The sequence below is a fragment of the Eucalyptus grandis genome, chromosome 10, assembly GCF_016545825.1.
Source record: "Eucalyptus grandis isolate ANBG69807.140 chromosome 10, ASM1654582v1, whole genome shotgun sequence".
Classification (NCBI taxonomy): domain Eukaryota; kingdom Viridiplantae; phylum Streptophyta; class Magnoliopsida; order Myrtales; family Myrtaceae; genus Eucalyptus; species Eucalyptus grandis.
Window position 1 is genome coordinate 32,196,581 of NC_052621.1, and position 63,492 is coordinate 32,260,072.

The 63,492-nt window shown below is 41.0% G+C and overlaps 2 protein-coding genes and 4 pseudogenes across 2 annotated transcripts; 3 read left to right on the forward strand and 3 right to left on the reverse strand.

Annotated features, from left to right (window-relative positions):
- Nucleotides 1-9,145: 9,145 nt before the first annotated feature.
- On the forward strand, nucleotides 9,146-14,256 carry LOC120288830 (RNA polymerase I-specific transcription initiation factor rrn3-like). The gene is given in 19 exon segments (XM_039302997.1): nucleotides 9,146-9,211; nucleotides 9,319-9,390; nucleotides 9,469-9,481; nucleotides 9,751-9,765; nucleotides 9,768-9,871; nucleotides 10,396-10,506; nucleotides 10,587-10,700; nucleotides 11,301-11,426; nucleotides 11,540-11,608; nucleotides 11,696-11,802; nucleotides 12,101-12,184; nucleotides 12,311-12,324; nucleotides 12,327-12,373; nucleotides 12,375-12,398; nucleotides 12,815-12,832; nucleotides 12,834-12,921; nucleotides 12,924-12,934; nucleotides 13,149-13,333; nucleotides 13,887-14,256. Coding segments are annotated over 19 exon segments (1,569 nt in total). The 5' UTR covers nucleotides 9,146-9,163; the 3' UTR covers nucleotides 14,206-14,256.
- Nucleotides 14,257-14,635: 379 nt separating this feature from the next.
- LOC104422861 (RNA-binding protein 24-A) lies at nucleotides 14,636-19,420 on the reverse strand. The gene is made up of 8 exons (XM_018864078.2): nucleotides 18,523-19,420; nucleotides 18,216-18,339; nucleotides 17,396-17,525; nucleotides 16,884-16,920; nucleotides 16,522-16,759; nucleotides 15,657-15,774; nucleotides 15,473-15,572; nucleotides 14,636-14,957 (listed from the first exon to the last, which is right to left on the reverse strand). Exons 1-5 carry the CDS (start codon nucleotides 18,718-18,720, stop codon nucleotides 16,574-16,576), a joined length of 675 nt encoding a protein of 224 aa, XP_018719623.2. The 5' UTR covers nucleotides 18,721-19,420; the 3' UTR covers nucleotides 14,636-14,957; nucleotides 15,473-15,572; nucleotides 15,657-15,774; nucleotides 16,522-16,573.
- Nucleotides 19,421-26,162: 6,742 nt separating this feature from the next.
- Nucleotides 26,163-30,006, forward strand: LOC104424010 (annotated as a pseudogene).
- Nucleotides 30,007-33,998: 3,992 nt separating this feature from the next.
- On the forward strand, nucleotides 33,999-35,817 carry LOC120288831 (annotated as a pseudogene).
- Nucleotides 35,818-36,304: 487 nt separating this feature from the next.
- Nucleotides 36,305-41,014, reverse strand: LOC104422862 (annotated as a pseudogene).
- Nucleotides 41,015-46,650: 5,636 nt separating this feature from the next.
- Nucleotides 46,651-56,465, reverse strand: LOC104422863 (annotated as a pseudogene).
- Between the last annotated feature and the right edge of the window lie 7,027 nt (nucleotides 56,466-63,492).

A 63,492-nucleotide genomic window follows, 5' to 3' on the forward strand; every position in this document is an offset into this window, starting at 1 on the left:
AGAAGTATTTATCCACGTGTTGATAATTTTATTTTTATTTTTATTTTTATTTTTTGCGAATTAAAAAATTGAGGCACATCGTGGATGGCCTCGAGAAGGTCCCACCATATAGACTTATTTTTCCAAATTGCCACTTGCTTTCTTTTGATTTTCAAAACTTAACGAACAAGTCATCCGGTATTCCACAAATAACTTCATGGTCCGTTCGGGGCGACGAGAATGCACCGTTACCCTCTCGTAATTCTATAATTTACAGTTGATTTTAATTTTCTAGGTGTGGAACGGAGCATGGAGCTTATTTGAGCAAGCTGTATAGAAGGGAATATCAAATTAGTCATAAACCTATTGCATTGAAAACAAATTTGATCGTAAAACTTTAATTATACCAATTTAATTCTAAACCTCTTTTACACTTGTAGTAATTCAGTCCATTTGGTCAATTTGGGCCAAAAATGTTGATGTAGATGTTGATCATCCCATAGCACAACTGTCACTAATGTGGACACGTTATTTAATTTTAAATTTTTTTAATTTACTATTATTTTTAATTTCTTTCATTTTCTTTGCTTTCCTCTTTTTTTCTTTTCTTTTTCTTTTCTTTTATTCATATTATCCTTTGCCAGATGCAAAGTTGGCAAAGGTCAGCTAGGGCAAAGGCTAGCGACAGGCAGGCAAGGGCGCCCTCACTAGATCTTGATAGGGGACCCTTGCTTGAGGCCCATAATGGCAGCGTTGCCTTTCCTAGGGTCCCTCTTCAATCGTAATGGCTCGTGAGGGTATCTAGGCCCTTGCCCTCGTTACTAGCCGGTGACCTTCATGACAAGAAGCTAGTAGAGGGTAATAAGAAAAAGAAGAAAAGAAAGGCAAAATGGAAATAAAAAAAAATGAAAGATAATAAAAAAATAGGAAAAAAAAAATTTAACAAAAAATTGAAAAACTATTTAAAATAAAAAAATTGTCCATGTCACGTTGGTCATCATGTAAGATGTTCGGCATTCACGTTAGCGATTTCCAATCTAAATTGGTCAAATTACTGAATCGATACTAATATAGCAGTTTAAGACTAAATTGGTCCAATTCAATGGTTCGAGATTACATTGGTACGATACAATAAGTTTAGGATTTTATTAAATACTTTTATATAGAAAACAAATTCAATAAGTGTGACCAGGATTAATGATGCTTGATTTTGTCATTGGTATTGTGCTTTTAAGACTGGTTTGCCAAAATTATTTGGGTAATTTCTGTTGGTAATTTGTTTATAAAACAAATGAAGAGGTGCCTTGTTCCACGTCGAAAAGATGTGAGTGCACATGGACGGGATTTGGCATTAACGATCATTATTTTTATTTATTGAAAATGCTCGGATTATTTCTATAAAAATTAACTATAAAGTCTTGTTGAAATAGTGCAACATTCACGAAAAGTTACGGTTATTTATTATTTATTATTTATTTAATTTTAAATTTTTTAATTGTTTTCAACATAACCTTTGGCTTACTACTTTTTCATTATTTTCGAAAGGTTGTCTTTGTTCTTTTTGCAACCATTTGAAGAGTTACCTCTATTGAAAGAAAAGATAAGTAACGTTGTTTTGAGATCAAACAATCATCTTCTTCCATTTTCGTCTTCTTTTGAAAAACTACATATTGTTTTCAATTGTTTCCATGAAGATATGGAAAAATATTAAGAATTCTATCTAGTATTCTGTTTGATACATTGTATCTGAGGAAATTTGCGTGTGTTCAGCATTTGTGAGACAAATAAATCTTAAAGAAAGTGATATGCATCAAAGTAAGGCTGATCTTTAAAAGATCCGAACTATGGATTACCAATTTAAACCTTGCTTTCCAACAATTTTAAGGATTTATTTGTGCAACAATGGAGTCGAAGGGGAAGGAATTGATGGCAGAAAATGAGAGAGGCTGATCTGCGCCACTACCAACCAGGTTGCTATGAATCCCACCGACACCATCTTTGATGTGAAGCGATTGATTGGTGGAGAATCACCGACCCTTTGGTCTAGAGTAATAGGAGGCATTGGTTGTTCAAGGTCATTACTAGTCCCGACCACAAGCATGATTGTCATCAATTTCAAGGGCGAAGAGAAAGTTTGCTGAGTATGAAATATCATTCATGGTCCTCACGAAGACACCCAAGTCGAACACTTTGCTTTCCAAGTGCTCCACACACAGTTCTCCGTCGGATCACTTATCTGCACCTTCAGTCGACCTGCTCTCCCAAAGAATCAACAACAAATGCTAACAGACTCTCAGATACGTGACTACCTCCTTGGTATTCAAATGCCATAAAATTCTCTAACCCTACAAAGCAAATTCAAGGGATGAATTCGAATCCCCAAAACCAACAACTGTGCTTTTGTGTGTGCTCGGCCACTTGCCACCATGAGGAGGACACTTTTGTGGCTGCTAAAACTTGTCTGTTTGTGGACAAAGTCGTTGCAATTTTTTTTAATTTTCACTTTGGCAATTATTAAAAGTTAATACTATAAAAAAATTCAAATTATATTCACCATAAGACAGCTACCCAAACTTTCTTTTTTGTATCGTTAAAAACTCCAAATTGTAACACGAATCCCCTAAACATCTTTTATGATATAAAAAAACTACACCTCTACCGATAAGATAAATATACCTAGAATAGAGCTCTAATAGGAAATATATATGTTACATGTAAAAGTAAAAATAAAAATTGAGGGTATTTGTATTAAGGTATACAAAACGGACGATCCAAATGGGGAATCACTTGGAGCAAACCAGACCACCGGTGATCCAATTTCTAGAGTGTTGGTTTGTTCATCGACTAAATATACTTTTTATTTTATTATTTCTTTAAAAAAATAGTAAAATGCGAATTAAACATTAAATCAATGTGATTCCAAATAGTGGAAAAAAAAGTAATGGAAAAAAGTAGTAGAAAATAAGTGACCGATTCTATTGAACAAAACCTGACCGAGGTGTGGTCCGGTTCCCTTCCTAAGATGAATCGTCCGATCCCGGTTCGAAATTATTGGATTAGAAATCGATTATTCTTAATTTGTCTCGTAGTAAGTAAGTTTAGTGTTTTTAGCGATGTAAAAGGTGTGGGATATTTATATTATGATGGCCATAATTCAGGAGTTTCAATTATAATATTAAAAACAGAGGAAGTGACGCTCGCAAATTTACATTATTGATGGGGCCAACGTTCCTCACACCCTCGGACGTTAACCCGTGTTCCCGTCGTCGTGTCGACTTTCTCGCCGCTTTGACTTTGAGCCCCCACTTCTGGCCTTGCGCATCAAGTCACGTGAGCAACAAGCACGCAGACAAATCGGAAACCCCCACGTGTAACTTTTACATGTTAGAAGTTCAGGTCAATTTTCTCTCTCTCCTTGATTAGTCAAACAATTCCCGAGCTTTGGTTTTGGCAATTCATTGATTCATGCCTTCTTCTCTAATCACTGGTACTTGATGATTGGTGACTTCTTTTCCTTAATTGTCCTTGAATTGATGTTTTCCATGGAAGATAATGAAGGATGAAGGATAAGTTTTGGGTGATGGAGGATGTGCCCCGGCTTTCGATCCATCAAAATCTTGGATTTGCTTTATCTAGCCATTGGAGAGCAAGAATTGGTTTGGACCGTGCATAATTAGACAAAAGAATCGTTCATATATATTAAGCACTAGATCACTCCCAAATAAACCCATATCACAATCTTTTCAAAAGAATTTACTCAAAAGACTCGTAAAGAGAAAGTCTCAGTACTTTCATCATTTTCTTTAAAATCCACTTCTTATATACATAATGTCTGTATCTAAAATTTGGATAACCGACTCAAGTTAGTAATTCAACTTGAGTTAATAATCTAACTCCAATAAAGATTTGTTGCTGCTTCATATGTTTCAGTCGATCAAAAGTCCAATCAAGGGTGCTTGATTTAAATGGTCGGTTTCAGTTTATCTAATTCTTCAAATGCTCCACAAAAGGATAAAATAAAATAAATAATAGACCTTGCCAGCGATTACATGTAAATGACAGCATTGTTCCATTCAGACATGTTCTGTCTACCCTATCTCCAACCTTGGCAACTTTGATTGCAACATTAGAGGTGTTGCTACCTTGTGCACCTCGTATGCATAAAAAAAAAAAATCTCTTTTTTTCTTGATCCGATCCTATATCTAGGTATTGTGATCAGCTTGTGAAACCATGCTCCTTCGTTGACGCATCCTCACATTAGTTCCTGAGAAGGCAAGGAATGAACTCACCTATCCTCCAAGTGAGATTAGTGATCATTGAAGGCAACCTCCAATGATATAAAAAATATAAATATGAATTCACATGATTTTGCCTAGACAACATTCTTAGTATTCTCAAGTTACGGAAGAAGGATAAGAAGGCACCGAGAAGAAGGTATCAGCAATAGTGGGTTTCATTGCAAAATAGTTAGTGATGTTCACAGCCCAAACCATGGCGGTATTAATTCCTCTGATTTTTTTTTTTTGTCATCAGCATGTTTTGTGCAATTTCGACACGAATAAAAACTCTATCAGCATAGGATATATGAACGTTACGTTATATTGCAAATGAAATTAATTACATAGCCCCGTCCAAATACACCGAATTAGGATCGGAAGTTCGAATAGGTGCGAGTCCCGGGAGGTGAATTGGCGGGATCAAGCTCTCGAGCTTCTCCAGTGCACTAAGTTCATATGAGAAAAATTTCTGAACTCGCTTGGTCTTTCACTCCAGGATTTTGAACTTCGCACGTTACCGGGAGTTGAAAGCCTGTCGTGCGCTCTTCGCATCTCATCGAGCGTTCAACTACTAAGACATTTCTGTCGGAGTTACCGTTGTCATTTTAGTAGCCCCACCATAATGCTCCACCTTTGCTCTTTTATACGGAGAATGTGAACAGAATGTATCCTAAATCCGATTGCCGCTTGAGCTGAGCTAGAACCATCGGCTTTCTTATCCTAGGCTCGAAAAGATAAGTCCGCGACGGAATGACCGATGTGGTCCGAGTCCGAGTTCGATTCGATCGGGCTGGTTCCAGCCTCGAGTCCGATTCCAGCGGGGTCGGCGATTCCATGTAAGAAAGCCAAAACCACCGGATCTGATGCACCAAGTTCATCGCATTGAAAAAAAAATCGAACTTTGCATGGTAAGAAGTAGAAAAGAATCGATCACAGAATCAATGCAATAAAGCTCGAGAAGAAGAAGCAGAAGAAGGACGAGTTTGCAGTTGTTATTTAGATTGGCGAATCATCATCTACAGCTCTCCCGAATCTAGAAGCGAAGGACCGGCTACTGTAATACTCCTCTTCCTCCCAAGCCACTCCCCGTCGTCGAAGTTCTTGGCGTAGCTCGACATGTCGTACCTCACCCGCCCGTGATCGCCCACCTCCTGATAACCGCTCGCCGCCGAGACCCTGAAGACCCTCCTCCTCACCTGCAGTGATATCCACCTGATCCTCCTCGCGAGCCTCGCCAGCCAGCTTCCTCCTCCCCGGCCAGCCGCCTCCACGCCCTCTTCGCCGCCGACCTCCACGAGAATGCCGGGGCTGCCGCCCCTGCCCGGTGGGACATTACATAGTTTCTCGAGTACTTCAGGCGGTAAGCGATCTCCATTTGCTCTCCGCCCTCTCTTGCTCAATCGGGCATCAGTTCAGGCGATAATTATAAGGGAAGGGAGGAGAGAGAGAGCTTGGTTTGATCGCCATGCGTTGTATCAGAAGAAGTGAGCGTGAAGCAGCGAGAAAGCGGGGCAAGGTGGTGCGGCGATGGTGGCGGGTTTGGCTTTGTTTATGTATTATACGTTCATTAAATTAATGGGGCGGACTGCAGCGTGAGAGATGGCGTGCGACTCGTGAAAGCGAGATCGAAGACGACGATGCGGCGTCGTGCTCTGCTCTGCTCGTGAACTGGAGCTGTCCTTCATTTTTATAATGGCCTTTTCGTTTGACCTCGACTCACTCAATAAAACTTCCCACGAAGAATCCGATGATGCAAGGAAGAGGAAGAAGATAAGAACGTAAACAGAGCATGATGTGCACCGTCGACGCGCTAAGGAAAACAGCTAATGATGATCGTACGATGACTGTGTTTTGCGTCCCGTCCGATCCACGTGACGTTTCCTTTGCATCTTTTCTCTAGTCCATGACTCCATGATGGATTTAAACAGGTCCTTATAAAGACTTTATTCCGATTCCATCAAGACCTTGGGATTCCTAGGATGTAAGACTTCTAAAGGGTATTTCCTTCTCTTGGGAAGAGGAGATAATAGAGGAGAATTGGGAGAGCAAACGTGGGCACACGCAGCCTAGTAGCCCACCTCACTGGAGTATAGGCGCAAGCAGGCCCTCGTCGGCTGGAAACAATCCCAGGGTGACCAGCATCAATGATTCAAGGCAAGCCCTTTGTCTTGTTTGTGTCTCGCGCGATTCACGTCGAGGCCGTATTAGAGGTGGGGCGAGTCAAAATGTCGCGCGGATGAGCCTCGACCCTGATCGAGATTTAGTCAATCATTCTACGATTTAGCCAAGTTCGAGTAGGATCAAGTTTTATGTGCGGTGATGTGACACTGATAAGTAGGATCGATGCGAAAAGTACGTAATGCGCGGTACATCCACAGCAACACGTTCGTTCGTTCGTACCGATGCACCTAAGCTAAATGAATTTCAAGTTCATCGTCGACTTTGAACGTTCGGATCCTTCATGGGAAAAAAATTTGAAAAAAAAAAAAATCTCCATTCAGATTTTGTATGTGAACATTCCTTTTCCCCTCCCCACTTTTCAATAGCATAAGATAATAACTAAATGTCAAGAAAATCTAAATGAAAGGAAAAAACTAACAAGAGCACTTGATTATGTTTATTGTGACATGTTTATCTCGGATTTTCTTTGTGATATAAAAACTCCAAATTTATACATGTATGACATATCCACCTCAAATTTTTTGGTGACACAAAACAATTTTTTTTTTTTTATGATATCAAAAACCCCAAATTTGTACTCTTATAACATATTTGGCACAAATTTTGATGTAAATGTACTATATGGATACGAGTTTAAGGTTTTGGGTGTCATAAAAATTGGGGTAAATGCATCATACATGTATCATATCAATATGAATTTGAGATTTTTTTGTGTTAGAGAAAAGTTTGAATAAATGTGTCATGGTAAGCATAGTTTAGTATTTTTTTGTGACTTTTTCCCTAAAATCAATGGATGACGAAAAAGAAGAAGGAAAAGAATCATTATCATGGGCTTATCACCTTTGGGCACTTTTGGGCTTTTCTATTGGATTGCAATGGGACCATGAAAGAACTGATGGGCCGAACCCGTTCGAACTTATAATCACTTCGTTAATTGCACTTTCAAAATTAACACACACAAAAATCATGGCATAGGAGGGTACACGTAATAATAATAATATGATTGACAATGCGCGTAGTGTGTGCGTAAAGTCTATTTATATCATGCGTAGAATACAAGGGCTTTGACATTAAGAAAAATTCCTAATTACCTATATTTTATGACACGAGGAAATACTATTCGACAACATTATTGCGACATTAAGAGAATACGATATAGATATTTCAAGAAGATACTTAATAAGAAGAGTTGCATAACATGTTATATTCAATAATTGCTAATTTGTAACATTAATATGGAGGCTTCTTTTTAGGTAATTACTAATCCTAATTGAAAGCACAAGTAATAAAAAAAAAAAAAGCTCATTGCGAGGAGAACGATTGGTCCCATTGCAAATTAGATGTTATGCATTGCTCTCAAAGGTAATTATAAAATGAAAGTCCATCATCAATATTCGCTAAGATGACAAAATTACGAGAAATTAAATCTAGCTCATGAAATACGTTATTTCGATGACAATATAAAGAAAATTGTACGGAACGTTCGGGAGCATGTAAATGATGTTTTTGGCACTAGCCCGAATTAGAAATCGACGACGATCTAATAATTGAAATATTATCTATGAGATCAAAGTATTTTCGATCCAATATTGCGATGCTATAATCCAAAACTCGAGCCCTGGACTCCTGAGTTCTTTGAAGTATGAAAGGTTTCTTCGCCAAGCGGCGGCCTTGCTAACGTGGCGCTTGGCGGAAATACACGGAACTTCGAGGACCGGCGCAAATAACAAAATTCTCAACGTATATAAAACATAACCTTTCGCCTTCCTTTCCGAGGCCTCTTTGCTCCCAAACCCTCCTCCGACCTCGAGCTTCGGCGGCCGACAGCGAGGAAGAGAGCGAAGCGAGAGCCTCGCCGGCGCAGCGCGATCGGACCCACTTCGTACGGCGGCGTCCCCGGCACGGCGGCGGCCCTGGTCGGCGTCGAAGCGGAGTTTCCGTGAAATTCGTCGACGCTTCCTTTTGTATGTACTGACTTTTTTTCTCGTTTTTCCGGGAAGTTCCTCGCATTCGTTTTCAGCTCCTGGACAGGTAGTTTAGTGTTTGGCCTGTTGTGCGATGGATGCGGAGATGGTCAGTGTAACTTTCTGGGAACTAGTTTTGCTGAGTGCGGCTAATTTGCTTATGTATGTGTTTGAGTCAGCTGTATCTGAAGTCATTTATACCAAAGAGAAGAATGTCGTGCTCGCGCTGTTGCGTATGAATTGTGCTGGCGATTTGGTAGAGGCTTTGCTCGATGAATGCTTGATGGAATTCAGTAATTGGGTTGAAGGAAAGAGTTGAATTTTCGTGTATGGTGAATAATTTCTTTGCCTTTCCTTTTCAGGTTGAATAATTTATTAGCCCCCAGTCCTGCTGAATTAAGTGTAGCTAAGTTGGTCTGAGTCGAATACCATGGGCGTGGAGTTGGCCAACGAAAGGCTGGGTTTCTTGAGATGGAGGACGTTAATTTCACTGACAATGAGTTGGTTTATCACGTTAGACTGCTCTGAAGTCAGTGTCTTTTGGTAAGCCTGCGAATCAGTAGACTGTGGTCTGCTACCTTTGCTCTGATGTTTTCACTGCCCTTCTCCTCCTTTTGCTCTTCCAGATGGAATGATGATCTGGTCATGTTTAATTTTCTGAGGTCAAGCATGCTGAAATATGCTGCTTTATTGGTATCTTAATGAGATTTCTCAAATCCGTTGGTTCAGGGTGATAGTGTTATGATGAGCTCATTGGGGTCATGCATCACAGAGAACGACTTTCGCCTGATGAGGTGGCTCTGCTAGTGGTAGGTTTCCCTGTACATTTATCTTCTTTCCTTTGTCTAATGCTTACCTCTTATTGTTGATTTGCCTACGTGGGATTTTGAATTGTTGCAAATCATTTGTTCGATAGACTTGTTTAAAGGCGCTATCAGGTACAGTTTCCTGCATAGATGTGGTGCATCACGAGTCTCTTCTTTCTTCTGTAAGTAATCAATGATATGTTCATCTACTTTGATCTTATTCTCATAAGTGGCTTTCTGAAGAATGGATTTATGTTCAGATATTTGGAATGAGCATGGAATTATGGACCTGAAGTCATGGATGCGTGGTTGACTTAATCATATCTCTGGTATGAAAATTTGGTCTGTTGTTGGCTTTCCATAGTAAACAATTTAGCTCGGCCTGGTCTCATTTATTTTCCTTTTCTTTTGTGATTTTATTCTGGAGCAGGCTGCTTCAAGTGAAAATATGTCGATTCTGCTTGGATATGCTTATAGGAATTTTGTCCCACCATATTCGTACCTGGCCCTGTTAAAGCAGCCACGGGGCTCTTCAAGAAAAGACCAAGTTCTTTCTCGGTTCATTCAGCTCTAGAAAGTATTGGTCATTTGGTTCCTCTTGCTCCCATGAGATTATTGTCATTAGTCGTCCAAAGAATGCCAAGGCAATATGATAATGAAGCTGTGAGTTCAGTTTCCTTTAGAATGCTGATGTCAACTAACACCACTAAGTTGGGATGCTTTTTGATATATATGAACCTGTTACTTGGTTGATTGAATCTTCGTGGTATAATATCACTTTGATTGAAAGTGATGCATCAACTTCTAGATTACCTTCACCAATTGGCAGGTTTTGATAATAAAGCTTTTGAAAAGAGAATATCAAAAAAAAGCTCAACGCATATTCTCAATGTCACCAGTCTAGTCGCTTATATTTGTCACTTCTATATGGAATCATATGTCGTATTTTGTATGTGTTATCTTTTGATTTGCAACCTTTTGCTTTGTCCTTGGTGAAAATTGTAGTGCTTTCTTTCATTTGTTTCTTTTAATATTTTATGTTTCCATGTTTTGATGTGGCTTAATGAGACCCTGCTCTGACTTTTGCTGATTAATGAACACAACCTTCCCTCAAGTAGGATGATGGTGCTTCAGTTAGCTCATTGATTTTGGTAAGGTATGTGAAGATAAACCTTATTCATTTGTAGGTCATCATGACATATGTGGAGAACATGTTCAAGCTGGAGAGTGGTAGTATGGGACAACTTGTTGGGAGCACAATGTTTACGGCGGTAGTGGACAGACTATTAGATTTGGATGTAAGCATAGTACAGTTCCATTGTTGATACTCCTATTGAAGGGTTTGCTTGATGTTAATACAATTTTCCACTATCTTTAGTTGGAGATCGGGTGGGAGGATATTCTACAAGAAGACTCTAGCAAAGGCATTTTTGAGATGGAATTAGAAGATTTGGAAGAAGATGAAGAGGACTGGAATGACGAAGGTGGTGAGGTGAGATAGCATTACAGATTTGACTGGATCAGGTTATTGTGGATTCACTCCAGTTATATTTGATATGCATAGTGAAATCTCAGAGGATATTGTGAATGAATCAGATTAGTTGTATATGTTGATCTGTCATGTACCGTAGGGCATTTCAGCCTTAGTTATTAAAATTGTCCGAGTGTGGCTATACAATTGAGGTCCTTAAGGCAATTGCAAGTGCACATGAACTCCTCATCTCAGACGCTATGCATGGAAAACTTTAAGCAAAAGATTCATGCTTTCTTTCAAAATTTGACCTTTAGAAAGTTTATAATGGATTCTGTTTCTGTGTAATTATGAACTATAAAATAGGTAACATGCATAGGGGTCACCAGCCTAACCTGTAAGTTCCCAACAGGAATTGGCTGACGAATGTTCTTGGTTGACAGAGGTTCTTGGTTCATGGTAGGGTAGTCATGCGCCTTTTGTGGGATATGATGTTGCATTGTGCAATGAATACTGATCCATGGTTTCCATTACCTTCAATATCTATCCTTCTTTTGGGTTTTTACAGCTATATAGGTTTGATCAATAGTCTCACCTTATGTGACTAAGCTACTTGTGCAGCTTCCAGGAAAGCATTTAAGCAGAAGCAGTCTGCGAGGAAATATAATTGCTGAGAAATTGGATAGCTTGTTGGTGTTGACTTTTGAGTATCTGGAATCCTGTCAAGGGCGTGGCCGGTTGCTTGAGGTTTTATCTGGACTCTAATAAATTCTTGCTGACTATAATTGGGTTTTGGTCCGCCAATGTTCTGAACTTTTTAATCTGGTATGTTGATCTTTTGTTAATCTTTTGTTGAGTAGGTGTTCGAGACTCTTCTTCATTCTTTTCGAATCACTGTTCTGAATGCATACAAGTCCAAGTTTTCACAGGTAATGAGCACATGCTTCCAGATTTATTTACAGAAACAGGCTTTTCATTACTCCCTTTCTGAGCTGTATCAACTCTGCATAGTGCAGTTTGTGATGTTCTATGCCTGCACGCTGGATCCTGAGAACTGTGGTGTGAGATTTGCTCGAATGCTTCTAGATATTTTTGTTTGCCATGATCACCCGCCAAATACAAGGTAATATAGCCTATCCTTTGAAGTTCCATTGCAATGCCACATCGTTAGTTCACTTCGAATGGTGTGCACTGTTATCTAAAAATTATATCCTTTTTTTATACACAACAAATAGTATAGCTTGCCATGGATGCCCAACGTTATGGTTTTCTTTGACCTATGAATGATCTCGATATCGTTTTCTTTTGAAGAGTTAGACTGGTGTTAAGATTAACATCTTGTTGGTATATTTATTGAACTTGGCAGTTACTGTTTAAAGCTTCTTGCTCTAGGTATTGATTTTATATCCCGTCTTTTGCAGGATGAGTGCAGTTGCATATCTTGCTAGCTATCTGTCCCGCGGAAAGTTTCTCTCTACCAGTTACATTACTACAATGTTGAAAAGGTTATGATTGCTAAATATATGCAAATTTCTGTTAGAGGCTCCCATGAGAGAGCTTTTGGTATAACTGTAGTTCTATGTGAAGATGATTTGTTGATGAATTTATTCTGCTGACTATTAATACCTCAGGTTGGTTGATTGGTGTTTGACTATTGCAAAGTTCAGGATGAGGACGTTAATCCACTAGCTCATCGAAGTTTTCTATGCTGGCTGCCAGGTAACATCATATCTTAGTTAGATTGCAAGTTGAGATTAAGATTAGTTTTTTTTGTTATTAGGACAAATGAGTGCCTTTATGCATATATTATTTTAGAAGGAGCCTTTTATGAAAATGTGTGTTTATCAACCGATGTTTTTTCCTGTCTCCTGACAATTGGAAATTTTGAACGCTCATCTGGCTTGGTATGCATGAAGAAGTTTTTTTATGGGGATAATCATCAATGGCTTAGTATTACAGCCGTTGTTCTGCCACATTTGCACTGATAGAGCTTTTTGCTGAGACAACCTTGTCTTTTTGAGGAAAAAAATTCAGTCCGACTGTCTGGGGTCTTTGGACCAAATCTCTTTGTGATGATGTGTAACAGGAAAGAATGTTAGGTGGAAGTGCTGATGCATTCGCTTTCTATATCACAGGCTATTATGTATGTGCTTTTGCTTTCGAATGTGGTCAATGATGAGCATTCCACGGCTGAAGTCACAGCTTTTCCTTATGCCGATAGAAACAATCCTAAAGCACAAACTGATCCATTGAAGGTGAGCTTTGCTATCTTATATAATTATAGATTTGCCGTTAATGATAATTTCTTCTGACTTTTTAGAACTTTTTTTATGCATTTTTCTCTCTTTTGAATTTGCAATTACCATCAAAAGCATTCGACATATTATTCTTTACAAGAATTTTTTCCAACCTTACATTAGCTTTTTTCATCCTTGACTTACAGCCTCAGCTTTTCTCATCTTCTTACAGGTATGCCTCCCATCTGTAGTGGGGGAATTTCTTAAACAGGCAAGAGCAGCTAGGCTTTTTACGGTGTCTAAGACATCTATCTCTGATGACATCCTGGAGACTGAACTTTCAAGGGCTTTTGGTGGACTGGAGAGGCTAGACACGTTCTTTCCTTTTGACCCGTGTTTATTGAAGAAAAGTGACAGGTTCATTCTCTTGCCTTAAAAGTTTTGCAAATTAGTAATTATGGGCCAAAAGAATGTGAGTGCATGTCAACGGGTATATTTTGTTTGGTTTTGAATATCCAACTAAGAAGTGATTTGCCTACTGTGGCTGACTTCAAGAAAATGTAAGAGTTACATCAAAGGATGTGCTTTTTGCATGGTTGCTACAATCAGTTTCAGGCTGGCATCTGTTTGTAATGTGCTCTTTATTGTTGGATTTGGTTGGAGAACACGAAACCTGTCTATGCTAATTACTGGAATGCTTCCATGTGTTAGTAGAATGGTAGTGTTAAGAATAATGAAAGGGCTAAGGGTTTCTGCATGAAATAGAATCTTTTGTCTTAAGTGCAAATTCTTGATGTTAGAATTGAATTTAATGAGATCTAAATTTTCTGTCGTACTGTGATTTCAACTTTCCAAGGGATAGCTACCAGCGTGGGGACTGTTAACTACACCGTCTTTTAACATGTAACTATAGGGGAAGGGGGAAAGGAGTGCTGACCATACTTTTCTCTTTGAAACATGTATTCTGCAGATTCATCCGGCCAAACTTCATATTTTGGTCAATGGTCAAAACTACGTATGATGACGATGAAGACGAAGACGAAGATGCGGAAGGTAGCAGCGACGAAGATGGAGAAGAGTCTGTTGATGGCGCAGTGGAGAACAGAGGCGACGGAATGGCTACAAGTTTTGACGAGCGAGATATTGATATGGAAGAATTTGACTATGCGTTGAATAAGATGTCCATTACACCGAAGCAGTCCTCGATGTACAGGTTCGGCAGTGGACTAGATGAGCTTGTACGAATGCCGTCGAGGATAAGACCATCTACCAGTCCGGAGTCATTGTGAAATCAGTTGATGGTCACCAATTCTTTCAGAAGCCGGAAGATAGTGCTGCCCACATCGTATGGGTCGTACTGGAACGACCGTATCGAGTCATTTTGCTCGGAACCAAATTTGTGGTGGTAACTCTGGCATTGTAGTTCTACAGTGTTAAAATTTTGGTCTCGAATAGAAGTTGAGATGATAATGTAATGTTGTGAAACATAATGTGACAGTGCTGCCACTGTATCATATGAGCCAGAAATTTTCTCCCATCTTATGGGTTCTTGTCTACCAAACTACCTCTTATTTATATACATAGGTATTGAGTTGAAGGTTTGCAATTTGAGTCAATAAAACACAATTAGCCAAGAAGGCAAAGGAGAGAATGAGCATCACCATGGCAAGGAAAAGCTGGTACCCACTGTATCGTCACGCGCTACTGCTCAAAACATGCTTTTTGAGTCAGAAATGATAGAATTTTTATTAACAAAGTCATTGGAGATATCATACAAACTAAGAATTGACCAAGAACCCGTGCCTAGGGTTGACACAATTAAAGAATCATATCTTGATTCTTTGGTACAGCATTTACAAATTTACATTATTTACATGGTACTGCCGGAAATTATGTTCCGGCAAACAGCGTTGATCTTGCTCTGCCGCTTGGCTTCAGCCCTTGACAGACACAGATGAAAAAGCAACCCATTGCCCTTTCACTGACTCGAAACATCTTACAACTGACTTAGGTGGAATTTTGGTGGATATGACAAAGGTACCTGCAAGAAACAGTCACAAATTTATAATCACCCTTTGCAAGTATGGCTTTAACCACATTGTGCTGGACAATCATAAGAAAATGGTAAGGCATCACTAGATCATCGATGCTGAGCCAGAAAGAAAATAACTTTTAAAGACATTCAGGTTGAGCAAAGAAACAACGACATGCAACGGTAATCAGACACTTCCAATTTGCGGGTGCAGTTGTTTTGTTCCCAAGTCCAAAAATGGCTAACCTCCCATCTCACATGTAACCCAAGCCTTACAAGCGAAAGATGAGCTCTTGATATAATATTATAGTAGAGACCAGCAAATAAGTACCAGTTCAGAAACGTAACTGAGCATATTGTGTTAAGCAAACATTTCTAGCAAAACTTTGATGTTAGGATATTCATCCTAGAGAGTATGTAAAGCATGCGCATTTTCTTTTCCAGTTCAACTCCTTTTTAAATCTGCTTTAGATTGCCACATCTATTCCATTTTCTAACAAGGTAATGAGAACATTCATAGTTACCTCTAGAATGCAAATATGACAACTTGCAAGGCTAGATTTGAAGCTTGCCACTCAAGTAGCAGAGCTGCTGCTCTAAGTCCTGCTGCAATCTAAGGATTACCTGCAAAAGGGTTCACATGACAGCTCCACCAGTGATATACCCAAAATGTTACGAGGAAGATAAAGCTACGTGTATGAACTCTACCTAACATTATGACCTTTGACCTCCCCTCAACCAGTCGTTTGATCAGAAGTGTTAGTGAACTGAGGAGAATGAGTTGGTAGTCTCATCTGGGTCTGTCCAGGAGCAGGTGCTACTATACCTGGCCGACACAAGGAAGCTCACACAATTAAAGTTAAGCACATCTAAAAATTTCAGTCATTGCAAGTAGTTGAATGAAGTAGGAAACACAGATCGAGTTAGCACATGATTATTGCCCAACAGAACAGGATAAGGCAGTCTTTTCTTGTTCACCATTCAGCATTAAGCTGCTAATTATAAAAGCAGGAATTCGGTTGCCATCAGTCTGCATGTATACATGTGTGTGCATGTGAGTGGCAGTAAAAGGGCTTCCATTGGATTAGGAGAGGTAGATGCATTTTCCTAAGAAGAGAATCAAGCGACTTCTGACTTTCTGTGCCAACCTCTACTACATGTACATATACATTTTTATATTGCATTTGTGCTATCAACCAAAAGTTTCTCTTCTGCACCATTCATTCTACTCAGAGATGCAGACAGCAATATCACACAAGTGGAAGCTAGGCCACAAGAGAGGTCAACATATCATGACACCTGGTAAGGTGTAATTTAGTAAGCAAGGCCAATGCATCATGCTCACCCTAAAAAACCAGTTAATTGACAAACCTTTATAGTCAAGATGACTTGCTAAAAAATTAAACCTAAATAAAAGCAACAGGTAAATTTAAGTGTTGGAGTGGAAGGTCTCAATAGAAAGGCATTGTTGAGCAACCCCAATATCATCATAACGATGTGTATTCCTGACATCATAGGAACTCCAGAAAGATCACTTTGTTGACTTAGAAGAGAGAGTGAGAAATAAATATACCAGTAGGGTAAGGCATTTTGAATGGTCGGAACTGCAGCAGTAGTTCCTCCAGTTATATTGGGTCCCCAAGTTGCATAATATGCTGACCTGGCATCCGATAACCACGAAACATCGTATACCCATGATTACCCGGAGGTAGATGACCTGATTGCCCAAATGAGTATACGTCACTGTTATCTGTGGATGGTGCCCCGTACATTTGTAGGTAATGCTGGGCCATGTAAGGATTATAGACGCCCTGCAATATAGAAGAGGAAGTAAGTAAACTCATATCAGAGAGCTCGATATGGGATTCTAAAAACTTTTATGCTACAACTTCTAAGAAAAGTTGAAATTTCGGCGATAAGGATACTGGTATTAACCTGTGGAAAGACAACTTCAGGCCCATATGTAGTGTACCTGCAGTAAAGAAAGTGATTGAATCGCTTCAGAAGATATAGACACATCAAGGTATTACATCAACAGGAATCTTTCCAGTCAAATAATGTTGAAGATGGCATCGATTTGACCAGTTAAATCAATATGCCGTCCTTCATACTGCAAGTGGCCAGAAAAAAAGTTGAATGAATTTGGCAATCTTAAGATAAGAACAAAGCTTCCAATCAAAATCCGGGAGATGTAATGTCTTTAACTTTGCTCAAACAATATCTCTCTGAGTAAACAAAAAAGAAGATGCTCCATGTACTCAAGTACACCCAATTTTCAATTTTGAATGTGATCAATGAAATCTAATCTCTGATTTTGAAATTTCTGAATGGTATGCTAATTGCTATATCTCTTGAAATCCAGATTGTGCAGCAGCACAAGCATCCAATTCTAGCTGGGACTAATAACTGTAGGTTTCTTCCAGGAAATGACATGACTTTGGACTTACCCATAAGGAGGATAAACATATCCTGGCTGATAACCATAAGAACTTGGATGGTGGTAAACAGGGCTCCCCACGTAGCTCCCCCTGGGAGTCTGCACACTTCCAATCAGAGGTGGTACAGGTCTCATTCGCCCTAGGACAATAAAACAAGCATCCATTAGATTAAGAAACAGAAACTAGAAAGTCTAAAAAGTGATTAGTGCATATCACAAATCGAACATCAGTACATTGTAAAACTCATAATTGATGAATATGCCCAAAGACCCTGCTCCCCGTACTTGTTTAAAGAGCCACATCATGCGGCTCACAATCTGAGGGATTTATTTTGTGGTCAACATACAAGATCCCAAATTTCACAACTCATTTGGCAGTCATTTAACAAACTTTGAGGGCACATACTATAATTTTCTCACCGCTCGCCCCCTAAATGCAGATTTTCAGCATACTTTGACTATGGTCCAATGTCCACAGAAACTTATATCGAACAATTACATCTTTGAACAGGCCAACTGAGTGGTGCATAGATCCACTGGTTTTAACACTGATTTTCATCAAATCAATGGATATATTAATTTTAATAGAAGTTTGTGGTAAACCTAGCTTGCTCTCTACTTACTACAATTGGTACCCTTACAATACGAAAAGTTCTTGTTGGGATGCAAGACTCCAACAGCAACTAACAGGAAACTAACTTCGATCATCTCATGTCATGCCAGATCAAGTGCCACACGGCACTGCATAAACAATTCAAGTCTTAAATCAAAGCAGTAGGCCCATGCAATGTTCACATTCATGTAGTACTGTGGATCAAAACAGAAAGTACCATAAGGAAGGGGTGGCCGAGGCCGGCCGAGAGAAGCCAAATTGCAATTAGCCCTTCTGCCATCAATAACTGGGCTGGGATTTTCACAAGCTCTTCTCGCAGATTCAGGATCGCGGAATGTCACCTAACCTCCATATAAATCCAATCCAAGAATAAAAACACGATAGCCATAAACTCATCACCATCATATTGAACCGAAAAAAAAAAAAAAAAACCGGAACACACCCACTGAGAAGCAACAAATAATACTGACATCCCCATATAACAACAGCTAAGCCGTCACAAGTTACAGAACATCAATACTTACAAATCCATAGCCTTTGGATCGGCCGGTGTTCTTGTCAGTGATAACGACGGCCTCAAGAATGTCCCCAAACTGCTCAAAATAGCGCATCAAAGTCTCGCTCTGGGTCTCCCATGCCAATCCCCCCACAAACACCTTCGTATAAGTCGTGTCCCCAAAACCGGTGAACGGAGAACCAGGCACCGGTTGGTAGAATGCCATCTAATTCCCACCAAGACCCAAAAAGAATCAATCCAAAGCTAAAATTTCCTCCATAAGCAACTCGACGGGCTCAATTCACGTGACATAGAGGTAGACCCAGAAGAGCTCGAGCTTCCTCATCATCACCCACTAAGAATACCGGGACAAAAACAATAGAAACCCCTCTCCGGGTCAAAGATGGTAAGATTAGCGAAAGACCCAACTCGACAAAACGAACAAACAGCCCACGAGAGACGTAAAGTCAGCTCCTTGAGGTGACCCGGATCAATCAAACCCAAAGAAAAAGAAACGGGAAGGGAAAAAAAACAGACTTTCGAGAAACCCTAGCGAGATATAACAAACAGAGCACAGTTGCTGTTCAAGAAAAGAGGGAAGACATTACGATGAGACAAAAAGAGGAAGAATTGAACTTGGGATTCGGATTTCGAGGGGACGAGAGGGGGCGCGGGCACGAAGGGGGATCCACCGAAGGTTGTGGCCTGCGTGGGTTCTTTGCTTTTTCCTGTGTGGGAAAAAGCCGAGATCAAGCCTTAAAGCTGTGGTATTTTCAGAATCTTCGGGACAAAACTATTCCCCCCAAGCCAAAACACTCACCAAAATCCCCTTTCTCTCTCTCTCTCTCTCTCTCTACTGTCGTCCGATTTTCTGATTTGCTGTCCCGATGTTGATAATCTTAACCACGAAGCTTGCTATTAATTCCCCCTTTCTCTTTCCTTGCCCTCTGTAGAGAAAGTACTGTCTTGATAGAATAATGCCGACCAAGCTTGTCATCTTGCTCCGAGCGAAAACCCCATAAAGCCAAAATCAGGCAAACGCGGATTTGGATAATGACCCCAAGCAATGGCAGAGAAACAACCTTTTGTCCGAATGATTCGAGATATGCCAACCTCGTGAAACTTAGAAACATTATGTGAATTGGGATTGCTAAACTAGAATAAGAATTTCACTGATTAAAACGATCGATATTTCGTACTGCATATCTTGTTTTTACAAAAAATTGTAGATTTTTGCCATTTTTTTTCTCGATATTGGAAGGCATCCATTTATTGTTTAGATGTTTGATTTGTCATGGAGACTTACATAAATAGATTGAGTAAAAAAAAACTATGAATATGTGGAATAAAGCTATCATGTTGAAGTTATTTTTGCTCCCGACTATTTATGAAATGAATTTAACTCGAAACTTGTAAGAAACATGAGAGCATGTATGTGATGAATTGCAATACCAATATAATATTACTTAGAAAATATAACCGATTTAATATATATTATTATATCGATTTGTCAAATAGAGATAGCTTTTGCGCATTACCTAATACTCAAATCCACTAATGTCCCAAGACCCCACCTCTCGAATCTATAAATCAACAAAAAGGAAACTAAAGAAAAAAAATCTCTCAGCACCATTCATGGCGAAGCTTAAAACCCTGGTTTGTCTCCACATACTTTCCACATCACAAGATTGTTGAATTTTGGGGTTTCTCGAGCATGTGGACATAATAGCTCCGCGATTTTTCATTCCGTCCGCCCTGGCAACGACCCGTGGCTTGGTCGGCATTGGGATAAGCTCGTACTTTTCGCAATGAAACTTCGAAGAATGAACAAAAATTACACGAAAGACGCGCTAAAATCAGATCTCTGAGCACATAACGCGTTGCTAATTAGTTTGAACATCTAGAATCCTTGAAGCCTTTCGCCTCATCACCATTGGCCACATTATTAGATGTGTCCCCCTAGTTTCCTAATCGAGAAAGAGAATCACCATCATCATCTACAAAAGTCTTGGCCATTCGGAGGTCCATATGCGAAGCGGGGTGACCCGCTTTTGAAGTGACGGGGTCGGGTCCCTCTCCTTGTCGCAATGGGTCAAGCCAATGCTGAAGGAAGTGGCTAGGGCTTGTTCTCGGGTGGTCCAGAACAAAAGGGTGGTCCATCTTCTGTAGTAACTTCAAAGCATGATCAATCAAGCCAGGCAATGATAGCTTTTTCCGACATTTAAGTATAGGGACTTTAGTTTTTTTATTTCTACTGAGTTTTTGTTATATATCTTCGTAAATTAGGAAACGTTCGTTGTTACAACCTTTATAAGTATTGAGACGATCCGAAAAGATGATGTAGCCGAGACCTGATTTGCAATTGCATCCGAAAATAGTGTTTCTCGGCCTTAATCTCTCCTTTACAGCATATTTTGCTCTGAATGGAGATTGCTTATGTAATCAGTATCTTTTTAATATTCCACTTGATTTTAGTCCACTCGGCATAATTGCCTTTCAACCAACCTACTCATTTGCCTCTCTGGGGATGAAAACCCAGGATTTGATCTGCTAGCTTGAACGTTTGGATCATGCAGAGAAGAGAGAAGAGAAGGCGCAAAAAGACTTGTCAGAAAGAAAATTAATCTTTTTGATACCGCAAGAGCTAAGAAAACAATGAGTTGATTTGATGTATCTATTTATTTATTTTCTCAAAAAAATGAGCTGAGGTTGACTCTTGGTCAGTGGACACATTATTCTCCAACGCAACAGTCAGTCATCCTCCAGCATCAAATCTGAAGATATATCTGTTTTTTTTTCTTTTTTCTTTTTTCCAAACAAGAACAAAGAAAGAATGTACTCCCAAACAAGGTTGGGCCAAGCCTACAATAACATTATTTAAGTGCTTAAATGGGTTGGTGAATGGAGAAGGCCGAATGGCATGGAAAACATAGTAAAGGAATCCCAAATTCAAAGTTCTAATCTTGGTTATTATATACAAGACCCTGCGTTAATTTCAATGCAAATTGATTGACTAGACATCAGAACGCACGCAGACTCTATTAATTAGTGAACTCCAATCATATCTCGTTCTGTCTTTTAACTTGCCTTGTTGGGGTTTAGTCTCATTTTTTTCCTCGCTTAAATGCAATTACTTAAGTTGACAACTTATTCTAGATGTGGCGGCCATACTCCGTCGTGTTGCTTTCGAAGTTGACTTACAATTTCAAATTCAGTTAAGACCATCGAATCCTAATGTGATGGTTTTGTAGGCGTAAGTGATGTGCTTTTCCATGTCGATGATCATGGACCATCCTTATAGCATTTTTAATTATGAGCCTGTTCATACTTTATATGAGAGGATTAATTTTTTGAATTTGATAGCAATGACCAAGACATTGATTTTCAAGGTGATAAAAAAATTGATCAAATAAGGAAAATTATGTCACTCATGAGAATCCAAGTATAAAATTGATGCTGTGTTATGTGCGACATTCTACTTTCATTCATTATCTTAATAACATTATTATAAACAAATCTAATTCAAATGATAAATGTTACTATCCCCTTTTTTGGGAGGGGGCCGGAGGCATGAATGGCCTATCTATATTATCTTAATAACATTATCATAAACTTATGTTCCAAAGAGATAATTAAATCATTGCTAAGTAAATACATGATCTCTTCTATCTATCTATCTATTTATGTATAGATGGGAAAAGCCTACATAACAGTCCGTCATTTTTAGCACAAGTAACTCACCATTATCAACCACAAACAGTGTTGCTTAGAACCTTATGACCGGCTTGTCCGGTTCCAGCAATGTGAGTTCCATAATTTCATTTCGAGGATCCAAATTCTGCTTTCCCTACCAAATACTTGAAGGTACCATCTTAATGTGTCGTTTGCTTGTCCCTTGGCATGCAAGCGCCTTGAGCAATTCTAACTATGATTCTCCGATTACTAGGTACTAATACTTGGACCGAACAGCGTAAATTTCTGATATGAGGTCCTTGATTATTCCTCATTTATTTCTTTAGTGATTTTACATGAACTTGATTTGTAAGGTCTCAATCAGCTTCTACTTTAATTTTACAACAGTGGATACCCACATCACCTCTATTGATTTTCAGTTGAGTTTGCAATTGGACAATGTCCACATTTGTAAACATAGCCTAAATCCAAAGACAATTCATAGCTTTCTTTAGGTTAGTCTAGGTCAAAATAAACCACGTTTGCTCGGTAAAGAACAACCTAAGTGTCAAAACTTGGTGTGAGGGGGCATTAGAGTTCCAAAATTGGGAAACCGACACTTAAATGTCACTTTTTTAAAAAAATGAAAACTTAAGCGCCAACTTTTAGTGAAACCCATTGAAAATCCATTTTACTCCTATCTTAACACTTAAGTGTCACTTTCTTAACTTTTGGCATTTAAGTGCCTCCGTGTCACATCCGTGTCATATTTGTGCCAAGTTTTGGTACTCTAGGTGTCTGAGACTCACTTCTACTCAATTGGCATTTGTTGAAATTTTAGCTAAGTTTGACGAATGTTTTTCACTTAACTCTACATGCTTGTCGGGTTGTAAATGCATTTGCCCCTCAAAGCACCAGTCCTATTTCGAACAAAAAAGAGTCTCACAATAAATGAGTTTGCAAAATTGCCCTTTTACTATTATCCATGACTAAAGGAAGGAAAAAAAAAGATGAGATGAACACGATACCGACACGGTAAGCATGCATCGAAATAGAAAGGGAGAAATGAAGACGTGAAAATAAAAACGGACTAGGCATAGCAAAATGAGGAGGACCCTTGCTCGGTTCAAGATTGCTTTTACATCAAGTCAATTTACCTTACTTATTGCGTGCTTGAGGTTAGGCTAGGCCAAAACAAACCACCTCCACTCAATTGGCAAAATTTCAGCTGAGTTGACAGAGGTTTCTCACTTAAGCTTTTTTTGTTCTAAACGCATTTGTCCCTTGAACCGTCAGCCCCATCTTGAACCAAAAAGAGTTGCAAAATTGCCGGCATAGCGAAACGAGTTAAGAATTGCTTTTGCACCAAGGCAAGTTAGTTTACCTATAAATAATGACCCTTGCTCAGTTCAACTATGTTGCACAAGAACCCTCGATAATATCATGGCTTTCCATTTTACTTGTTTCGTTTGGGTGTGTTATCTTGTGATAGCTTCACACGTTGGTGTTTCAAGCTCCGTTCAACTCGTGAAAGGCCTCTCATGGTCTTTGGCCCCGTTTGGTTCAGTATTCCCAAAGGGCTTTGAGCCACCAAAGCCCCTTGGGAAAAATATGAGGTGTTTGGTTGAGCATTCTAAGGTCACATTGGCGAACTGCTGGCCTTGGAAATGCTGAAAGCCCAAAGCAGGTGGGGATCTGCTTTGGGCTTTTAGCATTTCGGAATGCTTGATATAAGGTTTAATGAGTTTTTTTTTCTTTCTAATATCGCCCTCACTATGATTGTGTTTTCCTCTTTTGCCCTCACAAGACACTATTCATTGTCTTCTTCGGCCTTGCTACTCCACTGCGAAGCTCAGCCGATGGGCGCAATGGGCAGCGCTCAGCCGTGAGCAGCCAGATCTGGTTGTCAAGGGGCCAAATCCATTTGGGAAGCCTCGCCCGAGGTCGCGCAACCTTAGGTGAGGTGGCTTGAGGTTGGGTGACCTCGGGCGCCACTTGGGTCGCTCAAGGTCGAGCGAACCAGGCGACGCCGCCCAAGGCCGCATGAGCGACGCTCGACTTGAAGCCACTTCACCCGAGGTCGCGCGACCCCCCCAAACCGGTTGTCGCCGCCACCGCCATCAACCGCCTCCACACGCCACTAGTCGCCTCCCCACCGGCACCAACACCATTGTCAAGCCACCTCCCCCATGATTTTCCCCTCTCCACCCAGCCGCATCTCCTCCCTTTTTCTTTTCTTCTCTTTTTTCCTTTTCCGTTTTAAACTAAAGTTGCTTTGCAAAATATACACATTTTTAGTATCCAAACATTCCCACCTTCACAAAAATGCCATTTCTCCAAAGTCGAACCAAACGAGGCCATTACCCATCATATACAATGCAATTGATGCTGACATAGACAACTTTTAATATTTTTATTATTTATTTATTTTATTTTCTTTTATTATTCTTTTTTTCTCTTTCTTTCTTTTTCTTCCCTTCATCTTCATCCTCTAGCCAATCACGGGAACTTGATGGTCAGCTAGAGGTGAGGGCGATGAGGTCGCCAAGTTCCGAGGACCTACTAGAGGAAGAAGGAAAAAAAAAATATATATATATATATATATATATATATATATATATATATATATATTCAAAAATATGCAAATATTATTAAAACTATCTATGTCAGCCTCAGTTGCCCCATGTAGGACAACCAACAACCATGTCAATGTTGATTGGTCAAAATTGGCTAGATGGATTGAATTAATGCAAATGTAAAATGTTTATGACTAAATTGATATAATTGCAATAAGTTTAAGATCATTTTGATAATTTTGCCGATAGATAGGACAAATCCCAATATCATCTGTTGGGCGAAATATTACATTTATCTCAACAAAAGTACAGTCGAGAATGAGAAGGATGTGATAGACAAAAGATGTTATTTTAGTAGAATAAATCAAGGTCATAATTTCTCATTTCATAAATATGCTTATGGAAAAAATGTAGTTCAAACGACTACGCCATTTGTCAATTCCATATATCCGAAGAGTTGTTCAAGATGACAAGAAGAATTGTCCAAAAAGACATAAACCTATTGTGTGGAGACCAATTCAATTCGAAAGCTTTTAATTGTGCCAATTTAATTCCAAACCTATTGATGATTTGCTAATTTAGTTCTAAATCTTTTGACAATTTGTCAATATAGTTCTTCTAGCCAAATATCTAAATAATAAGTTTATGACTAAATTGACAAATCATTAATAGGTTTAGGACTAAAATGACACAATTGAAAAGTTTAGAATTAAAATGGCAAATCATTAAAAAATTTAGGATTAATTTGACATAGTTGAAATGTTTATGATTGAATTAGCCTCTACAGAATAGGCTTAGAACTTTTTTTGATAATTATCTCCGAGAGGACATGTCTACGGTATCTCTTAATAATTGTCATCTTATAAGTAGACAGCACACGGTAAACATGAGTATAGAAATAATCACATTGCACACAATGGGCAACATGCTATGTATGACACACATTGAGATTTTAACATTTCATATCAATCTTTGAGATGGCTTTAATCAGAATCATGCTACGGACTAATTAAGAATGCAAGCCCTCGAATATGTCTCGCATGCTTACGTGCTCAGCTGGGGTTTTATTGCATCATAAGGTGGACCGTCGTTTGTCGTATTCACATTACTCTTTTAAGTAATTGTTTGTGCTAATGAACTCTCTTATTACATATGCCACTAATGAAAAGTGGGGTTATCTTTTTTTCAATCTGATTTAGTTCGGTGAACTTATGTAACCAAAAAGAAATGTCAACTCGTACCATATGTACTGCGTTTGAATAGTTTTGTACGTACGCAAGCTTGTGATATAATAAAGAGAGCTTCCTTAACCTCCCCCATCAAGAAGCCATTCTTCTCTTGCTCCTGGGGCTAACCTCTGGAATCACCAGCAATAAGGGAAAGAAGAAAAGGACGCCGCCAACCATCTCCATTTCCGGCAATGGACGTTCGCCCTCGACCACCCGCTTCTGCAACGAAACCTTCATCCGTTGCCGCTGGCGAACGGGCCAAGCTCTTCTACTGCCACGACTCCCTCAAAGCCTCGACTCACTCCCGTTGCCCTCTACCTCACCAACGGGCTATTCTTCGCCCTCTTCTTCTCCGTCAACCACTGCCTGCTCCACTTCTGGCGCTACAAGGTCCGTAACTCGACCCCTTGGCACATCATCTCCCCGCAATTGCCTCTCTAATCACCTCGGTCATACACTTGCTTGGGTTCTTCATGGTCGGGTTCATCCAGTTGCACGGCAGCTCAAACGAGGACTGGACCGTGCACGAGGACGATGTGGCGGAAGTGGAGGAACTTATGGTCGTGGAAGATAGTCGTTCCACACCTCGTGCCGCAGCATTTCAAAGCGTGAGTGTTTTTTTTTTTTTTTTTTCGATTTTTGGTTCAATGATATCCCATGAAACGCGACTTCATATATGTATCCGGCTCAAATTGAGTTTAGAATAATGTTGGACACTAGTCCCTATAAACCGGACTTCAAGAGAAGCTTTTAGCATCGTCCAAACTCACGATTCATATTCTGAAATCTATCATGTCGATATATGCAAGTTATATTGCACACGGCAACTTCAAACCAAGTCCAGACAAAAATTTTCATGAATGGCTTCTTCTGATAATACATTGTCTAATTTTTGTCTGGTGTGTTTGATTAGTTAGGGCTTCAGCTGCAAGTACGTCCCGTCAAGATACTCAATTCACTTTAATTCCATTCCATGAGTTTATCTATAGTTCGTCATCTATTTATCAGCTATTATTAGTATATCTGCATTACAAGTATAGGAGATGAAGTTACCGAACCTGAAGTCGTTCTTGGTTACTAATATCTGAGCATGACTTAATTTTAAACGGTATTCTCCACAAGCTCATGAATTAATAAAACCCTCATTACCTCCATCTCCAACGAAATTAGCTCGCCTAATACCACCGCTGGTTCTTGATGAAGACGATGAAAGCATTGTCAGGTCTGTCATCTCCAGCGCCACCCCGTCGTATTCTCTCAAATCAAAGCTTGGCAACCGCAAGCTGGCGGTGGCGATTGGCTGCGTGGCCGTTCAAAGAACCATGGGAAAGTCCCTCAAGGGCCTCCCAATCGAGGGCTTCGGCTACAACTCGATACTAGGTCAGTGCTGCGAGATGCCCATCGGGTATGTGCAGGTCCCGGTGGGAATTGCTGGTCCGCTGATGCTTGACGGGGGGGAGTACATGGTGCCAATGGCTACAACGGAGGGCTGCCTGGTGGCGAGCATGAACAGAGGGTGCAAGGCAATCCATGCCTCTGGTAGCGCTACGGCGACAGTGTTGAGGGACGGAATGACGAGCTCCAGTGGTGAGGTTCGCTACGGCAGCAAGAGCAGCGGAGCTGAAGGTGTTCCTGGAGAAGCCCGGGAATTTTGAGACACTTGAGGTTGTTTTCAACGGGTATGCGTCATGATGTGTTCATTTTTCTTATTATTATCATTTTTTTAAAAAAAAACTTTTCAGAAATCTTCGATGTGTAATGCTAGATACAGACTCAGTTACTAAAAAAGTTAAACAAATAATAAGACAGATTTCTATTGGAAGCTTGAATAGGCCAACTAGCTTAAATTTACCTCAAGGAAAAGTCCTTCTGGTCCATAAATCTTACTACCTATAACATTATTCTTTGATCGGTATTTGTTTATATTAAGAGCTCAAGATCATGGAGAGATGGTTTGACTTTACCTTCTCCAAATAAAAGAGAAAACACAGAAAACAAAGGGGGTTCTGAAAATTCAACTATAGAGCTTTGAAGATTTCAAAGCTTCAAGATGGTTGAAGGAGAAATTATAGGAGTGATGCTCATCCTAAGGGAGCTGAGAAAGTTTTGGACTTGTCAACTAGAGAATCAAATATTTGACATTCCTATAGAGATTTATTATGACATTCGCATCTTAATACAATGCAAAAAATTATGACATACTTGTATATGTATATATTGATAGCTACGTTTCATGTCATCATCTTGAATTATAACAATGAAAGAACAAGATCACAAGTTCATGGGTTGGTTTTTTACTGTATACAGTCTAAAATCGTTTGATCAAACCAATAAATAACATAAAAAGATTAATGAGATCAATTCTATTTACATTCATCTATAAATAAACCGAGTCAAAGTAGTCTCTTCTTTTTTATTGTAACAACGGCGTGATGAGTCCAGGGGACTTTGGTTGGCGCGCTATTTGCGCTTATCTCCACTCGTTTGACTTGGTGCAAATCTTGACTTGTCTGGATTTTCGATGGCTTTTTTGGCAAGTGATATCTTCTTGAGGTTGATGGATTACCTGTTCCTTACTATTTATTTGGAATAACCATTCATCGTCGCCCGAACTTCTTTCCACTTTCATTGACTCAAGTGAGCTGCAACTTCCCATCAAAGTTTCCTTTGACTTTGACCATGTCATGCGTACGTGGACTAAAACAAAGCACGACAGACAACGACAATTGCAGGAGAATTATGTACCGACATTACGTAAAAATGACAAATAATAGATCGAATTAGGAGAACTTACATTAAATTTCCTGCTAATTATCCTCATCATCCAATAAAATTTCGTTGTTTCTCCTAACCACTTCCTTATTTCCTCTCTCTGTCCGTTGATTTTTCTTTATTATTACCGGGTTTTTTTTTTTTTTTTTTTTCAGATGCTGTTTTCTGTTGATTATTTCACCAACACGGCTTTTTGTTTCGTGCCAGGTCAAGCAGATTTGCTAGACTGCAAGGAATAAAATGTGCGGCTGCAGGGAAGAACTTGTACGTGAGATTTAAGTGCTGCACTGGAGATGCCATGGGCATGAACATGGTCTCCATAGGTGTCCAAAACGTCCTCGAGTTCCTCCAACAAGACTTCCCTGCCATGGATGTTATTGCCATTTCTGGTATTACCCCAACAGAAGCAGTCACTTGTGATGTAGAAATTCTCTCGTTGTCGACATATACTAATTTTGCATGATGTTATTTACATCAATTCAACGTGGAAAGCTTCTGCACTGATAAGAAGCCAGCGGTGGTAAACTGGATATAGGCGAGGTAAAGTCGGTGGTGTGCGAGGCGGTGATAAAGGGGGAGGTGGTGGGGAAAGTATTGAAGACCAGCATAGCGGCGCTCGTGGAGCTCAACGTGCTCAAGAACCTGGCCGGGTTGGCCATGACCGGCGCAGTCGGCAGGTTCAACGCCCATGCCAGCAACGTCGTCTCGGCAATCTTCATTGCCACAGGGCAGGATCCCGCCCAGAATGTGGAAAGCTCTCATTGCATCACCATGATGGAGGCCGTCAATAATGATAGAGACCTCCATGTCTCTGTCACTGTGCCCTCAATTGAGGTAATAATTACAACTTAAGTAATCTTCCATTCATGTCCCTCCTGATTTAAGCAATTGACATTACGATTACACCTGAATCAATCTGCCATTTATCTTGCTTGTACGTATATATATTTAGTAAATCTCTCTTGGAACTGTTATGATCACTCGGGTGGGTACGGTGGGAGGTGGGACCCAGCTGGCATCACAGTCAGCATGTCTGAATCTACTGGGAGTGAAAGGTGCAAGCAGAGATTCACCGGGGTCGGACTCGAGACTCTTCGCCACCATTGTTGCAGGAGCTGTTCTTGCGGGTGAGGTCTCTCTCATGTCTGCTCTCGCTGCTGGTCAACTCGTCAACAGCCACATAAAGTACAACAGATCTAGCAAAGATGTCACTAAGGTTGTTTGTGTGTGTGATAGAGAGACCAAAAGAAAAAAGAAATGAGAGTCCCTCTTGGAAACTCTTTCTATTCAACCCCTAAAGCTTGGAATAATGCAAAAGGAGGGGGAAAAGGGTAGAAAAATACAGAGTAAGGACGTTTTAGAATGAAGGCTTATGCCATGTGCCTAAGGGGTGAGTGATGGAGATAAATTGGCTTTTTACGTTCGAGGTGGTTGGCTCAATAATAAATGGTTCATATGATTTTTACTAAGTCACAAACTCGATTCATGTGATTCGCGATGTGAATGAACGATTTAAGTTGAGTTGAATACCTACTCAAACCAAAATTTTCATAATGGATGGTGCATTTAGTTTGATTATGGAATTGTGCTTTGGAGTTTTAAGATCGTTGGGCAAATGTTAAAGTATTTAAGTAGGGGGCTTGCTTTGTATTTTCGGCATTTTCAAAAATCATCTTAGGGTTTAATTATTTTTTTCTTCCCATCTTTCCTCATTAAATAATCTAAATTCTAGTTACCCTCACGTCACCCTCGTCCCCCTTTATCCTCCATTGTGTCACTACGACCCGCCATCTCCAATGAGCCAAGTCTAACGTCAGCGACTAAATCTAGCATCGATAGCTCTTACTAAGGTTGTTTAAGGTCGTGTGACCTCATGCGATGGCCATCGATGAGATCTAGCTTGCCGGTAGCTAGTAGTCTTAAGTAGATTTTATTTATTTATTTAAAATATAAATCTAAAAGTCCTTTACAAATCTAACTTTTCCCAAACAACATTTAATCCAAAATTGATTCTCAATATAATTTTAAATTACACTTTACCAAATACTCTTTAGATTTCAAAAACCTTTTAACCTAAAGTGTTTGCATTTCTTCAAGGACTTTCTCCAAATGCCAAACCAAATGCAATGTATGTGTTAAGCCAAAAGTGTCAGCAAAGCACCTTTCGAAACGTGTGAATCGATATGAAAATCAACAGAAGATGTGAAGAGTCATTTATTATTGGACAAAATATGTGAATTGACAAGAAAATTAAAGGTACGCAAAAAACTGAGATAATTGTGGCTAGCCATATAAAACAAAATTGAAATGTAAAGATAAAATAAGGAAAAATTGAACAATCAGTATTCATTGATTGGTTAGTTGTCTTTGCTCAAATTACAATTTTAATATTTATAACTACTAGAAATAGTTAACAATAGTTACAAAGAAAGCACGTAGCATCTTAGTATCTAGCAACATATATTTAGAAACGATTACCAAAAGAGCTACTACTTGACAATCATGGCATCATCACTCACCCCGCTTGGATGGTTTCTTTCGCAGTTTGTAACCCTCTTCCTGAAAGTTATAATAATCCATGTTTCTCGGTCATTATCTTAGTGGCTTTCGAGATTCACGGGCTCTACGAATTGATGATTATGCTGATTTCACAATTAAACAGGTTGTTATAACTGCAGACAAAATTGTTGGCTTCACGCTTGAGCGCTTGTCTTGTTCTTGATATATTGATCTTCTCTTGTCGGCTCAACTAAATCTCATTTGTCGACCCTCTTTGCTCAACACTCGGTAATTTTCTTTTATATTGTCTGTCGGCAACTCTTCATTGCCCTCGTAGATTACCTATTATTGCCGACTAAGCACAAGCAAGCAGAGTCAACGGGGGTATATGGGAGGAAGCCAGTCTGAAGTAACCCCAATTGCTAAAAGGACTGGAAAGTTTTAGCTCCATCATGTTATGTCTTGCTTGATCTTATCCAGTTTGAGTCAATGGTTAAGGATTTAGGCAATTTTTTGGTGTCAACAGTGTGAAACGATAAGTCTTCTCGGGTGAGAGGTTTCATTAGCACTTGTCGTCCTTCTTCACCCTCTTACCTATCAAATTTAGTAAGAAATGAGACGAAAATGATGGGAAAAAAATATTGGAGTAGATTGTAATATTGTAAGGATATTGATTAAAAAAAAAAAATTATTGAACGACACTCGATTATAAGCTTTTCAGATTGAGCAGTAAATTGTAACACCGGAAATTATTACCATGGCAGCCGGAAGCTCAAGCATCTTTCAAACTTGCAAAAGATTTTTATATGGACTAGGAAGACTCATGCTCATATTCCTATTATTGTTTCCCTCTTCGAACGAAACGGAAAGCTTTCAAATATCACCCAATACCCTCCATTTCCACAACCAGTTTCTGGGAAACCAAACCAGAATCTTCAGTTACTCAAATCCGCAAGCTAAGCAAATGGATTCAAAACCTCGCAAATTCGGAGCGATTCTGAAGAGATTGAGTTGGAGCAAACAGAATAGATTAGGTCTCGATTGACAAACCTGGTGAGCCACCGGACGAGGAGTGTCGCTCGGATCAAGCACGGGACAAACGGCGAACGAGAGTCGTCCGACTTGTTCATCTCTTTTCTTACTACTAATGGCGTGTTTGGACTTTGGGAGCTAGGGCTTCCAAAAAATTGTCCTCTCTTTTTGTCGGACTTTGTACGGTCATGGCATGATCTTGAACTTAGTGCAATCCAACGCCTCTTCCCAAAAAGAAAGCCGCTAGAGATGGAAATAGTTAACATGGTGATGTAATCATCACGGCTGCCCATGTGACACACTATCACCTTAGAGATTTTCGAGAAAAATTTATCAAAATGACTAAATTGGGAATATATTTTGGATGTAATGCAAATGCTAAAATTCAAAGCCCTTTAGAGGAATGCAAATTGCAAATGAACTTTGGATTCAAGTAATGTTTGGCAAAAAAAAAAAAAAAAAAAAATCGTAATGGGCTTTGACTATATTTTGCATTTTATTAAAACAAGCTCAAGCACTTTGTCGAAGCTAGCAAAGGGCTATGGCCACCGATGAGACAATCTGGCTCCGGCAACCGTCGATTGAGGTCAACCCTGGGCAATAGTCGCCCGGGTCACGAGAGACCCGAGCGAGGGTGACCTTGGGCGGCAGTCACATGAGGTTGCGTGACCCTCGTCGGCCCTTTACTAGCCACTTGCTGGCTCTTCGCTATCCTCTCTAGTCACCCTCGTGCAAAGAAGATGAATAGTTGTAAAGGGGCAAAACCAGAAAACTAAAGATTTCATTAATGTAGTTTTCGAAGGAAAAGAATATTTTAATCATCATTTCAATATTCTGCAAATACTATTTCAGAAAATCAGGTGAAAGTTGTATTGGGTTTTCAACATTCTCAATACTTGCATTTAGCCAAAAGCCCTTTCAAAATATTTGTCCCGACATTTCCTCAAAGGGCTTTAGAGACTAAAAACTCTTAAGAAAGTTGAATCAAACGCATCATAAATTGACAAAATTGATAAATTTAAGACTAAGTTGATATCTATATAATAAATTTAGTACTATTAGTATTGATGGGATTATTTTTCCTTGGTTGGTGTGCTATTTGAGCTTGCCTCCACTCATTTGATTAGATACATTTCTTGTTTGTCTGGTGTTTCGATTGCTTCTTCGGTGAGTGAAGATCTTCTTGATGTTGATGGATTATCTGCTCCTTATTATTTGGAATAATCATCTACCACACACACAATCATATTCATCATCATAATCAGTTTATGAAACTCACCTGAGCTTTCTTTCATCGACTCAAGTGAGTTCCAACAACAACTGCTGGTGAATTATATTCGTTCAAGTTTTAGCAAAAAAAAAAAAAGAATTAAATTCGTTCAAAAGATTTCTACGATGAAATTTAGGTTACTCAACTTGTTTAATCGATAATGAAGACATTTGGTGAAATTCAAGAACTCCCATATTATGTATCGGCTTTACTTTAAAATAATAAATAAAAGACTAAATTAGAAGAACATACAATAAATTAACATTGATTATCCTCATCATCCAATAAATTTCGTTGCTTCTCCAGGTCGCTTTTTATATTTTCTCTCCCCGTTGATTTTTCTTTATTTATAACAAGTTTTAGAGCAACTATTTTCTGCTAATTACGTAACCAACGCAGCTTTTTGTTTGGTCTAGGTCAAGCAGATTTGCTAGACCGCAAGGAACAAAATGTCATGGGCATGACCACCCAGCAAGACTTCTCTGACATGGATGTAATTGGCATTTCAGGTGTCACCCCAAACCTTACATATAATGATTTGTTCGCCTTTTGAAGTTACGAAGGTTGTAGCAGGGGCTTCGTAGCTACTTTCTTGTAAAGAATTTTTCAGCCAAGTCTTCTTCTTACGACTAGATCCGATGCATCACTTACCGCTATTTTCTTTTTCTTGGGGAATCGACTTTTTCTGGTCTCCTATTGATGAAGAGGTGATCTCATGCTCTTCAAGACTAAAGGAAAGGAATTTCTATGCTGATAAGAAGGCGGCAGCGACGGCGGCGGCAGTGGCAAACTGGATTGAGGGAAGGGGGAAGTCGGTGGTGCGCGAGGCGGTGATAAAGGAGAGGAGGTGGTGGAGAAAGTGTTGAAGACCAGCGTGGTGACACTCGTGGAGCTCAACATGCTTAAGAACTTGGCCAGGTCCGGCGGCAGCCGGCATGGTTGGTGGGTTCAACACCCACACTAGCAACATCATCTCGGCGATCTACATTGCCACAGGGCAAGGTGCCGCCCAAAATGTGGAGAGTTCACAGCACATCACCATGACGGAGGCCGTCAACCATGGCGGAGACCTTCATGCCTCTGTCACTATGCCCTTAATTGAAAAACAATTACACCTAAGAAAAGTACAATTTTGCAAATATATATATCGTCATTTGTCACGACTTTCCTAAAGGTTAATCAACAAAAGGAAAGGTAATAGATTGCAAAAGTCAAAGACTTAGCATGAGCTCTTCTTAAGCTCTTACTAATCGCAATTTTGGCATTTCAATTTAATCAATTTAACATGCAAGTTAATTTATTTATGAATTGTCACTAATATATTGGGTTGATTAGTAACCTAAGTAAGATGTGGGGGAACATGTTATTTTTTGCGAACTAAAAATTCATGGATATGAAAATTATGGGTGTGCAAAAAAGAACCGGGACCGCCCGGACCACCGAACCTGGGACCAGGCGCCGAATCAGTGGTTCTTAAGGGAACCGGTTCGGTTCCCGATTCCAATTTATGAGAACCGGTGGGTACTAGTCCGGTTCCCGGTTCTATGGGCGGATCCGCCCACCCGGACCGAATCGGTTATATTATAATAATATATTAATTTTTAATATTAAAAAAATTGAAATTAACAAATCTAAAATTTAGAGCTCCAATTACCATCTTGTCTCATTCGCTACTCTCATCCTCCATCTCATCTCTCTCAATTCAAAATCTCCCCAAGCTCCCTCTTCCTCTCCGATTCACCTCCGGATTTACTCATATCCCATTGAATCCTAGTCCGAACTTGGCAAAACAGTGAGTTAATTCTCTTTTCCTCTCTCGAACTTGAACTCTCTCCACATTGTCGCCACATTCGCATTCATTGTCACTATCATCCTCTTCATGTTGGGCTCGTCCCGCTTCTACCTCCCCTCTTCCTCCTCCCCCTCCTCAGGCTTCTCCCCGTCATCCTCATTTTCAGGGACAGACGAACTCTAGGTCTAAGAATGACTCATCGTCCCCATTGTCCTCCTCATTGTCGATCTCGAGGGAGGAGTGGGAGACGACGGAGGTGGTGGCCAAGATGGTGGTGGTGGCCGAGACGGAAGCGGAGCGAGGGTCGCAACTGGTTGAAGGCGAAAAGGGGAAGGCGTGGAGGTTGGACCAGTTCTATGGATCCACCCAAGAACCGAACTGGACTGGCGGTCCGGTTTCCGGGTGGAACCATGCAACTAGTGAGCGGTTTCCGGTTCCAATTTTTCAGAATCGGTTCTTAGTGGGCGATTCCCAATTCTAGGTCGGGAACAGCCCACCCGGACCATGCACACCCCTAATGGAGATTTGGTTATGCTAGATTAATCTAACTTCCTTTTGTTACTTTTCTCTTCATTTGCAAAATTATTTAGCAAATAGTCTTGGAAAAATTTAATATTTAACCACTAACATGCAATAGGTAATCATGCAAGTAGGTAATCAATAAATATAACACTCAATAAATCAAAAGTAGATAGTTTTATCTGAATTGATGTTGATGAACTGTCATTTCAATAACAATTTATGTCCTTCTAAATAAGTTAATAAGCTATTGAAAGTAAATTGTATCATCCGAGAATACATTCGAATACAAATATAGCTCGACATGATATCTTTCTATTAATTGTTCCACATAAATTCAAGTTAGAGCACGAGCGCAAGCAGACAGCTCAAGGCAAATCTTGCGAGGATACATCCAAAAGTAAACATTCATCGAGGGCATAAATCCACACTGAAATAAGTGTCGAATGATCGTTACACCAAAATATTTCAGTCAGATCTTTGATGGTCAAGTTGCTTATTTTTTGGTATAAGATGGTTACTATATACAGATTGTATTCCTAGTGATTTGCACTTGCTTTCAATCGGAGGGGCCTCGAAGCTTGAGGCTCGCGCCAGATGGTTAGTCGCTTTTGCCTTCCTGGGATCCGATTTCTTGTAGATAGTGTTCCGCATCGAGGGCTGCCATGCAACCTGCACCGAAGCAAAGCAGCAAAATCAGCAACAGCAGCATCAGAAGGGCATGCTTTCTCTTTTGTCCTCTGCATTGTAGCGAGGCAAAGCTTCATTTCGAGTCATTAGTCGACCTTTTGCGGCTTTTACATGACAGTGAATCTTTTGAAGCTCAGCAAAACCTCTTCAATATTGGAGAATGCTAGTTCACAAACAGGGTTGCAGTCGACCTTTTGCGGCTTTTACATGACAGTGAATCTTTTGAAGCTCAGCAAAACCTCTTCGATATTGGAGAATGCTAGTTCACAAACAGGGTTGCAGACACCCGCCATGGCGCAACTGCTCTTTCTGCTCACTCTTTTGCATACACCGGCCATGGCGCAACTGCTCTTTCTGCTCACTCTTATGCATCAGGACTCCCTAAGTACAGACTAATCACTGTCATCACTGAGCCACATAAGAGGTCCTAACCTTCATATGCAAAACTAATCTAGATTGCAGCTTGAGAAGAATATTTACTCTGACCGAAACGAATATCTCTAATTACCTTGAACACCTGAATTAAAATAATAATAAAAAAAATACTCTGTACTAAAACCCACTAGAACCCACCGACTATTTTCCATAAGGGAGGGACCAGATTAGTCCCTAAAACTTCGCATGATACACACACTATCCCGGGGATTTCTTCTTATCTTGGACAACTGTTCATGTACTTAAATTTCTTCTCTTGTAAATCCCACTTCGTACGCTTTTTGACAATCTCATTTTGTTTACTGGCAAAAGAAAATAACCCAAATCCTATCAAGCATCATTTGTTGCCCATAGTTCAAAAAATTGGCAGGAAGAATGTTCGAAACAGAATTCAAGCACGAGTATGATAGTACATCAGAGTTTATCGAATCGCAAACAAAATTGGCAAGTTATTGTCAAATTATGATGAGAAATGCTTGAAAAGCAAGGAGAAGCCAACTGTTTGCTTCTTAATTCTGTATTTATATGCCATGCACAAAGCTTGACAAAACTCGAGATGGGTGTCATATGTTCCGACCCTAGAGGGAGAATATCAAAGTCCTAGTCACAGAGTTTACATTTTTAGGAGGTAATGTTAGCCAAGTCCGTTGCCATAAACTTTAGCTTGTTCAGGGTTAAAGGCATCAATGATCACATATCACCATAACAGAGGATGTGATTTTCCAAGACAATATAATACGGTGTGGATAACAGGCAGGCCTATATTTCTTGTTAGAAGCTATCCATCTTTTCTTGCTAGCGTCTATTGAACTGGATTGAAAGGTCAGGACCAAATTTGTTTCCACAACAAATTTTATCATCTCTACGGCATGTGAGGCATCTAAAATTTGCAGTCAGTGACTAGCGAGACAATCTAAATAAACTTCTTCCAAACAGAAGGAAAAGTTGCTATTGGTGAGACCACTACTGTAGTCATAAGCTAGTAACTCATAATGTGCCTAACCTCAGGTGGCAAGTAGACCAACTTTCAAAGGAGAGAGAAGCCAAGCTTCATAAAGTAAACTGAAACACAAACTTGCAATGACTTAGAACCAACATATAAAGTTGATATTCCAAAATATGCACAACCTCGTGATGATAGGTGTCTCTCAGGTTAATTTTAGAATGTTGCAGGAAGAGAACTTATTTTCCCCATATTTATCAAGACGAATGTTTCAAGAAAGTGAATTCACCGAATGAACAGTGGTACTTAGAACATTTCTTTTCCATTCATGAAACTGAACACTGGCGATGCTTGACATGATTACTACTCTTACTTCACAAGTATACTGGTAAAACCATTTGAGACACGAACAATTCCCAAGCAGAACAGCTAAGCCACCGTCCACCCAAATATTCATGAGGATGGTGGAAGCAAAATTTCACCTTCATGGGTACCAGATCCTCAAAGGCTAAGGAATCTTTCCAAATTGCAATATTCAATTAGATATGTACAGTAAAAGAGTCAGGAAGAGGCAGAAAGGAGGAGAACTTGATATATTCCTCAACTGCAGAAAGTCATGAACCACCGGGTTGTCATGTCATGCTTCTATAAACAGGAAGTAAACTGAGGAATGCATCGTTTGATCTGCATTTTTCACTTTATGGAGCTTTCAACTTATTGCGGTTAACACTTAAGTAAAACAAACTTTATCCTTCTAGCTTCTAGCTTCTAGCTTCTGAAATGAAGCCAAGATATACCCTTTTGTACTGGGAGATATTCAACAACGACGCAAGAAAGTGTGACTAACCTGTCCCAGCGGCAGTAATACCCTGCCGATACTTCTTATCCTGAACCTCCCCGGCAGCGAAAACTCCTTGTACGCTCGTGTGCGTGGACCCAGGCTTCGTCACGACATAACCATCGGAATCAAGCTCCAACTGTCCGCCCAAAAACTTAGTAGCAGGTTCACGCCCTATGGCAATGAACAATCCAGAGACCTTCAGATCATAAACCTCTCCACTAACAACATTCTCGACCTTCAACCCTCCCAAAACCCCTCTCTCTCCTTCCCCATACGCCTCCACCACTACAGAATTCCACAAAACCTCAATATTAGGGCTACTCAGAGCCCTGTTTTGCATAATCTTCGAGGCCTTAAACGTGTCTCTCCTGTGAATGATGTAAACCTTGGATCCGTATTTGGTCAGATAGATTGCCTCCTCCATTGCCGAGTCACCGCCTCCAATCACCGCCAGTGGCTTGTTCCTGAATATCGGAGCAGCGCCGTCACACACGGCACACGCCGACATGCCACGTTTCCAGAAACCCTTTGGACCGTCGCCAGAGCCAGGGAAGCTGAGCCGCTTCACGAGGGCTCCCGTGGCAACAACCACAGCATCCGCGATCACAGTCCTCAAGTCGGTAAATACCTTGAAGGGACTGGCGGAGAAATCAACCTTGGTCACTGTCTCGGTGAAGATCTGTGTGCCAAACCGGAGTGCCTGGTTGCGGCAGCGGTCTATGAGCTCCCTGCCAAGGATCCCGTCGGGGAAGCCTGGGAAGTTCTCAATGGGAGGGGCGGTAGTGTACTGGCCACTGGGGCCGACGTCGTTGGCCATCCAGCCCTCGAAGAGGATTGGCTTGAGCTCGGCACGGGCAGCGTAGATGGCGGCAGTGTGGCCGGCAGGGCCGCTGCCGATGATGCAGAGGCGGGTCTTCATGGTCTGGAGGTCACCCATGGCGGTGGCCCAGGAGAAGGAGGAGGAGGAGGAGAGAGAAGCGGCGGTAGAGACATGGTGGCAAGGCCGATGAGGCCGCGAGCCTTATGAAGCAGAGAAACGAGCCTCTTAGGGGCAGGATCACATCTGAATCTGATTCGAGCCATAGAAAGATAGGCGAGTCGAATTTGTTCTCTGCTTTTGTCTCTGGTGGGAGGGTGGCGAAAGTTGATGATGATTCCAGACTGAAGAGACCAAGAGATGCTGAGCATTACCGTCCCCAATCTGTTAATGATTCATGTTCAAGGAGATGGAAGTTAAAAGCATCGATCGATACATGACGAAAACGGTAAATCATGAGGCTTCTGAGGATGCATGATACATGCATCGTCGTCAAGTTCACAACTTCCCGCCGCAGAAACTGCACGCATGCAAGAGCTTGAAAAGATATGGATGGTACAAGAAGACTCCTTGTCGTCTATGTCTGTCTCTTTTATCAAGTATATGTAATCCTAGAGTCGCGTCCAGCTATGGGATCAAAAGTAAATGAGATGCATAATCTTATAATTCGAGTTTGTAAGCATTTTTCTGCAAAATCTTTTACCCTTGCGAGTCCTTCGCCTCTTTCTCTATCACTCAACTCAGTCGGACTCACCTCTCGAATGCACAACACTGCCATTGTCGGCCTTCACACACTCTGGACGCCGTCGGTCATTCGTCACTTGCCTCTGCCTGTCTCGCATCTTCTCTCTCTCGCGGATGCTCTTTACTCGACCACCATCCTTCGCTACTTCAAGCTCCAAGAGCATGCGCTCATGATCCCGTAATTCGAGGCTGTTTGAGGTGGTTAATCCCATGATCACCTAGGACTAAGGCTGTGAGGTCTCAATGACAGCCGGCGTCACCGAGCATTGGACGATGCAAGTAGATACAGGGAAAGATAAAGGATAGTGAGAGATCAATTATCAGTTGCTATCAACTAACTGAAATCAATTGAAAGCCCGACAAAGGTACCTAGCGACTCGTGGAATAGTCCGGAGGCAATTGTGCTGAGCAGGAAGATCTGGCCACCCAAGCGATGGCTCTGGATTGGCATGCGTGATAAGCAGAAGCAACTTGTCGGTGAAATGACACCGATTGCCACGAGGATCGCGAGAGTGATTAGGGGGATATATTGCTATTGCTTTTGTGATGAATGGAATTTTCTAGTGTAGAATTTACACTTGCAGATAGTTGGGATTAGGTAAGAATCGATCAATTCCTGCATATAGATTTCCTTGAAATGGTTCCGGTGTGCCGAAGAAAATTTCACGCTCTCCAGTCATCAAGCACATACCAAAAGAAGATAGAACAGCATGAACGCTTGGGATATTTTTGTCATTCTACTTCATTAGGTGCGGATGGAGCCAAAAAAGAGCTGCGGAATTGGCATGGCCCAAAGGGAAAAATAACATGGGAACTCCGTACGGTATAGAGCTTAACAACACGATGAGAATGGTTGCACCTGTCGAGTTTCTTTCAACCAACTGGCTGTTGGGCAAAAGCTTCTATCTCATGGCATGTTCTGCAATTCCTTGGATGCGAATGCCAAAAAAACCAGTTCACAGGTATCCGGTTCCATTCTCTAGCCACCCTATGATCCTTGAACGATGTGCCTGTACAAAGCTCACACTTACATATGAGATTACAGTATACTAAATTAAATTGGACCGGTTGCAGCAATTTTCACGTTGTGCTTTTATCATATAAAGAGCGCTTATGAGACTAAACTCGAGTGACTCATCCGTTCATATGCTTTTATAGAAAAACGGGTCACATGTGTTTGGCCGGTGATGATAGTTTTGAAGAGAATAAGATTCTGTCTTAAGGCCAGCAGACGGGATTAGGGATAATGTATCCGGATGTTGTCTTCTATGCATGATGAAAGGTGCGAGTCCTTGTCGTTTCTCATCCAATAGATGCTTCATTTTGTTCTCCCGTGGATTTTTCTTTTTTGTGATATCACCGTAAGCAAACCACCTAGCATCGCAAATCCGAGGGTCTCTCTAGTATTGACGTTACATGGTCACAGGCCGTGGTAATGGTATCCCACACCCCTCATAAGTCAGTGTGAAAAGCACCATAGCCTATGATTCACGAATTAATCAGCAATTAACAGTTTGATCCGAATCATTAACTGTCATGAGATACACATCCCCTCGTTAAAAATCCAAAAAGGCGAGCATCAACATGGAAAAATAAGAGAACTTTTATAAAGCTGGGGACATGATTGTGTCTTGTCCTGAAACCTCACCTTAAAAAATGTCATATTTATTCTACCCTCTTCATATCTCAACCCCTTTTTGGATCCTAAATTAGTAAAGTAATGGCGATTGTTTCTGGTTAAAAAGTACACAACTTTAGAATCTTCAATTTCCGCCTACCGAGGACCTTCCCAAGATTGCCACCCCCAAATGACCAATCAAATCCCCACCTTCATAGTTCAATAAAAAAAGAGAAAGAGTAAAGTTCAAAAAACCCACAATTCAAAATATATATATATATATAATTACTTGATTGATGATGGTGCAGAAAATTCGCGGCATCTAGAAACCGAGGATAGATTTACATAGGCAGAACAGAAGAAGAAGGAAAGAAAAAAATGGATTCTTGAAAATTTACTAAAATCCTCACTCTCATCCGACAATAACAAGAAGGCCATAGATTTGATTTAGAGAGGCTGAAATCTTCTTGATGAACTCAAGGCAGCCTGCGATGGCCTCGAGTAGAACAAGTTCAACCGAGAATAACACTGCGACTTAGAACCATAATCGACTCCACCCAACTCGGCTTTAACGTGTACATCCACCGGGTTTCTTTTGCTGCGGTTGCTGGAGCTTCTCTTGAAGCTGCCTCTGCTCCGGCTTTACTGTGTTAAAAAAATTTGGATGCGTGCGCTGTGGAAGTATGATTTTGATATTTATGATAGTTTTTCATTAATGATGTTGTTTGCAAGTGTATGATATAATTTGTAGTTGATGGACAATGAATAAATTAGGATAATTGAAGAACAAAGAATATGGGATATAATCTATCTAATTGATGAAAATGGATAGTACAAGATATTTTGATATAATGGAGGAGTATTTCATAACATAGAAACCATCTTAACTCTACTCCTCCACACACGGTGGAGGCCTAAACCTCACACCTTAAATGATGAACTACAAGACTATTTACTGCCTTAAAAGATTCTAGACTTCTCTTGAATGCTAGACTTCTCTAGACTTCTCTTACATGCTGGAAATTTTCAGTCACAATTTTTTAACCATCCAAAACTTCATCTAGAGAATTCTACATTGTAGTTTAGCAAATCTTGAAAATTCTAGAAAATGGATCATCATTTCCAACATACTGATATATATACACATGTATGTCATGAATTTTTGCCCCGACGATCTTAATGGAAACTTGGCAAACCTGTTTGTTACCCGAGAAGATATTCTGCCGCACCCTGTATCCTCTCTGTTTTGCCTTTTGGAAGGAAAAAAAGCAACCCATGTGAACTCATTACTTGGAGAAACCGATCATACACTAATGCGAAACTCAGGCTCGATAAAGAAAACACCTTTGAATAAAATATTGATGCCAAAGTTTTCTTCCGAGACGGATTGGAAGAGGCAAAGTCAACTTCAAAGCTCAAACGCTCACATCCTTGTATGGATATGAAGACGTTCTGTCGGAGAAACTGAATTCTTTGATGGGAGAGAGTTCGTGCTTTGGCGTGATACCAAATAGATAGACGCCTGTTCAATTCACATCTTTCGCTGCATGGATCAGTTATTTTACTTAATTTGCCGGTTATGCACGATGATGGGGTTTTAGGGGATGAAAAGTAAATGGTCATCAGCGTGTTAGTAGTAGTGCATTTTCTGCTAAAACAGCATTCTTCTCGTTCACAAAACTCCTAGCAGCGTCTCGAGTCATTTCGAGTTTCTCACAGAAGTTCTCTTCTTTTTGCCATCTCGAATGGACTTGCGACTTTTTTCAACCCAAAAAATGACTGGACTGGAAGTCATCTGATCCTGATGAAGCGCCCATCCAAGGATGCTTTAGTGCTTTACGATAATTGAAGAATCGTGCGAACCATAATGGGGATGACCACATAAATAAATGGGGCCATGGATAATAATAAATGTGGACATGGAAACACTCAAACATATGAGCAATTCTAACTATGATTCGCCCATTGTTAGGTACCAATGATCGGACTAAACCGCGTAAATCATTGGTGCGGGGTCCTTTATTATTCCTCATTTATTTTCCTAGCGATTTCGCATTAATTTGATTTGCAAGGTCCCCGTCAGCTTCCGCTTCCGTTGATTTTCAGTTGAGTTTGCAACTGGACAATATCCATATTTGTAAAATAGCCTAATTCCAAACGTGATTGCGTGCTTGAGGTTAGTCTAGGCCAAAACAAACCACCTCCACTCAATTAGCAAAATTTCAGGTGAGTTGACAAAGGTTTCTCACTTAAGCTTTTTTTGTTCTAAACGCGTTTGTCCCTTGAACCGTCAGCCCCATCTTGAACAAAAAAGAGTTGCAAAATTGCCGGCATAGCGAAACGAGTTCAGGATTGCTTTAGCACCAAGGCAAGTTAGTTTACCTATAAATAATGACCATTGCTCAGTTCAGATATGTTGCACAAGAACCCCCAATAATATCGTGGCTTTCCATTTTACTTGTTTCGTTTGGAAGTGTTATCTTGTGATACCTTCACACGATGGTGTTTCAAGCTCCGTTCAATTCGTGAAGGGCTCTCATGGTCTTTCTATGAGAAGACCTGTCTAGAGGCTGATTCTCAGCCCGCATAGTAACATTTCTATTTCTCTCGATTTCTGTTTTTTCTCCGAAAAAAAAAAAAAAGAACGGAAATCTATTTGGTAACGCTAACTTATTTTTTTATTCCCAGAATAGAAAAGTGGTTAGGAATAGATTTGGAATAGAAACAATAAATAAATAAAAAGTAGTTTCTTGTTCCCAAGAACAATTTCTAGAAATAAGCTTTTTTTTTTTTTCTTTTCTATTTTTCTTTCGTTCTTTTTCCTTGTTGCGACCACCGTTGGCCACCTCCCGCTACTCCGCAGCCACCATTGGCAGCCGACCGTCGACGACTACCGCGCAGCTGACCCTCCCGTAGCCCACCGACCACCGCCCATAGCTCACCGGCCAACGATGGCCACCATTTGCCAACAGCCTGCCATCGCTAACTGCTGCACAACCGCCGCCTGTCACCACACAATCGCCGATTGTTGCTGCCAAACGTCGTCGCAGGACCGCCGCCCACAGCTCATCGCCACCGCCTCTCGCAGCAGGTGGGCTATGGGGGCGGTCGTGCGGCGGTGGTTGGCGGCGACGGTCGGTGGTCGTGCGGCGGTCGTGCGACGGTCGTCGGCGGCGGGCCGTGCGGCGGCCGTGCGGCGGTCGGCGATGGGTCGTGCGGCCACAAGCGGTGATCGGCATTTCGTGAGTAAGAAAAAAAACAAATAAATATATAAATTTTTACCAAATGCATTTCTATTATTTTTCTATTTCAAGAATAACAATTTTGTATAATTATCAAACACCTTATTTTACTCAAAAATTGTTCCCGAAGTAGAAATAAAAAAAAAAAAAAAAAAAAAAAAAACTATTACTGAAAAGAAATAGTTTCCGAAATAGAAACGTTGCCATTAGCATCCTACGTCTCCATTTCCACGACTGCTGCAGGTTGCTAATGATTTAAATTTACATCGGTTCACGCTCGTTTTTTACATGCGATGACTGATGCAGGGATGCAATGCTTCGGTGTTGCTGGATGGATCAGCGAGTGAACCGAGCGAGCAGGACACCCCACCAAATCGAAACTTGAGATGCACAGCGCTCCAAATCATGACCTGTGCGACCTCGTGGAGAAGAAATGTGGTCGGGTAGTCTCTTGTGCTGACATCACCACCATCGCCGCTCACGATTCCATTTTCTTGGTAAACCCCCTTCAGCCTGTTTTGATTATAAGCTTTATGTTCTTTCAAGTTGGATTTCTTTATCGGGGATTAATTGTAAATAATGTGAGCATGCATAATATACCGTGTGCAGTCGGGCAGACCTGAGTATGACGTGCCATTGGGAAGGCGGGACGGACTCGCTTTTGCGTCTGTAAACAAGACCACAGAGAATTTACCTTCACCAACTCAGAGCGCTAGCCAAATTCTCGCTGCCCTAGCCAAGAAAAGCTTCGACACCACCGTCGAGCTTGGGCACTGCGGCAGTTTCACCAACCGGCTCTACCCGACCCCAGACCCCACCATGGAGAAAAGCTTCGCCCGTGCATGTGCCCCACTACAAACTCCACGAACACCACAGTCCTGGACATCCAATCGCCCAACTGGTTCACGTCGGACCAAGATCAATATGAGGACCCCACAACGAGGGACATCGTTACTAGCTTTGCCAAGGACCTGGAATTGTTCTTCGAGAGGTTTGTTCTCGCTATGACCAAGATGGGGCAGCTTGGCCTGTTGACTGGGACGAAAGGAGAAAGCCCGCTGCTCGGTCAGGAATTCCTAGAAATGCTTTTTCCTGATGACCCCAAATATTTATGTCCTTCTAAATAATTTAAGAAGCTATTGAAAGTAGACTGTATCGTCCGAGAATACATTCGAATACAAATATACCTCCACATGATATCTTTCTATTAATTGTTCCACATTTATTCAAATTATGGGCACGAGCGCAAGCAGACAGGTCAAGGCAAATCTTGCAAGGATACATCCAAAAGTAAACATTATGGAGTGAATCTACACGGAAACATGTTTCGAATGATCGTTAAACCAAAATATTTCAGTCAGATCTTTGACGATCAAGTTTCTTATTTTTCGATTCATATTGTATTCCTAGTGATTTGCACTTGCTTTTAATCTGGGGGGCTTGAAGCTCGAGGCTCGTGCCAGGGTCAGTTGCTTTTGCCTTCTTGGGATCCGATTTCTTGCAGATAGTGTTCCGCATCAAGGGCTGTCATGCAACCTGCACCGAAGCAAAGCAGCAGTATCAGGAGGGCGCGCATTCTCTCTCGTCCTCTACATTGTAGCGAGGCGAAGCTTCATTTCATGGCAACGTTGTTGTTTCTCCGAATTTCTGTTCTTTTGTTCTCAAAAATAAAAAAATAACAGAAATTCGTTTGGTAACGCCAACTTATTTTTCTATTTCCTAGAACAAAAAAAGTAGCTAGGAATAGATTTGAAACAGAAACAAGAAACAAAAAAATTCCCATGAACAATTTATAGAAGTTAGTCCATTTTTTTTCTTTGTTCTTCTTCATTGCCGTCGCTTGACCGCGTGATCGTCATCATTGCCGCCGCCCGACCACCATTGCTGCAACCCCGACCGCCGGCGATAACAATCGACCGCCGCACGACAGCCGCATGACTACCGCACAACAGTCACACGACCGCCGCACGACAACTGCCCAATCGCCGCACGATCGTCGCCCGCCGGACGGTTAGTGGGCTATGGGCGCCGGTCGGTGACGACGGTCGGCGGTCGATGGTCAGTAGCAACAAGCGACGGTCGTGTGGCAACTAACGGCAGTTGGCGATCCGTAAGCAAGGAGAAAACGAATAAATACAAAAATTTATAAATCGTACCAAATGCATTTTTATTCTTCTTCTATTTGAAAATTAGAAATTTTGTATCGTTATCAAACACATTATTTTACTCAAAAATTGTTCCGCGGAGTAGAAATAGAAAAAAACTATTTCTAGAAAAAAAAAAACTGTTCCCCGGAATAGAAACGTTGCCATACGCATCCTTAATCAACCTTTTGTGTCTTTAACATGACAGTGAACCTTTTGAAACTCGGCAAACCTCTTTGATATCGAAGAATGCCAGCTCACAAACAGGGTTGCAGGCACCTGCCATGGTGCAACCACTCTCTCTGCTCACTCTTACGCATCAAGACTCCCTAAGTACAGAATAATCACTATCATCACTGAGCCACCTAGGATGTCCCACCCTTCATATGCAACACCAATCTAGACAGGAGATCTGTTGGAAATTGTGATCCATTTTTTAAAAATCTAGAACACACTAGACTATACATGCTTAAGAATTAAGTATGCTTAATGGAGAAGAAATGAGTCGGCAACATTTCACGTGCATGCAAGAAAAGCCAAGTCTTGAAGACTCTCAAATGATGAAGAAGCTTCTGGTACTACGTTGACAGCAAAACTACGTGAGCAGCAAGAAGTCAAGCAAATAAGAGGTAAACTAAAGTCAACAAAAGTGGTGGGCAGCCGCAACAATAGAAAATTGGAGTATAAGGAAAAAGGAACGAGAAGCTCGGAAGAAAGAAGAAAAGAAAAGCAAAGTCCAACTTGGACTTTGACTAGAAGAAAAAAGCCACAACAAGCAGAAGCTAAGGAATGCAAGCTGAAATTTTATATTATTTTATTGTACACAAAGTTGGTAGATATGGTGGTGATTCACGCCTATAAATAGGCTTGAATGTTGATCATTTGTGTGTGTGAGTGGAAAACCCTCCATCTTATGCGTGGGATGAATCCTCCACCGTGAGAGAGGTTTAGACCTCCACCAATCTCCATCAAACTATTTTGTTCAATTAATCTAACTATGTTCCTCCATATCCATATTCTTTATTCTTGAACTATCCTACCTTGTCCCTGTACATCCTCTACAAAATATACCATACACTTACATATATCACTAATCAAAAACTATAACTAATATCAAAAATCTATGTCATGAATTTTTGCCCCGACAATGTTAATAGAAACTTGGCAACCTGTTTGTTACCCGTGAAGATATTCTGCTGCACCCTGTATCCTCTCTGTTTTGCCTTTTGGAAGGAAAAAAAGCAATCCATGTGAACTCATTACTTGGAGAAACCGATCATACACTAATGGGAAACTCAGGCTCGATAAAGAAAACACCTTTGAATAAAATATTGATGCCAAAATTTTCTTCCGAGACGGGTTGGAAGAGGCAAAGTCAACTTCAAAGCTCAAACGCTCACATCCTTGTATGGATATGAAGACGTTCTGTCGGAGAAACTGAATTCTTTGATAGGAGAGAGATCGTGCTTTGGCGTGATACCAAATAGATAGACGCCTGTTCAATTCACATCTTTCGCTGCATGGATCAGTTATTTTACTTAATTTGCCGGTTATGCACGATGATGGGGTTTTAGGGGATGAAAAGTAAATGGTCATCAGCGTGTTAGTAGTAGTGCATTTTCTGCTAAAACAGCATTCTTCTCGTTCACAAAACTCCTAGCAGCGTCTCGAGTTTCTCACAGAAGCTCTCTTCTTTTTGCCATCTCGAATGGACTTGCGACTTTTTTCAACCCAAAAAATGACTGGACTGGAAGCCATCTGATCCTGATGAATCGCCCATCAAGGATGCTTTAGTGCTTTACGATAATTGAAGAATCGTGCGAACCATAATGGGGATGACCACATAAATAAATGGGGCCATGGATAATAATAAATGTGGACATGGGAAACACTCAAACATATGAGCAATTCTAATTATGATTCGCCCATTGTTAGGTACCAATGATCGGACTAAACCGCGTAAATCATTGGTGCGGGGTCCTTTATTATTCCTCATTTATTTTCCTAGCGATTTCGCATTAATTTGATTTGCAAGGTCCCCGTCAGCTTCCCCTTCCGTTGATTTTCAGTTGAGTTTGCAACTGGACAATATCCATATTTGTAAAATAGCCTAATTCCAAACGTGATTGCGTGCTTGAGGTTAGTCTAGGCCAAAACAAACCACCTCTACTCAATTAGCAAAATTTCAGGTGAGTTGACAAAGGTTTCTCACTTAAGCTTTTTTTGTTCTAAACGCGTTTGTCCCTTGAACCGTCACCCCATCTTGAACAAAAAAGAGTTGCAAAATTGCCGGCATAGCGAAACGAGTTCAGGATTGCTTTAGCACCAAGGCAAGTTAGTTTACCTATAAATAATGACCATTGCTCAGTTCAGATATGTTGCACAAGAACCCCCAATAATTTCCTGGCTTTCCATTTTACTTGTTTCGTATGGATGTGTTATCTTGTGATACCTTCACACGTTGGTGTTTCAAGCTCCGTTCAACTCGTGAAGGGTCTCTCATGGTCTTTCTATGAGAAGACCTACCTAGAGGCTGAGTCCATCATCAGAGAAATACGGGCCTACATAGTAACATTTTTGTTTCTCTCGATTTCTGTTTTTTTCTCCGAATAAAAAAAAAAAAAAAACCGGAAATCTATTTGGTAACGCTAACTTATTTTTCTATTCCCCTAATAGAAAAGTCGGTAGGAATAGATTTGGAATAGAAAAAAAATAAATAAATAAAAAGTAGCTTCTTATTCCCGGAAACAATTTTTAGAAATAAGTTTTTTTTTATTTTCTATTTTTCTTTCGTTCTTCTTCCTTGTTGCGGCCACCGTTGCCCACCTCTTGCTGCCTGCAGCCACCGTTGGCAGCCGACCGTCGACGACTACCGGCGACGCTTGTCGCCGCCCGTAGCCCACCGGCCGCCGCCCACAACTCACCGGCCGACGATGGCCACCATCCACCGACAGCCTACCATCGCTAACTGTTGCACAACCGTCGCCTATCGCCACACAATCACCGACCGTTGCTGCCGAACGCCATTGCAGACCGTTGCCCACAGCTCATCAGCCCACCCCCTCTCGCAGCGGGTGGGCTATGAGGGGCGTCGTGCGGCGGTGGTTGGCGGCGACGGTCGGTGGTCGGGCGGGCGGTCGTGGCGACGGTCGTGCGGCGGCCGTGCGGCGGTCGTGCGGCAGTCGTGCGCCGCAAGCGGTGATCGGCATTTCGTGAGTAAGAAAAAAAAAATAAGTACAAAAATTTATAAATATTTACCAAATGCATTTCTATTATTTTTCTATTTCAAAAATAACAATTTTGTATAATTATCAAACACCTTATTTTACTCAAAAATTGTTCTAAGTAGAAATAAATAAAAAAAAAAAACTATTACTGAAAAGAAATAGTTTCCCGAAATAGAAACGTTGCCATTAGCATCGTACGTCTCCATTTCCACGACTGCTGCAGGTTGCTAATGATTTAAATTTACATTGGTTCACGCTCGTTTTTTACATGCGATGACTGATGCAGGGATGCAATGCTTTGGTGTTGCTGGATGGATCAACGAGTGAACCGAGCGAGCAGGACACCCCACCGAATCGAAACTTGAGATGCACAGCGCTCCAAATCATGACCTGTGCGACCTCGTGGAGAAGAAATGTGGTCGGGTAGTCTCTTGTGCTGACATCGCCACCATCGCCGCTCACGATTCCATTTTCTTGGTAAAGTTGGATTTCTTTATCGGGGATTAATTGTAAATAATGTGACCATGCATAATATACTGTGTGCAGTCGGGCAGACCTGAGTATGACGTGCCATTGGGAAGGCGTGACGAACTCGCTTCCGCGTCTGTAAACGAGACCACAAAGAATTTACCTTCACCAGCTCAGAGCGCCAGCCAAATTCTCGCTGCCCTAGCCAAGAAAAGCTTCGACGCCACCAATGTAGTGACACTCTCTGGAGCCCACACCATCGGGCTTGGGCACTGTGGTAGCTTCACCGACCGGCTCTACCCGACCCCAGACCCCGCCATGGAGAAAAGTTTCGCCCGTGCATGTGCCCCACTACAAACTCCACGAACACCACAGTCCTGGACATCCAATCGCCCAACCGATTCGACAACAGGTACTTTGTCAATTTGGTGAACTGGCCTGTTCACGTCGGACCAAGATCAATATGAGGACCCCACAACGAGGGACATCGTTACTAGCTTCGCCAAGGACCTGGAATTGTTCTTCGAGAGGTTTGTTCTCGCTATGACCAAGATGGGGCAGCTTGGCCTGTTGACTGGGACGAAAGGAGAAATCCAAGCCCGCTGCTCGGCCAGGAATTCCTAGAAACGCTTTTTCCTGATGACCCCGAATATTTATGTCCTTCTAAATAATTTAAGAAGCTATTGAAAGTAGACTGTATCATCCGAGAATACATTTGAATACAAATATAGCTCCACATGATATCTTTCTATTAATTGTTCCACATTTATTCAAATTATGGGCATTAGCGCAAGCAAACAGGTCAAGGCAAATCTTGCAAGGATACATCCAAAAGTAAACATTAGGGAGTGAATCTATACGGAAACATGTTTTGAATGATCGTCAGATCTTTGACGATCAAGTTGCTTATTTTTCGATTCATATTGTATTCCTAGTGATTTGCACTTGGTTTTAATTTAGGGGGCTTGAAGCTCGAGGCTCGCGCCAGGGTCAGTTGCTTTTGCCTTCCTGGGATCCGATTTCTTGCAGATAGTGTTCTGCATCAAGGGCTGTCGTGCAACCTCCACCGAAGCAAAGCAGCAGTATCAGGAGGGCGCGCATTCTCTCTCGTCCTCTACATTGTAGCGAGGCGAAGCTTCATTTCATGGCAACGTTGTTGTTTCTCCTAATTTCTATTCTTTTGTTCTCCGAAAAAAAAAAATAACAGAAACGCCAACTTATTTTTCTATTTCCTAGAATAAAAAAGTAGCTGAGGAATAGATTTGAAACAGAAACAAGAAACAAAAAAATTCCCATGAACAATTTATAGAAATTAGTCCATTTTTTTTCTTTTGTTCTTCTTCATTGCTATCGCCTGACCGCCGTTGATCGTCATCATTGCCGCAACCCTTGACCACTAGCGATAACAACCGACTGCCGCACAACGGCCGACTACCGCACAACAGTCGCACAACCGCTGCACGATAGCTGCCCAATCGCCGCACGATCGCCGCCCGCTGGACGATTAGTGGGCTATGGGCGCCGGTCGGTGACAACAGTTGGCGGTCGATGGTCGTAGCAACAAGCAACGGTCGTGTGGCGGCCGACGGTAGTTGGCGATCCGTGAGTAAGAAGAAAAAACGAATAAATACAAAAATTTATAAATCGTACCAAATGCATTTTTATTCTTTTTCTATTTGAAAATTAGAAATTTTGTATCGTTATCAAATACATTATTTTACTCAAAAATTGTTCCGCGGAGTAAAAATAGAAAAAACTATTTCTAGAAAAAAAAAACTGTTTCCCGGAATAGAAACGTTGCCATACGCATCCTTAGTCAACCTTTTGTGTCTTTAACATGACAGTGAACCTTTTGAAACTCGGCAAACCTCTTTGATATCGGAGAATGCCAGCTCACAAACAGGGTTGCAGGCACCTGCCATGGTGCAACTACTCTCTCTGCTCACTCTCACGCATCAGGACTCCCTAAGTACAGACTAATCATTGTCATCATTGAGCCACCTAGGATGTCCCACCCTTCATATGCAACACCAATCTAGACAGGAGATCTGTTGGAAATTATGATCCATTTTTGAAAGATCTAGAACACACTAGACTATACATGCTTAAGAATTAAGTATGCTTAATGGAGAAGAAATGAGTCGGCAACATTTCACGTGCATGCAAGAAAAGCCAAGTCTTGAAGACTCTCAAGTGATGAAGAAGCTTCTGGTACTACGTGGACAGCAAAGCTACGTGGGCAGCAAGAAGTCAAGCAAATAAGAAGTAAACTAAAGTCAACAAAAGTGGTGGGCAGCCGCAACAATAGAAAATTGGAGTATAAGGAAGAAGGAACGAGAAGCTCGGAAGAAAGAAGAAAAGAAAAGCAAAGTCCAACTTGGACTTTGACTAGAAGAAAAGAACCGCAACAAGCAGAAGCTAAGGAATGCAAGCTGAAATTTTCTATTATTTTATTGTACTCAAAGTCGGTAGATATGGCGGTGATTCACGCCTATAAATAGGCTTGAATGTTGATCATTTGTGTGTGTGAGGGAAAAACCCTCCACCTTGTATGTGGGGTGAATCCTCCACCGTGAGAGGTGTAGACCTCCATCAATCTCCATCAAACTATTTTGTTCAATTAACGAAACTATTTTCCTCCATATCTATATTCTTTATTCTTGAACTATCCTACTTGTCCCTTGTACATCCTCTACAAAATATACCATATACTTGCACATATCACTAACCAAAAACTATAACTAATACCGGATAAGTACACTAATGGTGCCATAAGTTGTGTACGGTGCTAACTTTGGTGCCAAAAGTTTTCCGTCTTCCTTAACAAAACCATGCTTCTGCACGCACACATAAAAAAAAAAATAGCTGTACTGAAACCCACTAGAACCCGCAAAGCTATTTTCCATAAGGGAGGAACCAAATCAGTCCCTAAAACTTCACATGATATACACACGCAAACTCCACGATTTCTTCTCATCCTGGACAACTGTTCTTGTACTTAAATTTCTTCTCTTGTAAATCCCGCTTCGTATGCTTTCGACAATCTCATTTTGTTTACTGGCAATAGAAAATTAACCAAATCCTATCAAGCATCATTTGTTGCCCATAGTTCAAAAAATTGATAGGAAGAATGTTAGAAACAGAATTCAAGCACGAGTATGATGGTACACTAGAGCTTATTGAATGGCGAACAAAATTGGCAAGTTATTGTCAAATTATGATGAGAAATGCTTGAAAAGTAAGGAGAAGCCAACTGTTTGTTTCTTAATTCTGTATTTATATGCCATGCACAAAGCTTGACAAAACTCAAGATGGGAGTCATACGTTCCGACCCTAGAGGGTGAATATCAAAGTCCTAGTCACAGAGTTTACACTTTTAAGAGGTAATGTTAGCCAAGTCTGTTGCCATAAACTTTGACTTGCTCAAGGTTTAAAGGCATCAATGATCACATATCACCATAACAGAAGATGTGACCTTCCAAGATAATATAATCTCTTGTGGATAACAAGCAGGCCTATACTTCAGGTGGCAATCAGACCAACTTTCAAAGGAGAGAGAAACCAAGCTTCATAAAGTAAACTGAAACACAAACTTGCAATGACTTAGAACCAAGTGATGTTCCAAAATATGCACGACCTCGTGATGATAGGTGTCTCTCAGGTTAATTTTAGAATGTTGCAGGAAGAGAACATATTTTCCCCATATTTATCAAGACGAATGTTTTAAGAAAGTGAATTCACCAAATGAACAATGGTACTTAGAACATTTCTTTTCCATTCATGAAACTGGACACTGGCGATCCTTGACATGATTACTACTCTTACTTCACAAGTATACTGGTAAAACCATTTGAGACACGAGAACAAGTCCCAAGCAGAACAGCTAAGCCACGGTCCACCCAAATATTCATGAGGATGGTGGAAGCGAAATTTCACTGTCATGGGTACCAGATCCTCAAAGGCTGAGGAATCTTTCCACAATGCAATATTCAATTAGATATGTACAGTAAAAGAGTCAGCAAGAGGCAGAAAGGAGGAGAACTTGATATATTCCTCAACTGCAGAAAGTCATGAGTCACCGGGTTTGTCATGTCATGCTTCTATAAACAGGAAGTAAACTGAGGAATGCATCGTCTGATCTCTCTGGCATTTTTCACTTCGTAGAGCTTTCAACTTATTGCAGTTAACACTTAAGTAAAGCAAACTATATCCTTCTGGCTTCTGAAATGAAGCTAAGATATACCCCTTTGTACTGGGAGATATTCAACAACGACGCAAGAAAGTGTGACTAACCTGTCCCAGCGGCAGTAATACCCTGCCGATACTTCCTATCCTGAACCTCCCCGGCAGCGAAAACTCCTTGTACGCTCGTGTGCGTGGAATCAGGCTTCGTCACAACATAACCATCGGAATCAAGCTCCAACTGTCCGCTCAAAAACTTAGTAGCAGGTTCACGCCCTATGGCAATGAACAATCCAGAGACCTTCAGATCAGAAACCTCTCCACTAACAACATTCTCGACCTTCAACCCTCCCAAAACCCCTCTCTCTCCTTCCTCATACGCCTCCACCGCTACAGAGTTCCACAAAACCTCTAACTTAGGGTTGCTTAGAGCCCTGTTTTACATAATCTTCGAGGCCTTAAACGTGTCTCTCCTGTGAATGATGTAAACCTTGGATCCGTATTTGGTCAGATAGATAGAATCCTCCATCGCCGAGTCACCGCCTCCGATCACCGCCAGCAGCTTGTTCCTGAATATCGGAGCGGCGCCATCACACACAGCGCATGCCGACATGCCACGTTTCCAGAAACCATTTGGACTGTCGCCAGAGCCAGGGAAGCTGAGCCGCTTCACGAGGGCTCCCGTGGCAACAACCACGGCATCCGCGATCACAGTCCTCAAGTCGCTAAAGACCTTGAAGGGACTGGCGGAGAGGGACTGGCGGAGAAATCAACCTTGGTCACTGTCTCGGTGAAGATCTGTGTGCCAAACCGGAGCGCCTGGTTGCGGCAGCGGTCTATGAGCTCCCTGCCAAGGATCCCCTCGGGGAAGCCTGGAAAGTTCTCAATGGGAGGGGCAGTAGTGTACTGGCCGCCGGGGCCAATGTCGTTGGCCATCCAGCCCTCGAAGAGGATCAGCTTGAGCTCGGCACGGGCAGCATAGATGGCGGCGGTGTGGCCAGCAGGGCCGCTGCCGATGATGCAGAGGCGGGTCTTCATGGTCTGGAGGTCACCCATGGCGGTGGCCCAGGAGAAGGAAAAGGAGGAGAGAGAAGCGGCGGTGGAGACATGGTGGCAAGGCCGATGAGGCCGTGACCCTTATGAAGCAGAGAAACGAGCCTCTTAGGGGCAGGATCACATCTGAATCTGATTCGAGCCATAGAAAGATAGGCGAGTCGAATTTGTTCTCTGCTTTTGTCTCTGGTGGGAGGGTGGCGAAAGTTGATGATTCCAGACTGAAGAGACCAAGAGATGCCGAGCATTACTGTCCCCAATCTGTTAATGATTCATGTTCAAGGAGATGGAAGTTAAAAGCACCGATTGATACATGACGAAAACGGTAAATCACGAGGCTTTCTGAGGATGCATGATACATGCATCGTCGTCAAGTTCACAACTTCCCGCCGCAGAAACTGCACGTATGCAAGAGCTTGAAAAGATATGGATGGTACAAGAAGACTCCTTGTCGTCTATGTCTGTCTCTTTTATCAAGTATATGTAATCCTAGAGTCGCGTCCAGCTATGGGATCAAAAGTAAATGAGATGCATAATCTTATAATTCGAGTTTGCAAGCATTTTTCTGCAAAACCTTTTACCCTTGCGAGTCCTTTGCCTCTTTCTCTATCACTCAACTCAGTCGGACTCACCTCTCGAATGCACAACACTGCCATTGTCGGCCTTCACACACTCTGGACGCCGTCGGTCATTCGTCACTTGCCTCTGCCTGTCTCGCATCTTCTCTCTCTCGGATGCTCTTTACCCTCAACCACCATCCTTCGCTACTTCAAGCTCCAAGCGCATGCCCTCATGATCCTGTAATTCGAGGCTGTTTGAGGTGGACTCAGTGGACTAAGGCTGTGAGGTCTCCGATGACAGCCGGCGTCACCGAGCATTGGACGATGCAAGCAGATACAGGGAAAGATAAAGGATAATGAGAGATCAATTATCAGTTGCTATCAACTAACTGAAATTGTTAAAAAAAAAAAATTGGATTTGCGCGTGCGGAAGCATGGTGTCGCGACCAAATTTTTTGGGTGTGAACCACCTATGGTTTGGCTAATGGATTGTTAAGCCTAAACTTAACTCGGCTCTTCCAAGCCCATACCAATTCGCGACTTAGGTTTGAATTGACATGCAATTGAATTTTAACTAGGAGTCGCCACTAATCTATTTTTGGTGGGTCAATTAGAAACCCTAGTAAAGTAACGGGAGATTTACTTTTACTCTTACGAACTGCAGACTAAAGTGGCGGGGACTTGGTTACGTTAGATTTCTCTAACGCCCTTTCGGTACCTTTCTTTTTATTTTAAAAAATGTTTGGCAAGCAATTTGGATTGATTTTAAATCTATTTCCCCAACATGTGAAGTGAATTGATTTTAAATCTATTTCCCTAACATATGAGGTGTTCATACAGGTGCGCAAACCACCAATTTAACACCCAAGAAAGCAATTAAATGATACAAAACTTACCTCAAAGTAACGAAAACATCTGTAGTGTTAAATTAAAATCTACATCAACAATTCTAGATATGATTTCTAATTAACACGCAATTACTCAATTTTTGTTTTCTCTTTTTCAACAAAACTATATCCATATGCAATGCTTTGCTTTTAATCTAATATGAAATAATATAGCATGGCAACATGTCCTAAACCATATGAATAAAAAATTTGTGATCTCTTAATGAACATGCAATTGTTAAATATGCAGTCTAAATTAACCAAAATAACTTAATTCTAATGACGTGCAATGCAATGCAATGACGTACAAAATTATTTTAACTAAAATTACATGCAATATTGCAATTTAATATGCGAGCTATATGTCAAACGACATTTATTAAATGACCTAATCTAATGACGGCAATTTCTAATTAAAAATGAACCTAACAATAATCACTAAAATGGCGTGCATTTCATGGACCTAAATTTACCTACTAAAACATCGCCCGCCTCTACCCAAGATCCCAACATCACAATTCCATTTTTGTCTAAATTGCGGAGTAAATGGGCTTCTAGATGCGGTATTTCGTTAGTGATCCTTTCGGGTCCTTGGCTTGTCACATGAGTCTGAATTTCATATTTCCGTATGTGAAAAGAAGTATAAATATCTTCATATACCAGACGCTCGCTAATGAGTACTGCATCTTCAAAATTGTAACCTTCCCATGGTAGATAAGCTACTAATACATTTTTACCCAAAGCGAGTTCACCACCAACTGTAGCAGCACCATCCGCTAAAATTTGTCCTTTTTTAATCTTATATGACGTGCGCATGATTTTTTATTCTAAAAATGCAATCTATCCTAGAAATTGCAACTAATTTATCCTAAGACAAATTTTATTTTTTTCGAAATTTAAAAATGCAAAAATGATCTAGCTAGATTAAGATTCTAACTAGCTTATATTAGGGATCGCGTCAGACTAAATCCTAATTTAAACTAAGATATTGTCTTAACCTAGCAAGCTCTAACCTAAAATGCAAAAATCAATCTAAACTTAATATGCAATTTTATCCTAATATGTCATGACGTACAAAGAATGCCCTAATTCTATATGACATATGCATGATGACTTTTTTTTTTTTTTTTTAATGTTTTTATATTTCGAAATTAAAATTTCACATGCAATTCAAAATAATGATAAAACTAACGTCCTAAATGAATGTGCTTTCTTGTTTTGGTTTTCTTTTCCATGATTCAAAATAAAATTCCTATTCTAAATATGCAAGATAATATTAAAAAAAACAAACCTAATCCTAATTCAACATTTTTTGGATTTTCTTATTTAAAAATTCGAAATAAGATTGCAATTTTAACCCTAAAACAGGAAATATTCTAAAGCAAATCTAATGCTAACTCAAATATTCTTTTGGATTTTTCTTTTACGAAAATAAGATTGACTCAACCAACTTGACGACAGAAAATCAAACAACATAAGATTGATATCAAAATTGAAGAACCATATCTCGCATGAGATCGGGTTAGTAATTTTAAATTAAATCGCGAATCGAATCTCGGGCGGGAGATCGGATTGGCGATTTTCCAACGATTGTGATTGCGAATCGGATTTCGGGCGCGAAAATCGAATTATCAATCACAAATTTCACAGGTTTCATATCAAACATCTCATCATCAAATAAAGAAAAAAATGAATAATAAAAATTAAATAAATAAATGAATAAAAATAAAATAAAATAAGAAATCTACCTAATTAAGGTTTTGGCCTCCTAAACTAAAGTCAGCCAGCGGCTAGATGGGTTGCCGTTCGGAGCTCCGGCGAGGGCGACGGGCGGACTGGCGGCAGCAACGTTAACCAGCGGGCAGGGGGCTGCTGTCCGGCGTTTGGGTGCAAGCCGCAGCTGGTTCGTCGCTCGGGCGTGCATCGGGTCGGATACAGCAGAGCAGCACGGTGGGGAAGGCGCGAGCGTCGGGTCGTCACGAGGAGTCAAGTGGCGGTGCTCGTGGCCGGCGAAGCAGCGGTTCGAAGCAGCCGTCGTCGCTGGTGGCGGTGGTCTATTGTGATCGTTGAGCAGTGCTACTGAGGCGAACAGGAGCAGCGACGGTGTCAGGTGTTGCGGCGTCGGAGCAGAGGCGTCTTTGCTCGGGCTCGGGAAGAGGGCGGAGCAGGAGCTGCGACGTCGGGTTGCTACGAGCGTCACTCGGAGGGCTGGTGAAGGAAAGCTCGGCAACAGGGGAGTCGCGGACCGGCGGGTTGAAGGTGCAGCAGGGCGACTCGGACTTTGCTGCAGGATGCGGGATCTGCTGCAGAAGCGGAGCAAGGCGAGGGTGGTGGTGCGGCCCGGGCGTCGCGGAGGGATGCTCGGAGTAACGATAACGACGGCGGGCTTCGTGCAGCGAGGGAGATCGGCTGAGGCGCGACGACGGTGGCGCGAGCGGGAGAAATGCCGGCGGAAGCGTTGACCCTGCTGCTGCTGCGCCGGCGAGAATCAGGGAAAGCGTGGTGGGGAAGATGAACAGGAACAGGAGCACCCTTTTTTCTTCTTATTTTTTCCTGTTTTTTTCTTGTTGATCGACGTCCCTCACGTCAATCTCCCTGCTGTGTTGTTCTGTTCTCTGTATCTGCAGAAGCAAAAAGCTTCTGTTGACTTTTCCCCTTTTCCGATAAGCTTTTCTCCTCCTCTATTTTTTTACGGAACGAATGGAGAAACCCAAAGCTTTTTCTCTTCTTCTTTTTTTCTCTTCTTTTTTTTTTTCTCTTTTCTTCGAACCCTAAAAAGTCTCCGTATATGCGGCCGTGTAGTCAATTGTGTGGCCTCTTTCTCAAACCCTACCCCTACGCACTTAATCTATTTATAGGCCACGATTAGGGTTTTAATTTTTTCAAATCAGTATCCATGAAAATTCCTTTTTCCAAATGCAATATTTGTTTTTGATACGATTTATGATTGCAAGAGAATTCTTCTAAAATTTGAAATCTCGCACAAATCAATCCGTAAAATTTTTCCGAGGATACGGGCTTGAGCCGATTTACTCCCTTCGTGGACTTAGTCCAATTCACTAAATTAATATTATGAACCATCAATTTTCCCTTCGTGGATTTACTCTATTGATCACTTGTTCTTCAACTGTGGTATCTCGGCCACGCTTGCTTATTTTTGGGCGACGAGATGCAATCTACCTTGGAAATCGAGGCCATGGATGGACAACCTTGCTTGGGCGATCAGGTTGCTCTCCGGTAAGGATTTCTACCATCGGATTGCGAGGTTCTCTTTCGGTGGCCTTTGTTATTTGATTTGGAAGAAAATGAATGATATTATTTTCCGAGGGGAAGCACTGTCCGTCCCTGCTTTGAAGAACCACATAGTCAAAGATAAAGCGACTACTTTCACAAGTGTTGAGGACACTCCGAGAAATAGGCGTCTCCAAAGAAGCTGGGATCTTGACCCCTCCATCTTTACGGATCGTCTCGGGCGTTAGTCTCCCCGTTTCTTCCCTCCTTCGATCCGGCTTCATCATCGCTCCGTTTCTTCGTTTTCGAATGATTGGTGGAGGTCAGGTGGTGTGCTCCTTTTGTGTTGTAACTGTGGTTCTTCACCTTTTGGTCTGCTTGCCTTTGGCTTTTGTCACGGCTCCCTTCCACTCTTCGGTCTTCCTAGAGTGTAAGCCTTTGGAGCCGGCTTTTGTATTTTGTCCAAAGCTAATATATTCTTTACCTTTACCAAAAAAAAAAAACCATCAATTTGAACCCATTTGTCATCGGCCAATGTAAATGCAAATTAAAATAAATGCACCTAAAACTATATGCTATGCAATTAATTAATTAACTAATATTTTTAAGGGTTAAAATTAATCCCTAATTTTTTATGCAATAAATGATTAAATGGGTTGTCCAAAATTTAGGTGTCAACACATGGTTTTGATATTAATTATAGTTTTTGATTAGTGATGTTGTGTGCAAGTGTATGATATAATTTGTAGTGGATGGACAAGAGATAAACTAAGATAATTGAAGGACAAATAACATGGGATATGGGAAATAGTTTGATTAGTTGGATAAAATAATTTTACAATAGTTGAAGAAAGTGCTGTTGGAGGAGCTTCAAGATATGGAATATTATCTCATGCTCCTCTCACTCTATTACATCAATGGGTTATGGCCTTTTTATAGGCATTTCCACCAACTAAGTACATTCTAGACTTTTCTTCAATGCTGGATTTTTCTGAACTTCTTTTACTGCTGGACATTTTCCTCTTTCTTCCAGAAGCTTCATCTAGGGAATTCTAGATTCTAGTTTAAGAACTCTAGGAAATTCTAGAAAATGGATCACCATTTTCAACAGAAATCAATTGAAAGCCCGACAAAGGTACCTAGCGGCTCGTGGAATAGTCCGGAGGCAATTGTGCTGAGCAAGAAGATCTGGCCACCCAAGCGATGGCTCTGGATTGGCATGTGTGATAAGCAAAAGCAACTTGTCGGTGAAATGACACCGATTGCCACGAGGATCACTAGAGTGATTAGGGGGATATATTGTTATTGCTTTTGTGATGAATGGAATTTTCTAGTGTAGAATTTACACCTGCAGATAGTTGAGATTAGGTAAGAATCGATCAGTTCCTGCATATAGATTTCCTTGAAATGGTTCCGGTGTGCCAAAGAAAATTTCACGCCCTCCAGTCATCAAGCACATACAAAAAGAAGATAGAATAGCATGAACGCTTGGGATATTTTTGTCATTCTACTTCATTAGGGTGCGGATGGAGCCAAAACAGAGATACGGAATTGGCATGGCCCAAAGGGAAAAATAACATGGGAACTCCGTACGGTATAGAGCTTAACAATACGATGAGAATGGTTGCACCTGTCGAGTTTCTTTCAACCAACTGGCTGTTGTGCAAAAGCTTCTATCTCATGGCATGTTCTGCAATTCCTTGGATGCGAATGCCAAAAAAACCAGTTCACAGGTATCCGGTTCCATTCCCTATGATCCTTGAACGATGTGCTTGTACAGAGCTCACACTTACATATGAGATTGCAGTATAGTAAATAAATTGGACCGGTCGCAGCATTTTTCACATTGTACTTTATCATATAAAGAGCGCTTATGAGACTAAACTCGAGTGCCTCATCCGTCGCATATGCTTTTAAAGAAAAAAGGGTCACATGTGTTTGGCCGTTGATGATAGTTTTGAAGAGAATAAGATTTGTCTTAAGGCCAGTAGACGGGCTTAGGGATACTGTATCCGGATGCTGTCTTCTATGCATGATGAAAGGTGCGAGTCCTTGTCGTTTCTCATCCAATAGATGCTTCATTTTGTTCTCCCTTGGATTTTTCTTTTTTGTGAGATCACCATAAGCAAACCACCTAACATCGCAAATCCGAGGGTCTCTCTAGTATTGACGTTACATGGTCACAGGTCGCGGTAATGGTACCCCACACCCCTCATATGTCGGTGCGAAAAGGACCATTGCCTATGATTCACGAATTAGTCAGCAATTAACAGTTTGATCCGAATCTTTAGCTATCATGAGATACACATCCCCTCGTTAAAAATCCGAAAAGGCGAGCATCAACATGAAAAATAAGAAAACTTTCATAAAGCTGGGGACATGATTGTGTCTTGTCCTGAAACCTCACCTTAAAAAATGTCATCTTTATTCTACCCTCTTTATATCTCAACCCCTTTTTGGATCCTAGATTAGTAAAGTAATGGCGGTTATTTCTGGTGAAAAAGTACACAACTTTGGAATCTTCAATTTCCGCCTACTGAGGGCCTTCCCAAGAT

Coding starts and splice junctions, on each gene's coding strand:
- LOC104422861 (XM_018864078.2), bottom strand. CDS start 18,720: ATGGCATTCTACCAACCGGTGCCTGGTTCTCCGTTCACCGGTTTTGGG. Junction 17,526..18,215: donor TCGGCCACCCCTTCCTTATG/GTACTTTCTGTT, acceptor TTATTGTCCTAG/GGCGAATGAGACCTGTACCA. Junction 16,921..17,395: donor TATGTTTATCCTCCTTATGG/GTAAGTCCAAAG, acceptor TCTTTACTGCAG/GTACACTACATATGGGCCTG.